This window comes from Protomyctophum parallelum, assembly GCF_964188405.1.
Source record: "Protomyctophum parallelum genome assembly, chromosome: 4".
In the NCBI taxonomy this organism is placed as follows: Eukaryota; Metazoa; Chordata; class Actinopteri; order Myctophiformes; family Myctophidae; genus Protomyctophum; species Protomyctophum parallelum.
Window position 1 is genome coordinate 33,451,308 of NC_139700.1, and position 72,089 is coordinate 33,523,396.

At 41.4% G+C, this 72,089-nt stretch overlaps 3 protein-coding genes across 5 annotated transcripts in view; 2 read left to right on the forward strand and 1 right to left on the reverse strand.

Moving 5' to 3' along the window:
- The first annotated feature begins 7,749 nt into the window (after positions 1-7,749).
- LOC310857526 (neuroepithelial cell-transforming gene 1 protein-like) lies at positions 7,750-20,604 on the forward strand. Of its 2 annotated transcripts, XM_083763229.1 has the most exons (13): positions 7,750-8,042; positions 12,352-12,418; positions 12,697-12,756; positions 12,881-12,988; positions 13,353-13,517; positions 13,609-13,671; positions 13,773-13,869; positions 15,274-15,350; positions 15,475-15,732; positions 15,858-16,028; positions 16,850-17,036; positions 18,838-19,194; positions 19,386-20,604. In XM_083763229.1, exons 1-12 carry the CDS (start codon positions 7,897-7,899, stop codon positions 19,143-19,145), a joined length of 1,707 nt encoding a protein of 568 aa, XP_083619355.1. In that variant the 5' UTR covers positions 7,750-7,896; the 3' UTR covers positions 19,146-19,194; positions 19,386-20,604. The 2 variants fall into 2 exon arrangements, with proteins under 2 accessions (XP_083619355.1, XP_083619354.1); XM_083763228.1 differs by having other exon boundaries at positions 18,838-20,604.
- A 1,085-nt stretch (positions 20,605-21,689) lies between these two features.
- Positions 21,690-30,627, reverse strand: LOC310858130 (ankyrin repeat and SOCS box protein 13-like). Its single transcript, XM_083764207.1, has 6 exons — positions 30,467-30,627; positions 25,985-26,184; positions 25,570-25,720; positions 24,945-25,079; positions 24,658-24,849; positions 21,690-22,938 (listed from the first exon to the last, which is right to left on the reverse strand). Exons 1-6 carry the CDS (start codon positions 30,507-30,509, stop codon positions 22,781-22,783), a joined length of 879 nt encoding a protein of 292 aa, XP_083620333.1. The 5' UTR covers positions 30,510-30,627; the 3' UTR covers positions 21,690-22,780.
- A 29,784-nt stretch (positions 30,628-60,411) lies between these two features.
- tasor2 (transcription activation suppressor family member 2) overlaps positions 60,412-72,089 on the forward strand; it is a 23,964-nt gene continuing 12,286 nt past the window's right edge. Inside the window, exons 1-3 of one of the 2 annotated variants that reach the window (XM_083763786.1) lie at positions 60,412-61,353; positions 63,255-63,981; positions 64,122-64,572. In XM_083763786.1, the coding sequence (XP_083619912.1) occupies positions 60,456-61,353; positions 63,255-63,981; positions 64,122-64,572 (2,076 nt within the window). In that variant the 5' untranslated portion in view covers positions 60,412-60,455. The remainder of the gene's footprint in view (positions 61,354-63,254; positions 63,982-64,121; positions 64,573-72,089) is intronic. The other variant, XM_083763787.1, reaches the window with a different exon arrangement.

Below are 72,089 nucleotides of genomic sequence, written 5' to 3' on the forward strand. Positions count from 1 at the left end.
ATTCATCATAACATTTACAGATATAACAAAAAAAAAAATATATATATATATATATAAATATACACTTCTATATGTGTATAGAGAGAGGGGAGAGACATGGAGCAAAGGTCGTCATGAACGGGACTCGAACATGCAATGCGCTGTTAGGCCAGAGCTATATATGTGGCAATTGTGGCATGTACCACTAGGCCAGCAGGCTTCAAGTTTAAGTTAATGGTATTGGTAGATATAAAAGTGGAATTCACATGCCTGGACTACACAGTAAAACAGTGCGCGTGCGTGCATGCGTGCGTGTGTCTTAATGAAGACAACCTTGTAAGTGATAGCAGGTGTCATTCATATTTCATGTGTCACTGACAGTTCTCTTGATTAAAAGAGGAATGGTTGGCCTCACTGAGGTGATGGTCTGCTCATGAAGGGCAGAGGGTCAAAGGAACTCATGATGTCCTCCTTGATTTACAGTACAATCTCCCCAACCAAAGGGGTGTAGCTGTATAACCTGCAAGTGAGCAGAAAATGTATCATACATAACATCATCCCCTCAGCCTCAATAACGGTTTGATAATATGGAACATATTTCATGTACGGTAGCCTACTAATTACAAATTAGAACTAGGCCAACATGGCCTACTAGTACTACCGCATTGCTGCAGGACCTGGCGGACACGCCAACTGGATGCCCACGAACGGACCTGAGGTCCCGTCCGAGAAAGCGCCGCGGCCACGATTCTTCCTCCGACGACTCCACCATCTGCTCTTCAATCCTCGCCTCTACCCCAAGAAAGGCTCGCCCTGGGGGCAAACGGCGGCGCCGATCGTCGCCCAGTGTAGCCAACTCAGCTGAAAACACCGTCGAAACGACCCCCGTACCCCCGCCCCTTACCCACCACCTCCCCCCCCAATGCAACTAGCGCTTCAGTCTCTAGTGCTATCGTTGACCCAGCTGAAACCAATGTTGACATGTCCAGCACTGCCCCGCCCCCGGGCCGAATGTCAACAAATGCATATGTTCTCTCCCGCCTCCCCCCCAAGCTGTCAGTCTACACCGATGGGAACAGCCCCGCGCCAGAACTACTGATACTGGGCGATTCTCTTGTCAGATTTGCCAGACTGCCATGCGCCATTACTTACTGTCTAAGCGGTGGGAAGGTTGGCAACTTTATTGAACTCATCCCCATACTCTTGGACTGTCACCCCTCTGTTCACACTATCATCGTCCACACTGGGACAAATTATGTTATGGCCAGAAACTCAGCCAAACTCCATACAGACCTGGAAACCCTGTGTCTCACAGTTGAGAGCCTGGGAAAGCATTGTATTATGTCTGGTCCCTTCCCTAGCCTCTCAAAGAGTAGGGAACATTTCAGCCGTATTTTTAATCTTCATCAGTGGTTGGAAATTTTCTGTCTGGCTGCTGGCTATATCTATATTAGCAACTTCGACAACTTCTGGTGGAAGCAGTTCCTTTTCAAAACAGATGGTCTGCATCTGAACTGGAAAGGCACTAAGCAGACACCCCATCTAATCGCATTCATATTCTCTGTAGACCCAAGACTCCTCCCAATAAATGTGATAACATCAGGTCACTAACAAATAAGTCCTCCTCTGTAAATGATATAATCTGTAAAGAGAAGCTAGATATAATCTTTCTAACAGAGGCATGGCTTGGCTCGGATAGAGCTGTTCTCCTAGCGCCAGCCTGTCCCGCAAACTACAGTTTCATTCACTCTGTTAGTGTAAAGCAATATTTCTAACAGAAATATCAGAACTTTGATCTATCTGCTCCACTAACTATGACAGAACTCTTATCTCAGGTGATCTTAATCTGCACCTGGATGATGCTACAGATGCTGTGGCTATGGGTTTCTTAGAGTTATTGCACTTTGAGTTTATCCAACATGTTGTTGGGCCTACACATGGGCACACTCTGGACCTGGTGATTTCTATTGAAAGGCCTGAGCTATCAGACCACTATTTGCTGTGTTTTAGGGGTGGTGGTGGCTCAGGGGTAGAGTGCCTGGATGGTAACCGTAAGGTTGCCAGTTCGAACCCGGGCTCCCCCAGGGTTACTGTCGAAGTGTCCTTGAGCAAGACACTGAACCCCTAATTGCTCCCGATGTGCTAGTTGGTGCCTTGCATGGTTTCCGCTGCCATCGGTGTATGAATGTGTGTGTGAATGGGTGAATGTAATGCACAATCTCTGTAAAGCGCCTTGGATAAAGGCGCTATATAAATACACCATTTACCATTTAATATGACTGTCTCTGATCTAGAGAAAAACATCACTGAATATACCATAACAAAGCGTTTTTTTAGCTCTTCTGCAGCCGACGAGTTCTCTCGTCATCTGGGCCCCCCCTTGCCCGATACTCCCCCAGTAAATGATATGGTTCAAATTTCTAATCTTAAACTATAGTCAGCTCTTGATATAGTGGCTCCTTTGAAAACAAAAAAGAAACATAACACCATGACGCCCTGGTTAAATGAGCATACACGCTCACTGAAGCAAGAATGTCGTAGAGCTGAGCGAGCTTGGAGAAAAAATAAACTCACCACCCACCTAGAGATTCTTAAAAAGTCAACAGTCACCTATAACAAAGCCTTGCGTCTAGCAAGGCAGGCATATTTCTCTGGCATTATTAACGAGAACAAGAAAAATGCCAGAGTCCTATTCTCTACCATTGATCGGCTTTTAACCCCCCCCCCCCCCCCCCCCCCCAGTCCTACAAGCAGTCATTCCCGGCCTCTAAAGCTAAGTGTAATGAGTTTGCATGCTTTTTTGATAACAAAATCTTTAACATTAGAGCTGATATTATGAATGGTGCTGCTGCTAGCGCAAACCTTCAAACAGCAGCTAATGGTCCCAGGGTAGTTCCCTCCAGGGGGAGCCTATTATTGTTTTGCGCAATTGATGAAGACGAACTCCGCAAAACCATATCACAGATGACATCTTCCTCCTGTTCATTGGATACAATTCCCACCACCTTTCTCAAAGAGGTCTTAGACAGTGTGATTGGAGATATACTAAAAATTGTAAACAGCTCTCTACAATCAGGCGTCTTCCCAGACTCGCTGAAGACTGCCGTAGTTAGGCCCCTACTCAAGAAACACAATCTTGATCCCTCTGTTTTGGATAACTATCGACCCATTTCAAATCTACCCTTTCTGGGCAAGGTTTTAGAAAAATGCATCTCTCATCAATTGGATGTATTTCTACAGAACAATAATGTGCACAACAAATTCCAATTTGGCTTTAGGAAAAATCACAGCACAGAAACAGCACTTGTAAAAGTAATGAATGATCTCAGGGTGTCTGCTGACAAGAAACATGTATCCGTTCTCTTACTTCTAGATTTAACGGCTGCATTTGACACGATTGATCATTCAATTTTAATACAGCGTCACTCTGGAGCACTGGATAGGCCTGTCTGGTACGGCCCTGTCCTGGTTCTCCTCCTACCTATCAAACAGAAGTTACTTTGTCAATCTAGCCGAGTTTGACTCAGACAAACACGACATCAGTTCTGGTGTCGTGGGCTCGATTCTTGGTCCTCTGCTGTTCTCCTTGTACATTCTGCCATTGGGCGAACTCATTACCAATCACAGAGTCAATTTTCATTTCTATGCTGATGATACCCAACTATATATTTCTGTGGCCCCAGATGATCCCTGTGCTTTAGACCCGCTGTTGACCTGTCTGTCTGGCATCAAATGTTGGATGAGTGAGAACTTTCTCAAGCTGAATGAGGATATAAGACAGAGGTTCTCTTAATCGGTTCTAGCGAGCAGAAAGAATCAATAATAAGCAGACTTGGCAACCTGACTGTAGAAAGTAACAGTACAGTAAAGAACCTGGGGGTTATTATTGATTCTGAACTGAATTTTAATTCACACATTAATCATGTTACCAAGATTGCCTTTTTTCACCTTAGAAATATTGCACAAATCAGAGCCTATTTGTCCTTGGACGATGCAAAAACGCTAATCCACGCCTTTGTTTTTTCTCAGCTTGACTACTGCAATGCACTCTTTTCAGGACTGCCTAAGAAAACGACTGACAGATTACAACTTGTCCAAAATGCAGCAGCTAGAGTTTTAACTAGAACTAAGATGAGAGAACATATTACTCCAGTTTTGGCATCACTGCACTGGCTTCCGGTTGTTTTTAGGATTGATTTTAAAATTATTTTACTTGTCTATAAAGCTCTCAATGGTCTCGCATCTCCGTACCTCCGTGACTGCCTACCTGGATATGTCCCTAACCGCCCCCTCAGGTCCTCCAATGCTGTCCTACTTGAAGTGCCTAAAAGAATGTGCACAAAAAAATATGGTGAGGCAGCTTTTTGCTTCTACGGCCCAACAGCCTGGAATAAACTTCCATTCGAGTTGTTCTGTCATTTTAACTACTTGTGTTTTATTGTATTATATTTTTGTTTCCTGCCCTGTGAAGCACTTTGAGCTGCATTTATGTATGAAAGGTGCTATACAAATAAAGTTTATTATTATTATTATTATTACTTCCGACCTCTACGAACTTACGATCAGCCCCGACCTCTACAAACTTACGATCAGACCACCATTCTTACCAACATATACATACATGTATAGTATACAATACATACATACGTTACCTTTTACCCACCCAACATTGAAACATTTTGCCCATTCTGCCCTGTGCCCTGTGGGTTAATGGCGTGTGTGTCTATTGGAAAGGGGCGCCCGTACATTACGTGCAACATTTTCGCAGTCCATATAGCCTACGTTTGGATTCATTCATTATAGAGTCGAGGTGATGTCTCATGTCGGCAATAAATGTAGCGGCCTATATGAAAACACTATAATGTCCCAAGTGCTGTAAGTAAATACAATGAAATATAATACCATACGATTATGGATATAGGCGTACATATTTTAAAGAGTCACTATAAAAAAAGAACAAGCAGGATATGATATTTCAACAAGATGTCTGGAGGTCTGCTAATCCCTGCATGTGAGTAATAATGATATATAGCTAGATCATTAAAAAGGGAGGAAAGGCAGGGTGTGTGCAGTCAGTTGCCAATACAACAGGCTTAAAGCTAGTTAATTGTCAGCATTATTTTATTCAGTCAGGCCGGCCTGGTAGGCCTCAGGCCGCCTGCAGCCCTCAGACGAGGCCTATGAGGCCTCGGACTATAGACTCCCTCTGTGCCATCTGTCTCCCCATTACTGAGGTGTAATCCATGGAGCAGGTGCTCCGTAGGCCAGGTGTGGCTAATCAGTGCTGCTGTGCTTAATGGTACACCTCAGTAATGGCCGCACCCAGGCAACCCTCTGTGGATTTGTCTATAGGCCTACCAGGCCGCATTTCATTTCAGCGCCTAATAAGGAAAGTTGCGTAGCGCATCTATGCACGGAAATCTATGCTCACAGTGTTGTGGAAGACGGCCCCTAAGAACCACACGCCCACTCGCTACGCAGGTTCCCTTTGGGAAACTCAGCCTCTCTTATTTATTTCAGTCAGGTCCAGGAGATCATGTTTCATTCTGGCCTCCTTGCACTGGCTCCCAGTCATTTTAAGATTCTTGTAATCACACACAGCCGCCCTCCATGGCCAGGCACCTCCATATCTATTAAGACTTTTAATAGACTTAATAATGAAGTGACCTGCCCACAGCACTATACTAAAGGTGATCAAGCCTTCGCGAGTTTCGCCCCTCAGGTGCCCTCAGGCTATGAAATGATCTCCATTCCACCTAATAACAGGCCCTTTATGATTACAGAGTTTGTGTTGTAACTTGTAACATAGACTAATTTCACTGGCTGATTGGTTAAATGCTGATTGTTTTATTTTTGTCTTCTTATTTTATTATTCACATGTTTTACTTGTATTGTTGAGAATCACTTTGTGACTGAAAGGTGCTCTACAAATACATTTGACTTACTTACTTGCTATGGCAGTATACTAAATACACTGAAATTACTCAGAGGTTTACTTTTACACACTCTGGGTTCAGTTTTTAAACACTGTTCCATTTTCACATTCTCAGTCTTTGAACCCTAGCATACTCTGGGCATGTCATAACAAGCAAACACTCACAGAGAATAGCAGGTCTATAAACTGTGTGGTGAGCTTCGTTTTTTCTTTCTTAAATATTTATCCCACGATTTTGTAACACATTTTTCACCTGGTGGCAATTGCCTAATCCTGGTACTCTCCTTCTGCCAACCTGGGGAGAGCCCCGAACTCTCACACTTCCTTCAACGCATGAGTGACTCCTTATCACCTGACAGGGGGGAGTTTCCCCATCTGATACAGTAAAGAGACCAGGATTATTGCATGTTTTCTGTGAGGATACCTACCCTGGCCTAGACTAGAGGACACAGGGGAGAACATGCAAACTCCACACAGAAAGGCCCTTTCCCCAACCCCACCTAGGGTATGGGCGCTGATGACGCAGAGGAGAGAACATGCCCGCAGACTGCGCCACCATGCCCCTCTCAAACTTGTTGTGAGCTTGTTGACTGGCTATTTTCGGCAAAGAGATTTGGTATAGGCCAGGGCTGGCCTAGCGGTCCGGACACCTAGGTTAGTAATCCTGACAGTGTCTCGCAGGTTCAACTGATCCTGACAACCTTTGCTGTGTGTCTCCCCCCTCTCTCCCTGTTTCCACTATAACAAGCACTGTAGTTTGTTACAAAATAATCAGAACCCGCAATATTTACAGCAGATGCATTTTGCCCTCCATAATGGTTCCTAAAACACAAAATGCTGTGTTTTTGACACGACAAATACATGACATACAGTTACGCGATAAGAGCTGGAGTACTGAGTACAGGTTATTTGCATTGGTGTACAGGACAATTGGCCACTTTACATTACATTGTTAGGCAAGAAGCAACACCTATCTTCACCTATGTACTTACATTACAAAGGAGTGTCAATGACCGTAGTCTGATATGCATAGCCCGTGGATTTGAGAAGGGGTAGGGCCTTTTCTGGTTTCATCCTTTTAGCAGACCTTGTATTGTAGGCCTATACTTCCCTGTGCCTGTCCTTTCAAACTCTTAATAAAGTATCCAAGCAAGCCTACTATATATTGTGCATTTGTTTTGTTCTATGTATATAAAATAATATTAAAGTACAGCTTTCAACAGATTTGTGCCGCTGATGAATTGAACAATGTGGACCCTGTTGTAAACAAGTGTAATGCTTAATTGGGTCGTCCACTCACAGTTAACAGTCTTTGTATTGAGTTTGTGCTTGAAATGTACTGTAATTCTACAAACTGTTAATACATATTTCAATCAATCAATCAATCAATCAAGCATGGTCTACAGTGTGGTGAAAACATGTAATTTATTAACAAAGTAGCCTAAACCATTCATAAGTTTTATCTCGGTTTACAAGTTACAACCCCACCCACCAGTGACCAGACTGTGACCTTAGAGTATACTGTGACCCAGGCCAGTAGGCCAGACTCGGGTGCTTGAGTTGAGATCGGCTGGGGGGAGAGAAGAAGAAGAAGAAGAAAAAAAAGGGGGGGGGGGGACCCAGATCTACAATCTAATAATGCGTCGCATCGCGACGACTTGTTAGCTTGTAGATCTGTTGTTTTTGACAAGCTCCATCCTCGCTCCTCCCACCGTATGGTATCCAAGCAACAAGTGCCCAGAGCCTTGTCCTGATTGGCCCCCTTTCAAGAATCCGCCATATTCAAACTTCCGCCGTCACCGTCATTGTGTGTATCTATTCTGTTGTTGGTTGTTGCTTGCTGTTGTTGTCATCGGTTCACTTCTCTCACACGTAGTATTCGCCATAAATCAAATGTCTGACCGGTTTCATGTACGTTTCTACTACTTTTATTTCGCTACTATCGCTGCTTGTCATCACGTCTAGTAGGAAGCGTCGTTAAAATGGACGGGACGGAGGACGGTAACAACAAAAGGCAGAGCCTTCGCAGAATGTCCTCGAGGACGGCGTCCATTAGCAGTGTTATCAGTGCGGCAGTGCAGCCTCCGTCATCACCCCCACAGACAACAAGACGAAAGAACTCCAAAAAGTAAATAATATTATCACACTGAATTCCAAAGTTGTTCCTTGTTTTGATGGTCTGTCGTGAAATTGTATTACTTTGTTGCTTCTGCGGTATTGAAATAAATACAATAACACTTCCCTGCGGCCAGGGCTAGCTAGGCTATGATGCCCCCCTGCTAGCAATGATGCTACATTACATTAGCTGTCCAGTCAGTTGTTAGACTAGAGGGATATGTTATAAATTCGGGTATGTTATAAGTCGGGTACAGGGCATGGCTCGGTTTCATACCTTTTAAATGCCCTGTGTGCTTTTTAAACTTTTAGCTTAGGTGATGTATTAATTGTTTTTATTCTTATCTTGTCCCTTTATTTTCATTTTCTGCTTTATAGCACTTTGAGCTTTGTTTCATATGTAAAGTGCGTTATAAATATATTTTTTAAATTATTATTATTATTCAACTTTGTTTGTTTGAAACTCTAGATTTTTTTTACAATGGGTTGAATCTAGCCCAGAACCCAATGGTACTGAAGTTTCTGAAATTTTTTAGACCCAGACCATGGGGTCCTGTTCCAGCAGTATCCTGCCACCTGGTACGCAGACATACATAAAACATAAACAACGTGGATAACGCCTGTCTGCGCTCTTTGACGACTTTTTTTCCGTATGAGGGCTTCTGAATCTGTGAAGTATAAGTACCCATACATGCCGCTGCGAATATCTCCTGTGGCGCGGAAGCCGTTAAGTATTTGTTTGACCGATTTGGTCGCTTTGATTCTTCTCTTCCTTCCTTGTTTATTGACACCTCATTGTACCGCCTATCTGGCTAGCTAGTGGCGCTATAGCTATGACAGAGCAGATCAGAGGCAGGGACGTAGCCGGCACAAGCCAACCGCACACCGGGAGGCGGTACAATAAACGGTAAACAAACAAGAAGAAATAAAGCGACCAAATCGGTCAAACAAAGATTAAAAATACTTAACGGCTCCCGTTAGGAGATATTCGCAGCGGTTTGTATAGGTACTTATAGTTCACGAATTCAGAATAACTCAAACAAAAAAAGGCCGTCAAACGCCGCAGATACGATGTTACGGAGCATATTTATGTCCGCGTTACAAAATTCCCATACGAAAATATAGTTATGAACAGGGACCCTACAATAAAGCGACATCCAAATTTCAGAAAAGCTTTATGGAGGGTTCCGAGAGGGGCTAGGTTGAATCTAGAGTTGCAACAAGCTCCATCCACTTCCTATTCATCATTTTTGGTTTGTGATCTGCTTGTCTTAAACGACGTTAAACTCACCAACATTGCAGCTGTAGTCCAAGCTTGAATTATCCTCTTTCAATCTGCCGAGCTTGTTTTTCATAAAAATCCACCGTAGACATGTTATGAGCTACTTTCTGTCAAGACATCCTCTGCAAGTGATTATTTTTCTAAGTGCTGGAGTTCGGAAGCACTCGTCGTACGTCACTGAACGGCCCTGCATTCCACCTGTTTCGAATTTGCACATAATGCAGGAGGCAGCAGCGCGACCCTTTAACAAAAACGAGTGCTTCCAAACTGCAACACTTAGAAAAATAATCACTTGCAGAGGATGTCTTGACAGAAAGTAGCTCATAACATCTCTACGGTGGATTTTTATGAAAAACAAGCTCGGCAGATTGAAAGAGGATAATTCAAGCTTGGACTACAGCTGCAATGTTCGTGAGTTTAACGTCGTTTAAGACAAGCAGATCACAAACCAAAAATGATGAATAGGAAGTGGTTGGAGCTTGTTGCAACTCTAGATTCATCCCATTATAAGATAGAGTTGCAAATTGCGGCTAGTATTTACTTAGCTCCCAATGTTTTACACTGATAAGAACAATAGAGGGAGAAGCACAGGAAACTGGTCAGATGACAGGAGTCCCAGGACACAGGAAAATATCCATAAGCTGCATGGCAAAATAAGAATAAGAAATGGGAAGAATATGATATCAGTCTTATTGGACAGTGAGTGAACACAATGATGTACGGATTGTGCTGGAGTCGCCCAAGACAAACAAACCACTAAGGTTTGTCGGGTTGCTCACCTAATGTGAAACTTTCAACATAAACCATTTTATTGAAATGCATTTTTAAAACATACCGTGGGAAAGTGAATATTTTGAAAATGTTTGCAATTGCAATTTAATAATGATTTACATTGAAGACATGGAGGCTGCAAAGGATTGGAGAAATTTGGAGCTACTTTTGCATTTTTGCAAGTTTTTGCACAGTGGAGTACAGTGTAAAGCCCTAACCAGAGCACCAAGAGACAGTTTTAGTGTTGTCCCTAGCCTACGCCTGCTGTGTTTTTTTTTATTGATATATTATTAATTATTGATAATATTTATTAACATCAGAATTACAATACATTTCAAGCACAAACTCATTTGTTAACTGTTAACCCTAACCCAGTGGACGACCCAATTAAGCATTACACTTGTTTACAAGAGGGTCCACCATGTTCAATTCATCAAAACAATTAGAGACGTGTGATATCATATGTCCTGTTGCACGATGACGCGCGTCGTCCCTAGTGATTCAACGCATGGAATTCAATGACCCAAACCACACCAAAGGGTCGAGACCGTTTAGCGTTAACTCCTTGCAACCGTTTGGACCCAAGGAGTTGCATGGTGACCCTTTGGTGTGGTTAGGGCTTAAATGTGCCTGACTAAGGGCCGATTCATACTCTTATTTTAGAGACGAATAAAAGTCGGTTCGGCTCTGTAGAGCCTACAATGTGACGTAATTTGAGGTTCGAGGGGGGTGTGTACCGTCCTAAAGTCGGCTCTTCGGTGCTACTGAAAAATAGGCTAGTATGAATCGGCCCTTTGAGCACTGGTGTCTGTCGCACACCGAAAAGACCTGCTGAGACATAGTGGGCAACCAAGTATAATGAGCCTTTAGTGGAAAGGAAAGGAAAGGTACTATGTTAGTATGTTTACCCAGGGTAACTGGACTAAGCTCAAGAACTTGTTTACAGCCAGGCCCTGCTCATAGAACATTTCATGGTAGAGGTTCAATGCCTTGTCCAAGGACACTTCAGCTGTGGTAATTTTAACGTGCCGGTCCGGGGATACGAACTAGCGACCTTCCGATATCAAGACCGCTCCGCAAACTGTTCGGCCACCGCTTCCTCTAATAGTGGATTCACACTGAGACGGACTGAATCCGTTTCATTGGAACCGTTTCCGAATACGGTTGCCTGGTCCCCGATGGCCATGATTCACATTACCCGAGATTCAACAGCGCACCCGGGTACACTTGCATAACACACTTTAATCCTCCTGATGACGGTGTGCTTGATGGCTGGCGCGCACGGACACTGACCATCAACTCTGCGACATTGTCTCAAATTAATCCAGACACACTGAATTGCATTGCCTCTTTGCCGTTATACTACTATACTGTCAGCCTGCCTGCTATTCACTGTGTCAGTCAGTTCTGTGCTCCAGTGTCGTGTTTGATATTAGTTTGCTATGGATTCTACTTTAGCATTATTTTTATTTTGTTTTACTTTGGAAACTATGCCAAGCAAAGCCCAAGAGCCACGTGTAATAAGATCAGCGCGTACTGCGGTGCTGCGCGTATACGCAGATTCAACAGGAGACGGGCGGCGTTGAGAAATGAGCTGGTGTTACGCGTTGTGCAGCACTGCAGCGGCTGTGTTTTCTTTTGTTGACGCTTGGCTTGTCGACTAGAGATTATGTCACGTTCTTTAAAAAAAAACAGTCCACTTCCTTCTTTAGGTACGCATGCATTCACATTGGAACGATCCGTATCTGAATACACTGCAATGGTCCAGAGACCCGCCCCCCATGCGGTCCCGGGGACGGTTGGGCAATCCGCTCCCGGGAACGGTACACATCATTCACACTACCACAACATCTGCCAAGAGTGCGCACCCGGGACCATAGTGTGAATCCCCTATAAGTGTCCATAGCTGATCATATCGGCCTGCCCTCCATGAACTGACTTTCCTAAACAGACTACCCTGTTACTATGTGCAACCGCTTTGTTTTGCCACTGTAACGTTTTGTTAACCCATTCTTCATGCATGAGTCACTCAGATGTTCATCATCCATAACAACCTCTTTCCGTTTCTCTAATTTTAAATGTTATGATCTGAAGGTTAATAATTACGTCATCGTCATTACAACCACACCCTTTATGGTGGAAATGTTTCCATGTTCCCTGCTATTAAAAATGAGGGAAAAGGGAGGCTGTTTGATATATGAAAACACAGAATTCATAATCTAGAACAATTGATTATTTAATTTCCCTCAACTTCCGTCCTTTCCTGTAGGCCCCCACTGCAGAGAGGAAGCTCGTTCACTTTCCTGACTCCAGGAACACCATGGGACTTCAGTCTAGTGAGTTAACATTGATTGCCACTGTGTAAGACTTATAGGATCCACCTCTTTCATACTAATCAATTTCTGTATTGCTTGACAATTAGATTGTGGTTGTTATAATAAGGCCATGATTCATGTCTCACTGACTGGAAATATTTTATTTTATTATTTTATTTGCATTTCATTATTATCGCTTTGCGTCTTTGAGACATAATGATAGCGCTTATTAATTTTAGACATCTGTTCGGCTTATTGGACTTGTCAAAGTAATGTGCATCGTCGTCACTTCTCTGCAGAAAAGAAAACGGAAGGAGAAGGATGATGACACAGTCAGTCTGTCCGGCTTTGACCTCAAGGTGAGCGTCAATCCAACCCATCTGAGAGAGAGAGAGAGAGACTAAAAGTAATGGGTGAATGAATGGGCATGAACTGAGTCTGTGTCTGTGTCCTGTACAATGAGTGGGTTTTCTCTACTTACAGGAACCTAACCACAAGCGTGGACGACCACTGTCCAGAGTGTCTTCATTGGCCAACCTTATCTCCCCCTCAAAGAATGGGGCAGTTCGGCGGTTTGGACAGACCATTCAGGTACACAACTTTTCTATAGTGTCTGTTAGGCCAGTGTTTTGCAGGATGCGCTGTGGTGCTCTGCCATTCTTTTGTGCAGTCTACAAAACATAACAGCTTGCAGCACCTATTTTGCTTTGAGTTGTAATTTCTTTTAACTTCGCTTAAGGACGGTAATTTCGTTCTCTAGGCTTGCCGTAGGCATAGACAGATTGCCTGTTCCAACCCTTAAATGAACATTGGTGTGAACAGAAAGAGGACTGTGAAAACAAAATGCATCCTGTCTGATCCGGCCCTTAATAATGCCCATAATGCCGGCATAAACTAATGCAATGTCTTCCTTTTGTGTTTGATCATAATGGCACCTTTTAATTATGTCCCTTAGTCAATGGCGCAGCGCGGTGATAAGTCACCAGGACTGTGTCTCAAACCAAGCAGCAAGGCAGCAGGCCCCACCCCCACCAAACGAAGAAATAGCACACTGTGGTCTGAGACGATGGACATCCATCAGAAGAACACATTCTCCCTAAAAGAGATCAAGAGACAAGAGGTAATAATTTAAAATCATTAAAAAAAATAAAAAAATACAGAGCGCATTCCTGATTCATGCTGTGATTGACGCTTTCGTGCATTCTCTCCAGGCTATTCACGAGCTTTACAGGGGAGAGCAGGATCTCATTGAAGACCTCCAGCTCGCACGAAAGGTGCTTAATATTATTTTAATGATCATACAGAATTTAAACATTTTTACTTGTCTTGGTGCTTTAATAAGTAACTCTCTCACTGGTGTTTTGTGTGAATTTAGGCATATCATGATCCCATGTTGAAGCTTTCTATTTTGACTGAGGAGGAACTGACTCATATCTTCGGGGACCTGGATGCGTACATCCCTTTGCACGAGGGTAAGCCATTACCACTCGCACTTGGGAGTCACTGTTAAACCAGTTTGCTGTTAATTTAATTTCTAGGTCTTATGTAGGGAGGGCATCCAGTTATTTAACCAATTTAAACTGGCTAAAGGTCCTTTCAGATGGGGAGCGAGTGACGCAGGCGTTGTCGCCTCAATCAGCGTCAGGTCTGCTCCAGTTCTGCTCATGAGGGGCGCGGAAAGAAAAAAAAACTTGCCACAATCCAGGTCTAGTCACGGTCCCGTGAAAATACGCTTGCCTAGAGGCAAAATAGCATACTGTATCTACAAGGTTACAACCCGTTGCATCATGTCATTCACGGTTTGCCGTATGACAACGTCTATAGGACTTAAGTGGTTACATTTTGATGGTACGATCCCTAGCATAAACAGGAGGGTGCATTCCAGCTGTTGACTTGTCACTGGTGGGTGGCTTGTACTATATATATATATTCTATAGTGCCACTGCCTAGTACCTACCAACTCTTCCAAAGTGCCCATGAGCAAGTTCTATGGCCTGAGTGACCTCTGTGATAAAGTAAATGGAGATGAAAGCCTTTATTTGAAACACTGCTCAAACCAACCACTAAAAACAAAACAAAAACAAACTAGAAAAAGTGCCCCTCGGGGCACAGGTCTCCACCAGGGCAGGTCAGGTTGTGGCCTCCTGGTGGCGCTATAATAGGCCAATGTGTAAAGGGTGACATTTCTTCTTAAGCCTTGGATGACAATTGGATGATTTGAGGCATTTTGGTGGAGACATTTTGGTGGAGACAATGAAAGTTACTTGAGTATGTTTGTTCTTGACAGCAGTTATGATATTTTTAAACAGAGAATTCAAGAGTGCTATTCACCTAAAAATGTTCTTGGAGCTGAGGATACTAGAGGAGGCTTTTCTAGTCAATGTCTGTGCACTAGAATCTAGTGCACACTGCACAGACATTTTCATCTCAGCCATTCCAGGTGTTCATGCATATAGCTATAATAAATGTAAGGACAAATATAATTTTCAACCAGTATAAAAGTTATTTATTGCACTGGAATACATGTGTATTTAGATGACTGTGTATGATGGAGGTACAGCACCTTTCCAAAAAATTTGAATATCATGGAAAGGTTTGCTGATTGCCTCAATGCCACGGCGTATCGAGGCAGTGATGAAGGCAAAGGGATTCCCAATCAAGTATTGAAGATTGACATTTCTGTTAAGTACCAAATTTTGATTTATTTGATGTTATTCTAATTTCTTAATGTGGCAATTCAGATTAAAACATTCATGCTCTGCAAAAACTGAGGAGTAAATGGTGATTTCTTCACAATATTCTATTTTTTTTTTAAACCTGTGTTTAGTGACAAATACAATGTTTGTTCTTCTAATGAGATGGTTTTCTCTCTGCAGAACTATTGATGAAGCTCACCAAAGGCACTGGCCTAGATGGAACAGTAGGTCCGGTCGGACAGATTGTTATAGACTGGGTAAGTAGGACAGCAGTCATATCATATGCTCAAATTTGCATTTAAAAGTGTTTTCTAAAGGCCCTATTTGATAATCAAATGAGGGTTTTCCTGCTGTCTGAACAAAACATTGTGTCTTTTTCAGTTGCCTGGCTTGAATGCTTACAAAGGCTACTGCAGCAATCAGCTGGCTGCCAAAGCCCTGTTGGACCAGAAGAAGCAGGACAAACGGGTCCAGGACTTCCTGCAGCGTTGTCTGGAGTCACCCTTCAGCAGGAAACTGGACCTCTGGAGCTTCTTGGACATCCCCCGCTCACGTCTGGTTAAATACCCGCTGCTACTCCGAGAGATCCTCAGACACACGCCACCCGATCACCCAGATGTACCCAATCTGGAAAGAGCTGTATGTTACTTATTGCATATATTGTGATGTTCAATGGATAACAATGAATACTGCTTTGTTTTTGTAATTGTGATACATTCTTTTGTCATTTTTATAAAATAACCAAATATAATGTGGCCATTCAGATTACCATAATCCAGGGAATTCTGACTGAGATCAACTTGAGGAAAGGGGAATCGGAGTGCCAGTACTATATTGACAAGTTGGAGTACCTAGACGATAAGCAGAGAGACCCACTCATAGACGACTGCAAGAGTCTTCTATGTCACGGAGAGCTGCGGAACAAGAGTGGCTCAGTAAGAATCTCACTCTTAAGCCCCAGCTAGAAGCAGCTTCTTCCTTCTAGCTTCCAACCTAGAACCCAACTTCTAAAAGCTGGGTTCTAGGTTCCTGCTTTTAGAAGCTGCTTCTAGCCAATCGAAGCACAGCGTGGTCTAAGGAGCTAACCGTGGACGGTGCCGGTGGACTGAACACCCACACCCACCCATAAAAACGAATATTACGGTTTTTAGATTAGCAGATGTAGATTGACAGACGTGAAAGATCTATGTACTTTCATTAACATTTCGTTTAATAACCTTTTATCACCGAGCCCGACACCACACGGGTTTCTGAGACTGCAGAGAGGCTGTCTCTGCTCTGAGCCTACGTACTGTGTATGTGTGAGTGAGAGAGCCGTTTACAATCATCGGGCAACAACATACTTTTATAAATTAAATAACCTTTAAATGGGTTGCAATGCACATTGTGTGACCAAGTTGACCAACCCACCTCTCGCTCTCCCACCCCGAGCACAGCGGTAGAACAGGTGCGCACTTTAAAATGCTGAAATGCTGACTATTTTCTGTCAATTAAAAGCACTACAGCTGCAAGTTGTGTGACGGATACCTTGGGTTTGCCCACTTTCTGAAAAAAGCTGCTTCAAAATAATCTTAGCGTGCTTTATTTTTCCAGCTTCTGCCAGTGTGAACGAAGCTTTGTCTTATTTATGCTTGGTACATGCAGCATTACTTAAACGCACACAATAAAACATAGCTGAAAAGCGTATTCTACAAGTAAACATTTTCCTCTCTCTGTTAATGTGAAATTCACGCTTGGTTTTCATGTTGTATTTTAGAAACTGCACGTGTTCCTGTTCTCCGAACTTTTGGTTCTGTCACGACCAGTGACTCGCAATGAGAGGAGTTGTTTCCAGGTCTATCGGCAACCCATTCCAATTCGGGACTTGGCACTGGAAGAACTTCAGGACGGGGAAATACGCATGGGTGGTTCCTTCAGAGGAGCGTTCACCAATGGGGATAAAGGTACGTCTATATACCTTAATCCGTGATAAAGTAAGGAGAATTTTGTGTAAAGCCAAACCACACCAAAGTGTCGAGACGGGACGAGACGGTTTTAGCGTTCGTCCCAGTGGTGTCATATGTCCTGTACAGTTGCACGTCGACCCAAGTGATACAACTGGTTCATTTCAATGGCCCAAACCACACAAATGGGTTCGCCATGCAACTACTCGCAACCGTTTGGTTGCAAGGAGTTGCATGGCGATCCATTGGTGTGGTTTGGGCTTAATACCAAAGTGTTATCTACAGGTTCAACCTTGCTTGTTCGGAGTGAATGTACGGGGGAGCAATTTTGGAGGCTCTTGTCCAGAGTGCATGATCAGAGTAGATGGTATGAACTTAGTTAACAAATGACAGGGTAAATTAAGGGCCACGTAAATAAGAGTACTTTGGGAGTACAAACGTGGCTTGCTGTGGTTCGTTACAACAGAAATGTGCATGCATAGTGTGAGGGCTGCCAAGTGTTGCTTTGTTTTGTTTTTCGCCCACGTCTTTGAGAAGCTTGACTGGGCAAGATCTCAATTGACTGGGCCTGTGCCCGAGTGGCCCAATGCACGCTACGCTTCTGCCGGTGACTACACACCTACTGTCTATGCAGTATGCACACAGGATAAATAGGTTATCCCCACACACATTCAAAGATGTCATGTCATGTCATGCTTTTATCTGACTTTGATGTTTGTTTCCTTGTGGCTGTAGTGTCAACCACAACATTACAACTAAGGCATGGCAAACAGAGTGGTCATGGAAAATAAAGGGAACTTTGCATTAGAACATTTGGCTGTTGTCTTTCCAACCAATGCACCAAGTTGACATGCTCAAGAAACCTTGCACTTATGTAGAGATGGCAAGTATAAGCAGTCCTCAAGTGTCTTGCTCAGGGACCAGGCGACACCAGGACAGGATGTCCAATTAGTCCATAATGTTGGTCTGGTTAGGTTTTCAGTTGCAGAGTCAGATGGTCAGCTCTGATTATCGTGTAATTTAAATGGACATCAGACTCAAAACAAGACGTTTTAGTTGATAAATGAAGCACAGCGATAGTTTATACTTGTGAGTCGCATGCCTAAGCTGTAATCAACTGTCAGTCAGTTCCTATTCTCATTCTCATCTCATTCACATTCATAGTTTTCATACTCTAATCAGAGCTCACGCTCTTAACAGAGCATTCCTTTAAATATGGCTCTCTGCTTCACTACTACAGCTGCTTCATCGATCACAGGCAGTCAGGCAGTGCTGCTGCGGCGGCTGTTGACAAAGCTTGCCTCCTCCACAACAGCCGCCACCTTTTGATCACAGTCTGGCATAAGCTCAAATACTTGGGAAATATGTCTGCTGATTCAAGCTAAATATTAATGCCAATGATGTATTGCTTACGTATTGCTCAAACGTGTAAACTGAATGTTGCACTTGAATTCGAGTGTGCATGGCTCCAAGTAAACTAGAATTCAATGTTGATATAGCTTTAAAATGCATTAAAGTTTGCATGATTCAAGTTCATCTCATTAACAACTATGATACGTGCTGTTCTTGTATACCCACGAGGGGTTTTGCGAATGCTCTCTGATTCTGCTTAGCATGCTGCTTCGACAAAATTCAGAGAATATCTCCCAGAGGGTGGTGCCTTTAACACTAAGTTTAACTGTATGCCATTTGTTGTAATAATTGGTCAATCTACTTTGACGTGAGCGTTTCTTGATATTATGACCAGTCTGGGCTTTTCAACATGCTGAATTTTTCATTCACCATGTCCCTCTTCTTGCAGCTAAGAACATATTCCGTGTGAGCTCTGTGGATCCGTCCCACGGCCAGTCCCACACCCTGCAGGTCAACGATGTCTATCACAGACAGCAGTGGCTCAACTGCCTGCGTAGCGCCATGGCCCAGCACCAGGGAGTCATCAGAGATCAACGCCGCTCCTCCACAGCCTCAGACATCAGCGTCTGTGATGAACAAGCCGACGAGAACTGCCCTCATGTCTCCAGCACGAAACTAGGCCCCCGGGCGCACTCCAGCACTGGGCTGGAGAAGAAGTTCTGCAGCTCGCTAGAGAGGAAGGAAACTGGGGTCTAGACCTCTAGAAGATCCTCTTGAGCAGAGTCTGGGCTTAAGCACATGGACAGTATGTTTTAAAAAAAGATCTCTTGGAATCCTTCGTGTGAATGAATGAATGGTAATGCCACCTCTGTTTTAGCTATAGCGTAGAAATAAAATATAGAATGGACATTTACATTTATAGCAATGTTGAAGACATAATTATTTCAGCTCTGTGAAACGTTTGTTTGATGCAGAATTGTTTTGCATTTCATGCAGTTCCCCAGCAAAGGAGATGGTTGTGAACATGTACAGTATGTAGGTGCTTATGACCTATCTATACTGCTGTATATCTATATTTTCTTCCTTGCTTGCTTAGTAAAAAGCTCTTATGAGTGGTAGTAACTGTTTAGCAGCTATGAAAGAAATCCGTCCAACTATATTGTTGAGTGTTCATTTAAAAAAAAAGTATTGGTTTACAAATGAATCATGTGCCAGTGTGACTGAAATGTATTTAGTTTACTATGAAAATGCTATGAAATCTGTAATTGTTTTGCATCGTCTTGTATGTTAAAAAAAAATAGACATTGTTCAATACCACTGCTATAGCTCTTAAGAAGGATTCTTTACTTCAAACAAAATGTGGCGAACATTTATCCTATTGGTCTCACTTCTTAAACTGAAGGGTAAACTTTTTGTCAGTTTTAATTTGTCATGTTTCTTTTTTTTTCAGAAGGCTGTTTGGTAAAGTGACCTATATGGGCAGACTGAAGTTACAGCATTAGTTGCCAAGTTGGCCTAACAACAACCTAGCCAATTGTAAGCTAAACTTGTGCTTGAAGAACAATGGTTGCTTGTCTGGAAACAATCTGTTTAGTCCAGCTGTACAGTAACTACAGTTCCAACAAACTGATTATTTTAGGTGAGGAATAGCCCCACGTGGTTGCTCAGTCTTGATACATTTCACTTACAATATTATGGAAATAATACTCAATCTTGCATCTCTGCATCAATTTCACACAATGCCTAGTTTACAGGTTTATAGTGTTTGTTTACAAACAGCTGCAGCTACTTCACTAGTGCAGAGCAAGATTGAAGAATGTCAGCCAAGATATACAATAAAATGGAGATATGTTAGTACATCTTGTTACTTAAATTAGCCACAGCCCACAGGCATAGCTCTGACAAGCTGTGTGTAGGATCCAGCAGGGAAGCGTGCACCTCTCAAAACATTCTACGGGTGCGGAACCAAAATACTTACAGGTGAGAGAAGATTAAGTTCACACACCAGGTCTTGAGCTCCAAACTATTTCATATATATATTAGATAATACATAATTGTAACTCTATGAAATAATGTTTGGAGCTCAAGACCTGGTGTGCAAACTTCATCTCACAAGCTCTGTGTAAACATGATGGTCAACATTTCTTAATGGGACTGACAAACTACATGTACAGTATGTGATGAAATAAAGTATTTGATCACTATCAAGGTTGATTTCCTTAGTATGAGGCTATGACAATAGCCAACAATCTACAAGACTCATGCAACCAAACATCCCCTAAACCTGATTGTTCATTCACTGTCTAGACATAACTTAAAACAATTGGCCCAGTTTACACCTTTTCCACATTATGATCTGGACTAGTTTTACCAGTTAATGTATCCCGATAACAGAAACACAATATCAACAGATACAGTATTTGATAATTCCTTTAATTTTAAAGCATCATTGAAACCTAGTATCTGTTGTAATTGCAATCTAAATTTCCCCATCACTTTATTTAGAATGTAATAATTCTCTAGTAAGTCCCTTAAGTTGCAGCCTATAACATACAATAAATGCACATAATCTCTGTACATGCATGCATGTATGTCTAGTTCACATGTATGAAATTCCCCACCAGCCATTTGATTACTTAGTCCAAAAGTGGACTCAGTTTGCAGACGTTTACCACTGCACAAGGACTTTCCAGAACCGATATGCCCATAATAAATGGCCATACATGGTCTGATAACTTAACACATAAACCAACTAAATAGAAAAATCGGCAAAATGCAAGACTGGCTCAGCTGCAATTTATCTTGTTTATTTGAGATCGCTGATGTTTTTCGGCGGTAACCTTCAGAGCAGACTAAAAAGTGTCTTAAAAAAACTTTTTAGTCTGCTCTATAGGAGGCTACTGCCGAAACGTGTCAGCGTTCTCAAATAAACATAGATCATACACCTCATTTGATTATTGTAATCCCAGGAGGTATGCTTTTATTCAACTCATTTAAATGGCACCTCCACAAATTAGAAACATACAACTAACAATAGTGATAAGATTGGCCTGAGGTCATTTCAAACACTGTAATGTTACCTCTGGAACTTCAGTCCTGCCAATATACAGTAGCTGGGACATGGCACCAATCACAATTAGAGGCCCACTTATGCAGTTGAAATGTTGGTCAATACAGAGGACAACTTTTTATGTTTACAAGTTAACATCTCAAATGTTACATAATGTAATGCATTATTGTAAAGAGTGTTTTACACACTATTTTAATAAAGTGTGGAATCACTGTTCTATTCAGGTCTATTCTTACCATGAAACAAAAAACAAGTCAAGTTTTTCAACAGTACACAACTACACATACAGTACATTATTACAAATAATACTGCATTTTATTAGATTCACCTTTCATTGTTAAAAGAAAGAAAGTCAAAATCTTAAAGTGCTATATGACTAGAACACAGAACAGGTTATGCTTTTTAAAAGAAATGTACTAGTTACATATTTACACTTTAAATTTAGACAGAAGTGTGTCTGTTATTTACATTTACATTCAAAATGTTCATCAAATATTTACAAATTACAATTTTTAATTACAATTAACAAATATATACATATATCCGCACGCGCACACACAAACTATTTTGCAAACTGTTAATAAAGTATTCAACCAATCAATATGACAGTAACAGCATTAATATCACTGCTTAATGATATAGATATAGATATAGTCAAGTCTACAATACATTGCTCAAGCTGGCTTGCTATTTTTTATGAGCTCAAACCTAATTGAGCAACTATAGTTCATATAATAACCTCCACATGAACAAAACATCTCTGCACGTTGGTCTTCATGATTCATTTGCTTCCGTTCATTCTGTTGCATCAACCGCTATGTCTAAAACACATGATAAAAGCAGTACATATTAGGTGAAAATAACAAATACATGGGCAGGTGCATAAACCTTGAATGTAAGAGACCATGAACTGAACCCCCTGTATAAGCACGCTCTTCTAGTACTTTGCCACGATTCAACGGCAGCAACATGTGAGAATGAATCAATCACTTCCTTACAAACCTTATGTTTCAGGAAGTGACTACGTTTCAACTTTCACATCCTGTTCTATTACTTCCTGGCCAGTTAATAGCAGAAGCTAGAGCAGGGTTCCCCAATAGGCGGCCCTCGGACCTGTCACTGCAGTGACAATTCCTTTTTGATTTGGTTATCCCCCCCCTTCAGTAGTGAGTAATGTTACTTCTGATTAAGCCATCTGTAGACTCCCTTCTCCAAAAGGACCCCAATGGAAACAAGCCTTCAGGCATTCTTGTGTTTTTATCCTTTTCAATAAAGTGCTCAATCACTCAATATGGGATGTGGGATAGGTCATAGGTCAGTGTCAGAGGTCATAAAGTTCAATAACTGGAGGTGGAATGTAAGAAAGAAAGTTTACGATGCGATTGGGCAAACCCATTTTGGAAATAACTTCATGTGTTCTTGCTCCATGAGCCCTTCTCAGGCTCAGTCTGCTAAGCTGCTGCAGAGTGAGGGGAGTATCTGAGAAAGAAAAGAAGATTGGACATGAGATCTTAAGTGGTTAATTCATAATGTACTAGAAAAGCTAGAAAAGCACATTCAGTATCCAAAAATACAAATACTCAGGTCAAGTACTACAGATACTACAAAAATGTACTATAAGGCACTGTTTCCAAAACAATGGGTCTGGACCCATTTGTGGGTCACGGAACCATGTTTATGGGTCACGAGTAAATATCAGTTTCCTACAAATTTTATTTTTATTTTAAAAGATAAAAAAAAAGAAAAGATGCCCAGACAACTAGACTACTAGAAAAAATAGCAGATATACAAGCTCACAACATACCACGATGCGACACGTTGCGAGCTTGTAGATCTGCTTTTTCACTTGTTTGGGTCCTGAGAAGAAATGTATATTTTTTGCGTCTCAAGCTAAAAAAGTCTCAAGCTAAAAAAGATTGAGAACCACTGCTATATAGACCACCGAAGTCCTGACGTCACTGTCAGTAGAGGGCGTCAGTCCACAGGTTCATGTACTTTTTATTTGCATTGTAATCTCCATAGGGGGATTTTAGATCGCCTCATATAAGAACTGTGTTTGAAAAATAAACCGATCACCCCGGCCTTTTCACTCATATGGATATGAAGCATCGACTGAAGGTGGAAATGTACAAATATACCCAAAGAGTAACAAAATAAGTGACGAAGCGTTATAAACTAGTCAAACAACCCAGAGACTACATTTCCAGGTAGGCGGGGTTGCTGCATCTGCCCGTCGCACAACATAAACTGAATGTTAATTAAGTTTATTTATATTTTTATTTTATTGATATTTAATGTTTCGTGGTTAGTTCGAGTTGAGTCACCACCAACTGGCTGTATCAAATATGAATGGACATCATTAACGACGCACAGCCACTCCCCTGACAGAAAGGCCGGGGTGGTCGGTTTATTTTTCAAACACAGTTCTTATATGAAGCGACCTAAAATCGCCCTATGGGGATTACAATGCAAATTTAAAAATACATGAACCTGTGTATTCGCGCCCTCTACTGAAAGTGACGTCAGACTTCGGTGCTCTATTGGCCATATTCAGACAGCAGCCTTCTTGCCAGCAAGGTGCTACTTCTCATAGACAGCCCATTCATCCAAACAGAGAAGTCCTATCTTAATTATATTAAACCACGTCAAAATCACCAACATTGCAGCTGTAGGGAAAGCTTGAATTATCCTCTTTCTATCCGCAAAGTGTTTGTTTCATAAAAATCCACCGTAGACATTTTATGAGCTAATTCCTTGCATGTGATTGGAGTTTGGAAGCGCTCGTTGAATTTCACTCAACGGCCACCTGTTTTGAATTTGCATATAGTGCAGCAGGCAGCAGGAGGTTGCTTTACTTATAACGAGCGCTTCCATACTCTGATACTTATAATAACTTATAATAATCATCTGCAAGGAATTTCTTGTAGCTCATAACATGTCTACGGTGGATTTTTATGAAACAAACACTTGAAAGAGGATAATTCAAGCTTTCCCTATAGCTGCAATGTTGGTGAGTTTGACGTTGTTTAATATAATTAGAGAGGACTTTTCTGTTGGATGAATGGGCTGTCTATGGGAAGTAGCACCTATGGCAAGATGGCTGCCGTCTGAATATGGCCAATAATGTACAGTACTTGAGTAATGTGCTTAGTTATTTTCCACCACTGCTGAAACCATACTGTAGAAGAAACAACTCACTCTCATAGAACTCAAAGCAGAGATAACAGGGAGATCCATGCCTGGTGTAGTTGAGAGGCTTTCTTCCAAGGTTATCCCTTGCATACACATCACCCCCAAACTCTACAAGTAGGTCTATCAAGCTGATGTTCTGTACTTTTGCTGCATGATGAAGGGCTGTCTCGTGTAGTTTGGCAGCATTCACATTTGCACCTTGGGAGGGGGGGGGGGGGGAAGCGATTATTGTTTTTCCACCATTCTTGTTGTTTATAAAATATGAATGTATAAATGATACTGTTGAGTTTCACCTGAGTTAAGGAGCACTTTAACACAGTCATTATGTTGCCTGGCACAGGCTACATGAAGTGGGGTACCAAAATGGCAGTCATGGGCCTCCATGTAAGCCCCTTCATCAATCAAAAGTTGAACGCAATCTGAGTTACCTATTGCAAACACATTAAAAGTTGGACAATATATTACAGTTTAGGACAATGATAATAATAAGGGGCCCGGACAGGAGTCAGCCCACAGAGCCTAGTCCTTCCACGTGCCAGATTGATGCGATCCTCCCGCATACCCAGTCCCGGCAGAGTAGTTCCGGAGGAACGGATTGTGTGGCCCTGGTTTTTCCCTAATGGGACTGATCGAGGGTAGCTACTGGGACGTAACTCGGGACTTGATCACCCCGGCTGGGTCACCTGAGTGAGGGGTATGATGAAACCCAGATGACCTTGGGATACAGTAAATCACTGAGGATACGTCCCAGGTGCATCCATTCAATGTTTATTTTTATACAATAATAATAATAATCAATAGAAAATAAAAAATATATTATCATATATATACACACACACACACACACACACACACACACACACACACTGATCATAGTACATATCTGAGTACATGAGCCGTAACTAGATGTTTGTGTACCTCCCATGCAAGCTTCGTGAAGGGGTGAGAAGGTGAATAATGGAGGGTTGACTGTTGCGCCATATTCCAAAAGCAGCTTGACACACTCAAGGCTCCCGGCAGAGCAGGCATCACAGAGTGGAGTGCTGCCATCAATATTACGTGCATCCACCTGTGCGACATGAGAATAGACATTCTGGAGATGGTTGCAGAGGAGAGGATGAAGGAAAAGCTGGATTCTATACTGATAAAATGTATATTGATTCATTCTTGATAGACAGAGACTTACTTATATATTCACTCATATCTTCATTGTTGATGGATTGTAGAGTATACATAATGTTAACTTAGTCAGAAGAACCAGTGCAGATGTCTGGCGGTATACTGAAAATATACAGTATAAACTTCTTGTAAAATAGTTAAATGAAGACCTCACCTGTGCGCCAGCGGCCAGCAGCAGCCTGACACATTGGGCCTGTCCCTGTATACATGCTTCATGTAGAGGGGTGATTGAGTCCACAGCCACAATGTTAACTGCTGCCCCTCCCTGGATGAGTTGCTGCAGTTGTTGGGACCTGCCTTGTGCAGCAGCCTCGTGAACAGCAGACCGGTCTGACCAGAATCCTAGGCCCTGAGCTGTAAACACAATACACAAACAAGTAGGGCATGATTATGTCATTTTATTTTTATGATTAAAGCCCTGTTTTTGCATACTACAGGAAGTATAGTGGGACATTTTTAATTCATCTCTTGCGAAAACGGCCTCTCCCTAAGTTATATGCTGAATATTTTAGCTGGAAAAAGTCTGGCACATACCAATAATTACGAATGATTTAATTGTGTGGCTTTTTCACAGTGCAGATAGGCTATGACGGAAAACTTAAAACTATGGCCAAAATACAGCATATTTAAATAGTGGAAATAATCAATCTAAAAACTCAACACGCTGTGAGCTTGTAGATTTGCTATTTCCATTATTTTTAGTAAATGTTTAAAAATGTATGAATATGAACCTTCTCAACCTGGAAACGATTAAGACGATTATGCAAAAAGAATTGCGATTATCTCAAATGATTTCAATTAGGCTATTTAATTATTGTGACCTGGCCTACAAACAAGGCAATATCTGTAAAGAAACTCTATTTATTCACTACCTCTCTGGAAGCACTGTTCACCAAATACTATGTTTTATGGGTCATGAGAAAATATCCCATACATTTCATACATTTACAAAATATATATTATTACAAAAGATTTAAAAAAAAACTTTTCAACAATTAAAAACAATTCCAATATTTTTACAAAGTATTTAATACATAATAATAATAATAATAAAGTTTTAGTAGTGAAAATAGCACAATATCGCATACAATATCGCAACCCGGTGCTATTTTCACTAGTTTGGGTCCCTGGCAAACATCTCTCTTTTGGGTTTTGAGCTAAAAGGTCTGGGAACCACTGCTCTAGAGTGCCGGTAGCTAGAATTCAATTCACATACAGCATTATAGCTAAAATAGATCCATAATGCTGTCCACCAGGCCAGAGACTTTGTTTTCACATGTTTTCACGTGTTTTGTGTGTTTGTTTGTCCACGGCTAATCTCTCAAACTAATAGACCCGTTAATAACAGTCAATAACAAAAAAAAAGAAAATAAATCAAAATGTTGTCCAATGTCTACGTTTAGATCATGTTGCAGTGTTGTAAAAAATATGAAACTTGTAAACCTTGACCCAAGCTGTTCCTGGACCCATACGTTTACTAAACTAGTCCAAAGGGCGTGTATCTCTCCAGCAGCACATGGTCGTTATAAAAAAATATCAGTTGAGTTCCATGCACATACTGCATACTTACAACACTTTGAAACACCATACACCATACCTTAGGTAAAATCCATTACATTCACACACACACATGCTGGAGGAAACCAACCTACCCACCGACCTGCACATCGGGAACAATTAGGGGTTCAGAGTCTTGCTAAAGGACACTTCGACACTAACTCTGGGGGAGCCCACTAGCCCAGGTTCGAACTGAACTGGGAACCTTGCGGTTTCCATCCAGTCACTCTACCGCTGAGCCACTGCCGATGGATTCAATTACATTACATTACATATTTCCTGACAGGAAGTAGCTTTATAATTTAGGTAGACACTCTTATCCAGAGTGTCTAATAAGTGACTTACCACAAGAAAGGTAGAAACTAGGATACCAGGTAAACAATGATCAACTTATCTGTCTAAACAATATACTATACCTAAATAACTATCTGTACATTGAAACAATGTGATGCCAGGTAAACAATGAACCTGGCATCAGTCTATAAATAATATGCTATTACATTTATTACACACATACCGGTACATCAAAAATATCAAGACATGTACACATACTGTACTTGTCACACCATTTACAACTTCTGCTCATAAACTACTGAGAGTATACAAAATGTATCCATTTTGGAGTCTCAGAGTTATGGTTCCTCACTATGGCATCCACTGATGATCGGATTGATTGATTGATTGATTGATTGATTGATTGATTGATTGATTGAAAGTTTTATTCACAGAATGCAGGATGGGTACATTTAAAACAAAAGCACAACTCAATACAAAAACTGTTACCGTGGACAACACCATGATAAAGCATTACACTTGTTTACAACAGGGTCCACCATTTTCAATTCATCACAACATTTAGAGTCAGAGACATACAAATATACACTTGGGGGACAAATGGGGTGTGGGGGGAACTCAGACTTTAACTAGGCTACTGTATAATTATGTTTTATTTAATATCAGTGGCTGTAGTACCACTAATGATGGTTTACATACGTCATGTGATTGAGTTCAAGACCAAAACCAAAGCTTTGAATTGAATTCATATGCCCCAACAACTACTAGGCCATTAAAGCATGATGTAGGCCTTACAGTGCCTTGCCATTTTTCAAGGACCACTTCACCACTTTTCAACCTACAGTATCTTCATATAGTTGGTCCTCACTAATGTCCATGATAAAATGCAACAATTTCTTTCTACTCGGTCTGTGTCTCATAGGAGTGCTGTGGGCAGTTCAGAAACCCGTCCAGCAGTGACATCATCAATGGGGAATCCAAGCTAATAGAAACTGCAGGCTTTCTATTCCTGAAAAGTTGCAATGCGAAAATGGAAGCCATCGTTCTCACGATAAAACAAATTTAAATATTGTTTAAAATAAATATTGTTCAAAAATAAATCTTCCTAATGATGACGTCACTGGTGGACGGGTTTCTGAAATGCCCATAGCCCTCCTATGAGACACAGACAGAGTAGAAAGAAATTGTGGTATTTTATCATGAACATTAGTGAGGACCAATTATATGAAGATACCGGTGGTGAAAAGTGGTGAAGTGGTCCTTTAAGCAACAGATTTGTTGACAGTGCACTGGCTATAATAACATGGAATGGAACTGTATTTGTTTTAAAAACCTCCCAGTGGTAGTAATTTGAGTTCATAGATGTAGGTCCAGTCAGTTAGCCAGTGAGTAATGATTTCACTCCTAAATGAACTTTAGTTGCAACTTAATCCTTTCCATTACCAACTTGTCTAACAACCTGAGCAGGCGTGGAAGATAATGTAGCCTTGGATCAAGATATCATATAGCCCCTTTCGGGACCCTACGTAAAACTTTTTTGATATTTTGTTTAGTTTTACGTTGGGTCCCTGCTCGCTAGTGTATTTTCGTATGGAAATTCCTAAATGCGGATGTGGAGATTCTCTCTAAAATAGGACCCGCGGCATGTGACGCCATTATTTTCCTTGAGTTATTCTGAATTCGGTAACTTTAAGTAGCTATACATCCCGGTGCGAATATCTCCTGTGGCGCGGAAGCCGTTAAGTATTTTTAATCTTTGTTTGACCGATTTGGTCGCTTTATTTCTTCTTGTTTGTTTACCGTTTATTGTACCGCCTCCCGGTGTGCGGTTGGCTTGTGAGGCTACGTCCCTGCCTCTGATCTGCTGTGTCATAGCTATAGCGCCACTAGCTAGCCAGATAGGCGGTACAATGAGGTGTCAATAAACAAGAAGAATCCAAGCTTCCAAATCGGGCAAACATATATTAAAAATACTTAACGGCTTCCGCGCCACAGGAGATATTCGCACCGGGATGTATAGCTACTTAAAGTTACCGAATTCAGAATAACTCAAGGAAAATAATGGCGTCACATGCCGCGGGGAGGCGTTTTAACATGTAAACATGAGCCAGTAAATGTTTTAATCAGGTGGCATGGACGACGTGGAACAGGACCCAATGCACTGGGTCGAACAAATGTCAGAAACTTCAGTAGCATTTGGGTTCTGCTTGGAGGTCTAGATATCATACTACTGTATATTTTATCGATTTTGATAGGCTATTTTTTATATAAAAATGAATAAAATAGACATCTAGATAGTCTTGGGTGTGCGTTTATTTCCTGTCAGCTGATAAAATCAAACACTGCAGTCGGTGCAACAGGAAATAAACTTTGGACCCATTTAGAATATTTACATAAAGGTCTGAAAAATTGACTGTTTTTTCGCATTTAGTCAGCAAGGCGAATGATACCACCATGACAGCCACTGACCAGACCATCTGACAGGGCACTGCCACTAACAAGCTTAGCAGCCTTAATTGCTCAAATAATGCCAGCCAATTTAGGAAAGCTGTTATATGGTAGCTGCTAACCGACTCTCTGAAACGGACACACACAATTATAACAGCTGACTGACCTCCGTGCAGCTACAGAATGGCATGATTGGAAATGCTATTGCTGCTAGTAATTATGATTATTCTCTTTACATTTGAGGTCGATGTACAGTTACAGACAGTACAGTACAGTAGCCTACATGCAGTAGCACAGACGCAAATCACCTTCCAGATATGTTAATCGAATTATTTACCTATATCTCCAAACAACGACGGTCTGGGCCGAGATATCTCCATTTCACCCTTTATGTCTTCTATAGACGCCAATCAATATTTCGATTCATTTTCAAGTAACAAAATAAAGCTGCGAAGGGAAACATTGCCGTTAACCCAGATCCCGAAGTGGCTTGCACTGTTGGACTAATCCTGTTGGACTGTGGGAAATGTAGTTAACCGTTAATAGTGTTGCTGCAAGCCTGCAACCAGTTTGTTAGCGTGGCTTAGGCCAGGGCTTATATTACAGTTACAGTATTACAGTATTAGACGTAAGAGCTTGGTCTAAATTAAACCTGTTCATCTAGCACTATGGTTTATATAACCAAAAAGAGTTTCTCAAACATTTCAGGCGAGAAATCAACATGTAGTCGCTATTATTGATTCATTTCACATGATTCACATTCATTTAACATTTACAGCTGCAGCAGCTGAAGTATCCTATGTTGCAATATTAGCACCTTCTCTGTAAACAAAGTGTATTTCAATATTTCAATATGTATGATAACATTTGAGAGTGAGACATGAAAGGGCCAAATGGACAAAATCAAATAGGCTATAGGCTATCACAATATTTTGGTCCAAATACACCAAACCAACATCAATATTGTAATATTATGTGTGACAATATTACGTGTGACAATAATGTAGGCCTATACTTCTACATAAAAGAAGAATCATGCATTTTCAAAACAGCACAAATATAGCCACTAAACAAGCTCACAACGGGTTTCTATTTAGAACTATATGATCTTATCATCTTGCATACATAAACATTTCATGTATTTACAAGATAGTTTTACAAGTAGGCTAACTACCGGTAAGTACATTTACTTAAGTACAATTGTGATGTATTTGTACTTTTACACTTGTACTTCTACATAGAGGCAAATATTGTACTTTTACTCCACTACACTTATTTGAAAACATTTGTTACTACTTTCATTATTATTACAAAACATAAATTAAACACTTTAGACCTATAAACATTTCCATGTTATTTGAAAATAGCTAGATTACTAGTGTGTACTAGTTACTGTGTGTACTCTCCCAATAATTGATTCCTGCAAATTGGAGTTTCATATCCATTTGAAAGTTCTGGCGGAAAACATGTGAATGATGTGATTAGTAAAATATCTCCACGGGCGGCACACAGACGATATTCTCTGTCAGCGACTAAGCCGGACCTGAAATTAATGTTGTGTTTAGTTTGTAAATACATCAAAGATGCGATTATAATCCATTTCTATTGGATAAAGCCTTAGCCTGGAAGAGAGGTCATCAGGTGGTCTCCAACCTTCCTCTTAGAGTGTTTCAACCCTTCAAACCACGACACGTCTATAGCTGGAAGCAATTGGCTGCTGTACTTTATACCTCATACTAAGCATTTAACTTAGTATGAGGTATAAAGTACATTCTGTGTTCATAAAACAGAAAGATTGGGTATTGGGTAAGACTGACGTTATGTATCTTTCAGGACCTTTCACTGCTTCGTCTCAACCATTACTCTATGGCTCTGGTCTCAGCCACCGCGGTGGATATTTTGACATTCCGTTTTTTTTTGGGAATGTTGCCACTACTGTTGGAGCAGCCATAAACTACACAGGTTCATCCCGATGTTCTTTGTAATGTTAGTTGTTAGTAAAAAGCAGGTAAAAGAGTAACGTTTGAGGCAGACTAACATCAGTCACTCTACAGTTCACTGTAGTAGAAGAGGTGCAGGTTTACCCCGCAGCTATGTCGGCTCTGCCTACAGGAAATACGTAAGCTGTGACCATGAGACCCGTTTCTGAATTCGTCCATAGACGAATCAACGGAGGGCCGCCCTGGGAGCAGCCATCACAGAGGCGCAACCAGCACCGATCAGCCACACCCGGCCAACAGGGCACCGCATTCATCTAGCAGTGTCCTGCCGGACAGATGCAGACAACCAGTGCCGACCACACCCCAGCAACGGCGTGACTGCGCCTGTACCAAAACATTGTACTTTTGCGTTGCGGAAAGCGACTGAAAAAGACCACAGATATAGGTTGAATCTGTCCTATCGAGTGTCTCTTCCTACCCTCCTCTTGGAAGACTCTAGGGATATTGCTCATTTGTACATTCTGTAGCTTGCTTGGTGCCCTTTTGCGAGTGCCATAACAAGGGTTGCTGGCCCCTGTTACAACGCCAATGGAGGTCAGCTGTCTCTCCATGGTCACGACCTTCCTCGGTTTCATTGTGATTGGTGTAGGGTAATTAATCACACCACCTGTCTTCCTTCACTCGTCACTATGCATTACTGATGTAAGCAATGGAGATAACGGCGCAAGGTGATTTACTGATAAACCTCAAATTTCAATCACATAGTGAAGGTCCTCTAAAGTTTAGAGAAGCATAGAGGGTTCCACAAATGTGAAACGCAAAAACGTTGCACTGTATGTCGTACAAATGCTGTTTCAACCCTGCAGCTTCCCTGGGTCCTGGCGGCTGAAACCCACGACTTACACAGAGCTGCTCCGAAGCAGCACTTTCTAGTCAGTGAAATATGCTGATAGTAAATTTGATCTTTTCCTGGTCTTAAAGGACCATCAAGGTATGGTCGGGCATGTTTATCCCATGAAAATTGATGTGTTTTGGAGCCTCATTCCTTTTTCCTCAGACATCTTGCCTGGATGAAATGGCATGTACAATGCCAACTAAAGAGCCAATGCAAACCATGCATATTAATTTGCAGGTGCGCTGACAGAAGCCGGGCACACCCGAGTCCCGACCAAGGTGAGAACCGACTTCAAGCTATGGGTGGCAACTCACTGTAGTCCCAATTGCATACCAATAGGGTGAAAAAGTCATGTGTTTTGAAAGTGCACATTGTAATTGAAAATTTGTCTAGAAATGTTGACATGAAATTGATTTTTTCTTCAGAAACATGAAGCTGTGGTTTTACATAATGGTAAGACTACTGAAATGTACAATAGAATAGGCGCAAGCTTTTATTTGGAAAATGTGATGATCAAGGGTGTGTTGGTGCGTGGGTTTAGCATACTAAACAAGATCGGTATGAGAGGTATGAGAGGCATGAGACCCATCCCATCCAGTATTATGGCCATGCATGCACTCATTGATGACACAGAGATATATCTTCATGAATTCCTAACTGTCACCTTGAATGACATTTCAATGTTTGCTCTATGGCGAGATATAGTGCAACAGCATTGATTTGAACAGTTATTTGGCTTTTCATTACTCATTAGTTCTTTATTATGACTTCAGTTTGTAACCTTTGCAGGTGAGACTGAGTGACAATTGCAGATTGTTGCGAACTTGTAGGTGTATGTATAATACATTAAGTATAGGCTACTGCACCATCTAAGGACTTCTGTAGGTCTACCTGCGTTGTTTAGATATGTGAAGTTGCATCATGATACATGGAATGATTGTATGACCTACAGTTCAACAGATTTAGGCTAAAACATCTTCTTTGGTCTATACTGGCATTGTGTACGAAAAGTTATTTTTTATTTGAGCTGCGCACACGCACGCACACACTCACTCACTCACTCACTCACTCACAAAAGCCGATTAATCCACATCTTTATTACGTCATCATTGAGAGCTAGTTATACCAGTTATACCTGACATCATATGCTGCTACGATACATAGGCCTACGCATCAAACGGGGCATACGCAAAGTAACCACAGTATACCGCTAATCAACTTACAAAATACATATACATAGAGGCATTTCCTTTAATCCACCCGACACTGATCGACATATACGTCACCATCGAAAGCCGTCTCTTACCATACTTAACAATACTACTTTTTTACCTCCAAAAACTAGGTACGTAGCAAATAGCTAAACCTAATAATTCAATATTTCAAACGTTTTTTCACAGAGAAGCTGAGATTTGACAGTACTTGCGCGCTCTGCTTGCGCACTAGTAGGCCATTTATGGCTTTGTGTGCAACAAACAAGTAGGCACTCGACAGAGTGCAGTTCTAGTTCTTTTATGATTTTTGAGGGGCACTAGCACCCTCCTATAGACAGGTTTAATGTTTGTCTTTACTTGCACAAACAGAGTGTGCAAGTAATGTTGTTTGTCCAGTATTCCGATGCGTATGTCCCGTGGCAGCATATGACGTAATGATTAATTTGTGCTTGATATGGCATTGGTGTCAGATTACATACATGTATACATAGGGGCATTACCTTTAATTCACCTGACACTGAAACATATCATTATTACATCACCATCGAAAGCCAGTTATACCCTGGCATTGGTACATATCTTCATCACATCATATGCTGCTACGGGACATCATCGGCGATCACTTGGTGTCGAGTATGATGGTCCTCCTGGAGGGGTCCTTGTTGTGGGTCCTCAGATGACTATGAAGGCCAATTCTGGAACCACATATTTTTGTGCAGTGTGGGCATGGGTGTGAGGTGCTGGGGGTGGGATGTGGAACGGCCTCTCTGATGGTGGTTGCTGCTCTCTCCTTTCGTTGATGCCTCTTGACTGTGGCAGCCCAGTGGAGATTGCGTTCATGGAAAATGGCTCCCTCATAGAGACTTTTCCTCCATGTGCTTCTATTTTGAGCAAGGTCTTCCCAGCTTGTGCTGTCTATGTGGAATTGCTTGAGGCTGATCCTGATGTTGTCCTTGAAACGCTTTTTCTGACCTCCAGGAGTTCTCTGACCAGTTGCTAGCTCTGAGTAGAGGACCTGTTTAGGAAGGCGAGTGTCTGGCATTCGCACAACATGGCCTGTCCATCTGAGCTGGAGTTTACAGATGATTGTGCCAATGCTGTCGATATCTGCCTCCTCGAGCACACTCACATTTGTGCGCCTCTCCTTCCAATCGATGCGCAGGATTTTGCGCAGGCACCTCTGGTGGTAGGACTCCAGGGCTCGTATGTGTCTGCTGTAGGTGGTCCATGTCTCTGCACCATATTATCTTCATCACGTCATACGCAGCTACGGACATACGCATCAAACAACCCAATTAACCACAGTATACTGCTAATCAATTTACAGATTACATATATACATAGAGGCATTTCCTTTAATCCACCCGACACTGAAACATATCTTTATTATATCACCATTGAGAGCCAGTTATACCCTGGCATTGGTACATATCTATATCTTCATGTAATGATTACTTTGTGCTTGATATGGCATTGGTTTCAGATGACATATATATGTATGTATATTATGTAAGTTATATATATGTATATGTAATTTGTAAATTGGAAAGTAGTATACTGTGATTACTTGGATCGTTTTATACGTATGCCGTGGCTGCGTATGACGTAAGGAGTTAGAGACACCTATTACTCAGACCATGATTTAGTATTGATATCACTATAATCCAAAATTAAAGCAAGGTTATTGAAGGTTTAAAATAAATAATATTATACTATATATAATTAATAAATAAATTAACTAGAACTGCACTCTGTCGAGTGCCTACTTGCGTGTTGCACACGAGTAGGCCATAAATGTCCTACTAGTGCGGAAAGCAGAGCGTGCAAGTACTAGTATATCTTCATATAAACAGTACAACTTACATACATATACATTATGTATATGTAGTTGTATACTGTATATGTAGCCTATATGTAATTTGTAAGTTGATGAGTCGTATACTGTGGTTACTTGGGTTGTTTTATGCGTATGGCGTGGCTGCATGATTTGAGAGTGACGTAATGAAGATATGTACCAATGCCAGGGTATAACTGGCTCTCGATGGTGACATAATAAAGGTTTCAGATTACATACATTACAAACAACTTTATTTTATTTTAACACGTGTTTACATGGGCAAAAAAAGAAAAAAAAAATATAATTTCTTTTAATAAATACAAATAAAAATAAATAATATTTTTTAATATATAATGGCAGTCAGGGCCTTTTGGCGCCCCCTGGTGGCGATGGATGAGTTTTAATTACGTCACCTTCAATACCTGAAGCATACACGTGCATTTGTACCAACACGACCATAATACTTACATGCAGAGGCGGACTTACCATTGGGCTAGGGTGGGCTACAACCCGGGGGCCCCGACCGGGGGGGGGGGGGGGGGGGGGGCTAAAAAATATATATTTGAAATTGTATGAAAAGTATTGCAATCCAATTCAAGTGAGATTCATGTTTAGTTCAAAGTCGATGAAATTGACATAGGCAGGTGTGTTCCATTCTATGGATTGCTCGATTATGATCCTGAGGGTAGCAATTTGGTCACTGCATGATCTTCCGCTCCTAAAACCAGCTTGGTCTTCTCTCAGTTCGTCATCGACCCCCTTTCGCAGTCTCTCTAGGATAATGCGATTGAGCACTTTGCCTGGTGTTGATAGCAGCATGATCCCTTGGTAGTTGTTGCAATCCCTGAGGTCCCCTTTCTTAGGGATAATAGAATGCTTTCCTCTTCTTCCCATATTTTTTTAATAATCTGGTGGTTGAGGTTTCAACATTAGCCTGTAGGGCCTCCGTGGGGATGTCGTCTGGCCCTGCTGCCTTGCTATGTCGTAGTGCCTAAATGGCCTTCTTTACCTCAGATCTTGTTGGGGGCACAGTTTATGTCAGGCAAGTGTGCTGCTGGTGGAATTTATATCTCTTGGGCAGGGGGTGGTCTGCTGAGCAGCTCCCTAAAATGCTGTCCATCTTTGGTGTTGTTCTTTCTTAGTGGTAAGGAGTCGTCCCTGTTTATCCCGGATTTGGGCATTCGTCTGCCTAAACTTTCCAGCTAGTTTCTTGGTGGTCATGTTGAGGTTGTTTTTTCCAGCTGCTTCCTCCGCTTCTTGTGCCAGGTCCTCGATGTAATTCTGTTTTTCACGCTTAGCGCTTTTTTTCACCTCCTTGTTTGCTATCTCGTACTCTTTGTGGGCTGCTGCCTTTTTTGCTCTGGTTTTGCATTAACGTGTCCTTTTTTGCCCCTTTTCTCTTTTCAGTGTTTCTGTTGACAACCAGGGTTTGTGGTTTGTTTTCTTTTCGATTTTCGATTTCTCCAACCCTCTCTCCAATTCCTGCCTATTCTGTTCCTGTGTCACCTGAACCTGCTCCACCCCCCGATCCTGCCCAGTTGCGTGATCCCATTCCGCCCGGCATCCAGGAGCCTCCGCCGCCCGGCATTCAGGAGCCTCCGTCCTGCATCCAGGAGCCTCCGTCCTGCATCCAGGAGCCGAGTCCGTCTGCAGTCCCGCCTGCAGCCCCGTCTCGTCCGTCTGCAGTCCCGCCTGCAGCCCCGTCACGTCCATCTGCAGTTCCGCCTGCAGCCCTGTCTCGTCCATCTGCAGTCACGCCTGCAGCCCCGTCTCCAGAGACCGCAGCCACTTATCCGGAGTCTGCAGCCCCGTCTGCAGCCTCATCTCCAGTGTCTGCAGCTACCCTGGCATCCCCTCCGACGGTGGCGTTGCCTCCTTCTGCAGCGTCCCTGGCGTCGCTTCCTAAGTCCTCTGCCTTGCCCAAGCCCTCGTCGGCTGTCCCCGCCGATGTCCTGCCGGAAACCCCGTCAGCTGTCCATGCCGACGTCCTGCCGGAACCCCAGTCGGCTGTCCCCGCCAACGTCCTGCCGGATCCCCCGTCGGCTGTCCCCGCCATATATATATAGCACCCGACGAAGCTCATGGCGAAACGCATCGTGTTAATAAATAAGTTGATGCAGTAAGTTGTCTGTCTCTTTTCCCTAGAGAGTGCAGTCCCTTCCCTGGAAGGTTTTTTCCCTTTTTGATATATAAATTATATAGATAGTGACAGACTGAAGTGGGAGACGGAGACAGTGGAGAGTTTTTACGATTGAGGTGCGCAGCCTCTTTTATTTATGAGGGGAAATCATAGCAGTCCAGGGAATGGGAACGTGAATCACAGTCCGTTGGCCACACGGTGGCGTCAAAGGTCACTCGACGGTATCTGCGATTGAGATAGAAGTTAGTCTTTTTTAAACAACAGAAAAATATCTAACATAAATCCTCCTCTTCGGGGCTAAACACTGTCTCCCGGCCCGAAGCCACTCTGGCGAGGCGGCGGTGACAGTGTGGTACAATAAACAGGCTTCTCTTCGGCCCTCTAGGTTCTACGGCAAACAACGGCTCCACCGGTGAGTCCGGGTAAATACAGGTAGGTGGTCTAACATAGAATAACACAGTTCGTTAGCTACGTCCTCTTCTCCCTGCCAGGTCCCCGGGACAGGTGTTGTGTCGTTCAGGTATGATGATAACACAGGTGTACCCCCCGCTTCAACCCAAAGGGTTTCGCTAGCCTCCCATCCATGGCAATATATACCCTTAGCGGAGTCTTCGCCTTTGATATGTGAACAGTGGTAAGGTTTCTCTTACGACCTTGTTTTAGGCAGTGTCGGTCTGAGGTGGCAAGGGGTCCCCGCTGTCTCTCTCTCTCACTAGCAGCAGGGGGACAAGGAGTGGGTGGCGTCCTCTCCCGTCCTCTCTTCCACCTCGCTTCTCCGTGTCCGGCTCCAATCCTAGAAGCCTGTCAGATAGAGTGGCGATGAGGACATGCATACAAAACGAATTAACAGTGGGGCACGTGTATGGGAAACATAGTGTCGCTTACCACCCGAAGTCTCTCGTGAGGCGTGCCTCTGTCAGTTCGTGGTGAACCAGCTGATGCTGCGCTCAGAGTGAGAGCGGCTTTTATACTCGGCCTAATGTTGCGCGGCTGCAGGCGTTGATTGCTCGCGGCATCATTTCCGTCTGGCCTAGTATGAGATTCGGCAAATACACCTGGCCTATCACCTGCCCGAGTGGCCTTATCACGCTCTGACGTGCGTTGCGACAGACAGCGTGGCTGGTCACCATGGCAACGCGCTCACTATAACGGGGTTTTCCTACTTAGATCCCACAACACATATATATATATATATATATATATATATATATATACACACATACATACATACATACATACACACGCCGTCTGTATATCTAGGTGTGTCCTGGGATTTTCAGGCTATGAAAAGTGTGCCCTGTCAGAAAAAGGTTGGGAAACACTGCAGTACAGTACAGTACGGTACATTATGGTACGGTACGGTATGGCATGGCACGGTACGGTACAGCACGGTACGGTAAGGTACAGTATGGTACAGAACAGCATGGTACGGTACGGTACATTTTGTACATTACGGTACAGTACAGTATAGTATTGTACAGTACAGTACAGTACAGTACAGTACAGCACAGCACAGTACAGTACAGTACAGTACAGTAATCTACTAGGCTCTACTAGTAAAAAATCAGGGAGGGAGGGGGAAAACCTGTTGAACAGGTTGTGGAACTTGTGGAACAACTCACTGCAAAAAATAAAATACAGTGTTAAAGGTTTCTACTAAAACATGAACATTAATTATTCCACTAGTCCATCAAATAGATTATTGTTTCTATTTTTAAGGAATAAAAATGTAAATCGAGGCAGCACTTTTTTTTATCTAGCAGGCTAAACTACAGTAGAACTTCTACTGCGTGTGACTTTCAAAATGGATCCGCTCGTGTTGAGCTGTGTCAAGAACGTTTAAATAAACCACAAGCAGCGTCACGTCAAACGATCGTAAGCTTTTGACTTCCGGCCCAAATATTTCAGAATAAAAGTAAACCTATAGGCCTGCGTTTTTATTTTTAATAGGCCTACACGACTACACGTGGTGGTATTCTAGAATAATTTTAGAGTTGATCCTGCAAGCAATATGTTAATTTTACTTTTTTCCCTTTCCGTACTTTACTTTTCTATTTTTTGCTATGTCAATTACAATGCCTTTATTATGACATTGTTCTGGAGTTATTGCCTCATTTATTTTAAACAGAATACACAGGCTTTGGTTTGTAGCAGCATTGTCTTTACAGGCAAGGTCAGGCGACGGCCTGGGGCCCCAGCAGTCAGTGAAATATGTTAAACTGTTAATTAATAATAATAATAATAATAAAAACGTATGCACACAAAGGGGCCTCTGGGTTTGCCTTCCAGGGGCCATATATATATATATATATATATATATATATATATATATATATATATATATATATATATGCTATTAGCCAGGGCTGTCAAAATGACTGAGTTAATTAACTAAATTGACCCGCCCCATACATCCGATAATCCCATCCACTCCCATCCACATACCGTAGGCACAGTCCTGACTCCTATAATAATAACACCATATCTTACCACAATGGATTTGTTATGAATAAAACATACATACGTTTGTTAAATGTACGGTATGTATATCCATTCCCACAGCAATAGGCAGAAATACATGACATATTTTGGACATAGTTCATGTTGGAATGGTGGTTAATCATGATTAATACATTTTCAAATATATAAATCAATATTGTGGGGACTCTGCTATTGTGTAGCAGCATCAGATGTGGGGACATGGGGTATGACTATACAGACCAACCAACGCCACACCATAAAAAGTTGGAACTTATTGCCTCGGAGAGTCGGGGCGATTTTGTCAACCATGACTTTTATTTGGAAATTGTCGACCGGAAGTCTAATGTTTATGCTTGCCATACTGACGCGCAGGTGTCGGTGATCTCCAAACGATGTGAACGCTTGGCACTGGTGGTTTCTGTTTCCTTTTAGAAACCTAGCCTTATAATGGTTAGAGTACATTTATTAAGTGATTAACAAGAAGTCAATACCAAATTGGTCTCTTCGCAAGGAATAACAAACGAGGTTCATGTGGATGTGGAATTGTGGCTATTTCGTGTAGGTTTTGTTCTAACTTAAAACTTTTTTACTTCCTGGTTTTTTCAATATCTTTCCCCTCCCTTCTTTTATTGTCGGGGTGGTAAAGTGACTTTTAACATTTAAAAAAATCTTTCAGATGCGTGGAGTTACAGAAGTATCAACCTTCCATTGGGATGTTTTTCACAAGAGACACGAGATTACGACGAATGCCAAAAGGAGATATTCCATAAGTGGAATTGTGCCATGGAAAAAAAAGGTTAGGTTTTGTATGTGTGTGTGTGTGTGTGTGTGTGTCATACATGTGTGTACTAATTCTATTATGCTATTCACCAAGACTGACTGATAGAAATTATTTCATAATAGCGCAGAAGACGCTGGTTTCCTTATTGACGGGTATTTAAAGTTACGAAAGTCAAAGTGTACACTAGGGCGAAAACATGTACGTTAGTCAGTTTCATATGCAGGATTTGGGGGGCTATAGAGTATAGACTATTTTAATCACCAGCTACTATATTTTTGCTTATTTTACGCAAGCCTAGGTTACTTCTACATCACATGGAAAGGTACAGCATTCTTCCTGGCTGCTCAAATTAACCGACTTCCAAATTATGTCCACTAGGTTTTTTGGTACGTGTCTCCGTAAGTTCAGATAACTTTCTGAAGAACGTCTTGGCACCTCTTCAGAAATCATACTTGTATGAGAAATCCAAGGAGTCATTCAGATATAAATCCGCATTTTTAATCAAGAACGCAAGACTTCGAAAAAAGGTGAGATTGTCTTCACTCGGTCTTTCTTCATGTCGTCACTCACTGCCCCACCGTATGTCGTTGGTTTTGTGGTGTCACCGTGTCATACTTTACCCTGTGTTTTCCCCCTTCTCAAGTTGCATAAACTATATACGAAAATATATAGCCTACATTTAAAATAAAAAGGCAATAAAGTACCTCAGTCTCTTACTTTTGGTCACCAGAAACTGGTTTAATTGATAATGACACAAATAGAAGTATTACATTCCCAAACATTGACAATAACTCTCATTTAATCATCACTATAACTTTGGCAGATAAATAGGCTATGGCTATAACAGATGATCAAAATCATGCATTAGGCTATAGTTCTATATCTAGATCTCAGACTTTTATGGGCAAAGAATTAAGAACATTAAAATGAAAATAATCCTTCATCCGAGCATAAAATCGGAATCAATTGCATCATTTTCTTCACAGTATGAGGCCTTCCATGCCAAGAAAAGAGCAGAGGGCTATTCAAAAGAGGAACTGAAGGAGTCGTATGGATTTGTGCTATTTGATGATGAAAACAAGGTAGAGGAATTATAACTTGTTTTTCTCACAAATATATTGTCACACAGAAGAATTTGAATCAATGTTCTTATTGTGTGTGTGTGTGTGTGTGTGTGTGTGTGTGTGTGTGTGTGTGTGTGTGTGTGTGTGTGTGTGTGTGTGTGTGTGTGTGTGTGTGTGTGTGTGTGTGTGTGTGTGTGTGTGATATTTGAAAGGCTAATAAGCTGGGAGAAACTGGTGTGGTCACTGGAAATGGCACATGCACAACACTTGGAGATCCATCTAAGGGTAAATAATATTTTTGCAATTACTATCTAACACTTTTCCACTTTCCAGCCCACTTCCTGTCAGTTATTGCATCACCAGAGAACCACAATTAACGCAGTATTGAGTACGTAGAGAAAAGCAGAATTCCGCAATCATTACAGCTTTACATACAGTGTTATGCCATTTAATTTAATAGCTACTGGAACCTCTTTGTGTGGTTAAATCAAACTGACACAATTGCATTTTTGATGTGTAAATGATAGGTTAGTAATAGTATGTGACACCAAATTTCTCTAATGACTTAGCATGCATGCATGCAAAAAGAAAGTCAGCAGGTATCTTACCAATCTGTGTTAAGCATTGAGCACATGTTTGTCTTGACTTGTATCCCACTGTTTTTTTAAAGTGAAACTATGGTAGTATATGACTATATGTATGAATGTACAAAACTGAAAGTGAAACAATTGTTCGGTAGAATCTAAACTTACAGTCATGAAATGGAACAACATAAAAGGGGTGGGAGACTAGAAGGAATGCATTTTTTGAATTCTCAGTTTCCCTTCTGCTAATGGCATCCATTTAACATTGAATTGTATGGTCTTTCACATGGCCTGACCTTGCTTGTGATTGAGGCATGGGCAAAAATTCTAGATAATGTTCTTATGTTGTAGATATCACTGTTAATTTATCAGCTGAATTGAGACTGTTTATGATAGTTAATGAGTAACCACACTGGTCAAAGTCCTTTTACTGAGCTGTTTGACTTTAACGTTTTTAGCTCTGAGCTGTAGTATAAAACCATGTGATAACATAAGGTGTCATAAGGTGTTGCCAAAGAGACTACTGAAATCGATGTTACACAGTAATTAAGGGCCCTATCTTGCCTCACACCTTTTTGTGTGAATGCATGTCCTGCCCCCACCCGGTTTTGTAATACCCGTCGTACCCGTTCTCAGAGTACCACTGTTGTAACAATCTGTGGCTGTGTCCCTTGTATTCCCTTATATGGACATCCCTCGATGTCATCACCAGTACAAAGCCATGTACAGGCATATCGGTTTTCTTGTAGATCTGCTATTTTTCAATAGCTGAAGTATAACATAATGCTTAGTTAAATATTATATTTCTGTTGCAAAGGCTATATTGTCATCCAAACCCAACCTACAGTAACTACATTAGAGGATACTATTTGTTAGCTTAGACATGCTATATGGTGCAATGTTGAGTACAGGGCTACAGGTCTAATCATTTGCCTGATTGAGGCAACATTTATGTGGATGGATAACAGAATATCCTTTTCCCCAATAGTTTTTTTATGGTTGACTATCAATTAATTGTTAATATAGAGTTATAGTAGATCAGATATTTTGACTATTTTCTAATGTTTTTCAAAAATAATAAATGCCTAATATAATAAGATTAGGCATAAGAGATGAGGCGCCATGCAAGATAGGACCCTAGGACTTTAATTGATTATCATACATACAGTACATAATCAAACGCATGAACTGTAAACGACAGCTACAGTTTAACACTGGGAACATTCTTACAACAGTGCCAGAGAAAATATGAATCTCATCCGACCAGTTGTGTTTTAGATCAACTTACTTCTTTTTGTGAGGTGAAACCATTCCCTTGTCAAGCAACTCTTATCACCTTCTTAAATGTGCATGAACATAGTTAGACTTAACTCATATCGCTATCGTCTGATATTTGCCGTTATCGGTCCATATTGGTATCGGCAAATAAAGCTGACTTTAAACGATGGAGGCATCCGATATTTATCTGTTGTTGATGAGCATCAAATTTGGTTGTTGGTTATCTGTAGTCTACCGAGCTGCAGATTCTGAACAGTTATTTATTTATTTATTATAATGAAGATTTGTTTGTTTCCCTAGCACAAAAGGGAGAAATCAAAACTACAACAAACCGCTGAAGTTATATAAAAAAAATCACAGCCGTGTGAAGTGAGGGCCACTCTTATCATTATACATCATCTCATGAACAACTGGATTTATGTGATTGGTTAGCCGATTTCCTCATCTACATATGACTACAAATTTCCCTTCATTGTCAATGGCATTTAATGTTTGTGTTGCCACAACTTTACGTCATATTTGAAGGACATATGACCTAATTTCTCCTTCCATTTTCAATGGCAAATATGAGACGTGTGGGGACAAAAGCTGTATATAGGACTCCTAGCGGCCCTCAAAAATAGGAACTATCAAATATAATATTGACCAATCAGAAGAGGGGGCGGGGCTACGTTACACCAATGAAGGACAAGGACTGAACCAAATCCAATGACACCACCCACAGACTGGTGGGTGGTGTCATTGGACTTGGTTCAGAGTATGACAAACCATTGAAAAGTTATAGGACAAAATAGGAACTATCAAATATCGACCAATCAGACCAGGAGGCGGGGCTAAGTTACACCAAAGAAGGACAAGGACTCTGAACGAAGTCCAATGACTCCACCTCCAAGTCTGTACGACAATCTGTTCAATAAAAAAAGAAAAACTTGATCTTGTAGATCTGCTATTTTCACTTCACGTCAGGTCAGGCAGATCCTGCTACTGGTAAACTGTAAGCCAGTACCACCTGTTTCAGTCGGACAGAGAAGGTTCGTTAGCTCTGGAAGCAACTACTCTAGTGCTTGCAACACGAACAATAAGGCGAGGGTATAAATTACAGGATGGTATCTGGTGCCGGATAACCCACCTCACCGAGGGGGAAAGACCTTCGTTAATACTTGGTTGTATAAATCTTTCCAATGTGTGTAGTAGTGGCGCCCAGTCCGCCCACACATTATCAGCTCATTTGAAAAGATTATGGATTTTACAATGAACTGCACCAGGGTTCCTCAGGCAACCACCTTGCATGGTATACCTGTTGATATAGGTCCAGCCCCTGCTTCCACAGGTCCTGCCTCTGATCATGATACACCTTCTGGTGTATTGCGTGACGGAGATGCCTCAAATCTCTTGAGACAGGCTTCTTCTGATGGAGAGGAGTCAGGTCCACCACCACAAACCTCAAACAAACAAATTGTAAACTGCAAGAAACACACAATAATCAGCTCCTTCAATGCTAGGACACTTGGTCCCCTAGGCCGCCTCGAAGAGCTTGCCGGAATTACCAAATCACCAAAGATAGACATCGTTGCGGTCCAAGAACATCGTTTTTACCATCCCAACGATATCCTCAAGTACCACCAAATAAGATCCTACCAACTCTTCAACGAAAAACTCCAACAATGTATCAGTTGGAGGTGTTGGATTTCTACAGGCTACGAGAGCTTTTATTGAGAAAAATCGGTTTGAGGGGAAAGGAAGTTGCCGCCCCGTTCCTGCCTGTCGACTACAAAACAATTAACCTGGGCACCATTTCATTTCGGTATATGATCCGGGCGTGGGCGGATTATATGGTTACGTCATGTTGTAGTATTGTTTTGTAGTCGAGAGGCAGGAACAACAGGCGGCAGCAACTTCCTTTTCCCTCTCAATAAAAGCTACAGGCTACGAGAGCTTTTATTGAGAGGGAAAAGGAAGTTGCCGCCGCCTGTTGTTCCTGTCTGTCGACTACAAAACAATACTACAACATGACGTAACCATAGCATCCGCCCCCGCCCGGATCATACAGACTTTTGAAACAGAGACCAGGCTGTCCTCCGAGGTGGTAGAAAGTCTGGTGAGGCGAGGTTAGATAAAAGGTTATTGAGTAACTACATGAGTCAAAGTCCTACTGAGCTAGTTGGAGTTTAATGTTCACTGAACTATGGTATGAAACAATGTCATACAAGGTGAAAGGAACTGGTTAGAGATAGCAGATCTACAAGCTCGCAATGCATTGCATCACAACACATTGTGAGATTGTAGATCGGCTATTTTCAAATGGCCAAAATGTATACTATAATGTATGTTTTGTAATAATCTAAATTTACAAAGTAACTAGTAACTGGAAATTGAAAATACTCCCAAGTAAAAATACTTCAAAATGATACTTAAATACAGTACTTGAGTAAATATACTTAGTTACTTCACACTACTGACTACAAATGGACAGATTGTAGCTAATGTTATGCTGTAGATGTCCCTGTTATTTAATTTGCTGGATCACAACTGAGATAAATGGAAGTTATTGAGTAACCACACTGGCAGTAAATCTATGTTAATTTAACTCAGAGTGTACAAATGGACAAATGTTTGTGTGACTATGTCTCTTTCTGTGTCATCCATAACTTGGGCACTGTCCGATCGAACAACTTCCAGGCTTATATTCCATAAATAATCCATGAATAACGTTGTTTGTATATATCCTCAAATATTAGCGTTCTTTATATCCATTTTGCATACGCCATACAGTAAAAATGCATTTAAGAATAAATGGAGAATGACAAGACTACGCAAGCCTAGATAACGATGGACGCAGATATGTGCTGTACCAGTGGGGATGTGTGTTGGTGCATGCTGCATGCAATTTATGTGATTACAACATTGATCCCAAAACTTGGTGAACATGCACATGCTTAAATTAGCATTGATACTGTACATCACTGGCGTAGGGTCTATTGGGCCACCCAGGCCGTGGCCTAGTCAGTTTAGAGCTTGCCCAGTCTAACTTCGAAGAGCGAAAAAACAAGAAAAACAAGAAAAACAACCTATCGGCCGGGGATGCGCCAACAGTGTGTATTAGGCATCCAGACAGTGTATTACTCATTTTAAACGTAATCGGCACGCTAAAATATGTATCTGAAAACATTATAGGTGAGAAATAAGCCACATGCTTTGCTGCCCGTCTGTCTGTGACTTGTAAACAAAGTCCATGCGTCCATGCGTTTCTATCATTTGCCATAACTTTTGAACAGTTTGTCGTAATCATGAGTCGCCTCATTGGACTCTGTTTATAGTCCTTTTCCTTGTTTCCTTGGGGCGGAGTGTTACATAACTCCGCCCCCTCTTCTGATTTGGTCGATATTTGATAGATCCTATTTTTGTTATATCGTTTGAAAGGTTTGTTATACAGACTTGTGAGTCACGTCACTTGATTCGATTGAGAGTCTTCATTGGAGCTACTTAGTCATGCCCCCATGTTTTGTCAAAACCTTTCAACAGTTTGAGGCATGAGTTGTCTCACAGGACTCAGTTGAGAGTCCTTGTCCTTAGAGATACTTAGCTCTACTCCTGTTCTGATTGGTTGATATTTCCCCCTAACATGGACAGAGGTCACCGTTCATTTCTGCTTGCAGCTTATTATTATGACCATCAGTAGGGCATACGAAATCTTTCTTTTGCCCTTCTAGTGAGAGCATGAGGCTGTCTTATCACATGTGTGGACACTGTCTATTCTTTGCTTATTGTGATAAGTGTACAGACTAGAGACGTACATACACTTATAACTGCACTGTATACAAAATAAAAACGGAACTAATGATTGCAGTCTGTCTGTAACGTACAGAGCTGGTAGATGGCTAGACTTGTAGGCCAGTCAATCTAAGCAAAAAAAAAGGGGGTGACCCAAAATATATTGCAGTAGTAATCGTTCAAGGTGTTTTTTATAATCCTTAGGGTCATCCAAATAACATATTAAAATGTGGTGTTATAAAATATTAAAATAAAGTCATCCAAATGTGATGACCTCATCACAGTTGTGTTTTTTTGTGCAAAACTAATGATTCAGATTCATGAATAACCCCTAGTTTGACATGTCACATGCTACTTAAAGCATAATTACAATTTGAAAGGTTTGCCTTATATAGGTTTTCAATGATACCCCAACGTTCAACCCCTGAATTTGACCATGATCCAAAATGTATATAATAATGAATTTCTAATGTTATTTGGACGACCCTAAGGATCATAAAAAACTATTACTATTGCAATTTATTTTGGTTCAAATCTTGGATTGACTGGCCTATTGTTTAATAGAGGTTTAAGTGCATTTGGAATATTTCCTGATGGGAGAGAGCTGTTAACTATTTGATCATGTAAGCACATAACTGAGAATCATGTCTATTTAATCAGGGGCTTATATATCCAAGTATGCTGACTGCCTGGACGAAAACCTGTGGTCCCCTGGGAAATCTGGCTACATTGTCATCTTCACACTGATCAAGGTATTTAAAAATAGAGAAACGAGTCGCGACACTAGGGGTTCATGAAATAGAACTTTTGGCTCATATCTGATAACCTATTCATTGCATGGTCAAATTGACAGATACCAATATTGCAATACATGTTTCCAGTAGGGTTTATTTTTACCCCTCCTATACAGTAGACTTACAGGTAACTAGGCCTACTGATATTAGTTCCAACAACTTAAATGTAGCTTAAACTTTTCCTGAAAACACTGATCATCATCCTTCATCACAAAAGGATTTTTCAGCTTCACTTTAGATCATACTGTAAATATTATAAAATACACTATCGGCTGACACGGTTATTTTGATATTTGTTCAATGCCGATATTGCATTTTTAAGGCCGCTATTGCAGATACCGATGTAATAACCTATTCATTGTGCATTCCTATTTATTAATTCTATTGAATAAAGAGTCATGTGCAGTAGTAATCTAACTGTTTTGTTTAATTACAGGGCAGAGTAAAAGAAGTGCCTGAAAACTACACGCAGAACTTCACCGCACCTTCTGTGGGATTTGACTGCCATGTGTCAGCAAAGTTGTCTACCGTGTCCGCTAACACCAGCTCGTTCCTCGCCTTTGAGAGGACGCAGGTGAGAGACGTGTTTTTCATTTATTTATTATTTTTGAGTGGTGCAACCACTCCAAAGAACAGCAATGTCTGTGTTCGTTCACCTATGAATGTGTGAGCACGGGTATGACTATCAGTACCAGTAGGGGCGCTGTTGTGCAAAAACACAGAGACATAGTGCTGTACTGTTGCCAGAGAGAGAGAGAGAGAGAGAGGAGTTGCACCACTCAGTTCACACGGGTGTGATTCTTTTATTCAGAATCATCTCGCTACTTTCTAATTTCTAGCTAGGCAACGCTTGCTTTGGCTTTGCGCTGTGTTTTCCAGATTTCCCCGCAGTCCACCAGCATTATAAGCTCAATCTTTAAACCCTTTTTTCTCTGAATGTGATTGAACAGTACGCAGATGTTCTGGGCTCGTTTCAGATTTTTCGATGCATCGCGGTTACAATATCAATGCTTCTGAAGTGAAATAAAGTTTGTTAAACTGACTTGAGTAATGGTGGATTTCGCTTCCTGATTTTTGGGGAAGGGAAAGGGAAGGGGTTTCACAATAATATAGAGCGCTGTATACGGTGGCAGTAGCAGACAGCACCGGAGGTTTTGGTGTCTGTCCATCTGGAAGCAGCTAATCTCTGGCACTGTTGGCCTGAGTAAGCACACACATCCATATAATAAACTGTATCAATGCATGTTCTTCAGAGCGTTGTTTTGGTTTTACAGTATTACGTGTATGAGCGGCTACATGATGGACGTAATGAAACGGCCCAGTCTCCCAGCCATGTCTGTCCCCTTGCCATTGTATCATTTTCATATATGGATAACAACATATTGCCTCCTGAATCCCCGGAGAAAAGGTATTGTAATCGTACAACAATACACATACTTAAGTAAATGTTTCTTACCAAATATGTTATCAGAATGAAAAATCAAAGCTGGGAAATACAATATGATCTGTAATATTTCCCCCTTATCTCTTTTCAGCAAGGAGGGACAAAAAGGTAAGTGATTGTCCTATTTGATATTTTGAAGGTGTAGTTATAGTTTCTGCCTCTGTGGAATGATGCAGTAGACTCTACTGCATCATTCCACATAGAGGCTGAAACTATAACTCATTAGTCTCTGGTTTATTGCAATGGACACACACACACACACACACACACACACACCAAAAACCGGAAAGAAATTATCTTTAACACCTTTTAAAACATGTAACACCTCTTAAAATCTTAGGTCACATTCTCACCTAATACTTCGGTAGACTCATGCGTATGGGCGGAGATTTTGGGATTCTTGCATATTTAATTTGCTGCGGTTTGCCTTCACACTGTCATCCGTAGCAATTGGAAACGCAGCAGGGGGGACCTTTATCAATGTGTTCCATTCATAAACCTAGCCTACAACACAGTGAAATCTATTGTGATAAAATTATACTCATAACGTGCATGTGTCGTGCCGTCTGGGACTGGACCCCCCCCCCCCCCCCCCCCCCTCTCTCTCTCACTATACGCATGCAGCCACAGTGCCACACACTGTTCTATTGGGCATGCAGGCACAGCGCTGAGCGCACTGATATAACAGACAGCAGCGCAAAATGTTTACACGTTTATTGAGATGAAAGTTCCAGTCCCCACTAGTCCCCACACAGTGACAGCACTCCATGTTTACGGCACGCACAGACAGACAGAATATTCTGTAGGCTATAATACTATTACACTGCACTGCAGTGTTTATGTGTTTTCTTAAGCAATTGATTAATGTACTCGTCCTCATTTCGATCAGGGCTTCAGTCTCCTCATTCGACCACGTCTATCCACGGTAACGGGACATCTTTGCGCTGCGTAAAATATGCTTTCTCCGTCTCCAACTGTGTTCAGCTCCTCACCCGCTACATTGTTTGCTTCATTTCCTTTATTTACTGCGGATTGCATTCACACCTGCACGGAATTGTAATCAAGTGCGATTGGAAGCGAAGCGAAACCCCCGTTTTTGCTCAGAGTATATTGCGGTTCTTTGATACGCATTACGATTCGAATGAGCCTTCACACCTGCCAAACGAAGTGCACTTTCTGAAAATGCGCAGCAGAATTCGTTTTAATCGCAGCAAAGCTCTCTGGTATGAATGTGACCTTAAACACCTTTAACTAACCTTAAAGGAGAATTCCATGCTAGAATGCTTTCTTATCTTTCTTACATTTCTTTGTAGTTGTTACGTCCCCACCAAAGAGGTCCAGGTGTTTTTTTGTGCAAAAACTCCTTATTGGCTATTTTCCCTACCATAAGCTCTCAATGAATTGCATTGCATTGAATGGGAATTGAATGGGGCTATGGGGTGTTATGCTAGTTCGCTTATTTCCATCGAAAGAAGTAGTAAAATGTGCCGCTTGGGATATTATTTACATTATGAAGAGAGGATATATACAAAGAAATTATAATTTTGAGTGATGGAAATAAGCAAATTAGCACAACACCCCATAGCCCCATTCAATTCCCATTCAATGCAATTCATTTAGGGCTTATGGTAGGGGAAATAGCCAATAAGGAGCTTTTGCACAAAATAACACCTGGACCTCTTTGGTGGGGACGTAACAACTACAAAGAAAGGTAAGAAAGCCTTTTAGTATGGAATTCTCCTTTAACTAACCACTAATATGTTAACACCTTAGAAATCTTTAAAACCTTTAACCGTTAAAATCTTTAACACCTTTAAAACCTTTAACACATGTACAGTAACACCTTTAAAACCAACACTTTTAAACCCCTTAGCACATTTAACAATATAACCTCTAAACACTGTTAACACCTTTAAAATCTTTAATGCCTTTAAAATCTTTTACACCTATAAAACCTTTACCTTTAACATCTGTAACACCTTTAACATCTGTAACACCTTTAAACCCATTAATACATTTAACACCTTTAAAACCTTTAACACTACTAATACAGTAACACCTTTAACACTTTTAAACCTTTAACGCTATTTTTCGAATAAAGGCGCTAGAGTGCCAAGCAAATGTAACCTGGCTCCGCCAGATGGGGCAGCAGAGAGTACACTGGGTTCCTCCCCTCCTGCTCCCATCTGGGAACTCTCAGACAGACTCGATGCTCCGGTCACCAAACGGCCTGGCCAATCAGCGGCAGCTAGAGGCGGGATCAAGGCATACACAGTCCTGCCTTGATCCTGCCTCTAACTGCCGCTGATTGGATCTTGTTTCATGAGGCGTTAAATTCTACAGCTCAAATAGCCGAGAAAACAATGAGATACTAGGAACATAAAGATTTCCAATTGTTAAAACAGAGAAAGTTTTAAACTTTGGGACCATTTCTGAGCTGTCTACAGTACTTCTTTAACTTATCCATAACGTGATATTGTGTTTCCAGTTTTCCATTATTTCCCTTGGAGAGGTCAACTTCAAATCGGTTCCCAGCTCTACTGTGTTGGGTTGAAATCCAAAACAGGGGCCTTATTCCCAGCACAACTGTAAGTTTAATATGGACCACGGCAAAGTACATGATTTTGTAACAGGCTCTATGAAGCCCATGTCTAATGCATTATAAATATACTTAACACATCCCCTGTGGTGTTTTTTTCCTCTTGAATAAGACACGCCTGAAAAGACGGCCAGGAAGCGAAATAATTATTAATGAATTAATACCTGTTTTATAGTACATTATATTACCTGTTCTAATGCATTCTGATGTGATTATGTTGACCACTTGTCCAAGACCAATTTATCCCCTGGGAGACTAAATAAAGTAACCTTGAACTGTCAACTTATACTATAATGCATTATACAACTATGTATTACAAGTACTGTATGAGAAATATAATACACTATAATCATTGCATAAAATAATGAGTGCCCAGTAACTATGAGGTTTTATGATACTTGACCTCCAGCAGCAACTATGACGTATTATGATACACATATGACCTCATAAGTCATTATAAAATGTTTTATAATTAGTTTTTTAATAAACCATTGTGAATATTTAGTGCTTATAGTTATAATGATAGTGTACAATTGTATACAAGTGTATAATGCATAAACACGGAAGTCATGGAAAGTGTTACCCAATATTCTAACTGACATTAATTGAATTTATATGATATTCTATTTAAGCCACATTGTTGAATTTATTATTTTTGTTGCCATTTCAGGCCTGCAATACTAAAAATTGACCAAGCGATCTCTATGTTAGTCCTGAGACAGTTGGTGCCAAAGGCCATCTTTGAAACTTGTTTCTCTGGTGAAGGTATGTTCTTACAGTATAACTCATAAATAAAACCGGATAAATAAGTTAAATTACAAAACGAGTTGATGAAATTGATGAAAATCTGAAACTGAAATGGCGACCTACCTGGAAATGTATTTTCTGTTTATTAAAGAGCTGCAGAGACTTTTACAGATTTTACGTTCATAATTAACAAGAACGCCTTTGGTTTAATCAAAATATATCACTTGCAGCACCTTTAATGTTGTATTCTTGTATTTAATAGACATGACTGTAAGTTTGTTTTAATTTATGCTGTCTTTCAGTCTCTCTGGATGGCATGTACTGCAGTCTATATGAATTGGTTCCCTCTAAGACGAAGGACACTTCTCTCACTCTCCTTACCCAGGAGCTGAAGGAAAAAGACCTGGTCAGTGTCTGTTATCAGCTAGTTGAACATTTTTTATTTATGCACAGTCTGCTGTGTTTTCATAATAATTAGTTCAGCTTTATTACTTTATTAAATGCATTAGTTTTAATGTTTGTTGTTGGGTAGACCGTTTCCATGATCATCACACACACATATATATATAGAGAATTTTGTCACTACCGAAACAATCATGTCACTAATTAGTGACTAATTGTTTCGGTAGTGACTGTTTCGGTAGTGACGCTTTTATCTAGTTTTTAGCTTAACTCTACAATACTAGGCAAAAAATGGCTAAGAAAAACTAGCCTGGCTAATAAGCCAGACTCAAATCACACTGTCGTGTGGTATTTTAGTCTGGAGATGCTGTGTATCTTGTTTCCCGGGGGGGGGCGGGTTCAAACATTTTCTCTTTGACGCAATTGGTCAGAGCTACTGTCAGTCAAAGGTCTCAAGCATTGAACGTCACTGTACCAAAGCCCGCCCATATTGCATACCGTGTACCGATTGGCCACACCAGTTATCTGGTGTAGGAAATGGGCGTACAATTGAGCCTCTCCAGACCGTAATCCACCGGCAGGCAATTCTTTTTTTGCCAACGGCTGATTCGGTCTGGCTTATTAGCCAGGCTAAAGAAAAACAGCTTTGAACTGATGTACATGCCACTGATGTTAAAACCACACACTGATTTTCAGACGTTTGGAAGACATTGATTTAAAAAACTAGCTACTCATCATTTGGCAATGATGAACATGAAGTCTGTCACTTCTTGGTGAAGAGTGTGGCTTTAACCAGGCTCCATCTATGGACTTAAACTCTTTCTGTTTCGGTAGTTACATGGAAACATGGGACATCTTTTATATAAAGTTTTTGAATTTTAAGAAAGTCTTCTAAATCAATTTCATTATTTCAACTTCCCTATAAATCAATTCTTTTAAATTTTAAATGATTAAAAATATATATATTTAGGAAAGTGACAATCATTTAAGTAGTTTTTTCATGAATTGAAATTTAGGGGTTAGAGGTTGGGACAGCCACCTTCCAATAGGAAGTAACATATAAAGGATGTTTTCTTTATATCATCTCAATTAATGTATTGTGATTAATTAGACCATATTATGACATTACTACAGTGAAAAGTCTGAACACTAAATTGTGTTTTTTATTGTGAGACTGTAATTTGAACCAATTTGGTAGAATATATATATATATCAAAGTGTGTGTGTGTGTGTGTGTGTGTGTGTGTGTGTGTGTGTGTGTGTGTGTGTGTGTGTGTGTGTGTGTGTGTGTGTATATATCAAAATTATATAAAATATTGTTTACTGATGCAATACTTTGGAGGTGTTTGATTCTCTTCAGTGTTTGTATTGGTTAATAGAACATTTCTTTTGCACAGGCTCTTACTATCAAGCTGAAAGATGGTGGTTTTCTTATGATGTTACATTCTTCCCAATTCCCAACATATGATGGTAAGAAATGTCAATGATATAATCTAGGGTGAAACTTTTTATGGTCATTAACTGTTAACCGACAAGATTAAAATGTACTATAGAAGGTGAGACTTCACAAATGTGTGGGAAATTGTCATAACGACTAAATCGGGAGGGAAAACGTGAACAATTGGGGAAAAAATAATGTACTATTTACAGTCACTCACTGTGGGTCCAGAATTTACATCTGTCAAGGCTGGAATAGAAACTCTTTATAGACAACCGGAGGTACATTTAGTCTTTGTCTATGAAAAGTATAAACACATTGATTATATACCTGCCAATCAATGTGTTAATACTTTTCATTGTTTGAAATGCATTTTGTTAAATGGATAGATCCAGATCTTGATTGTGATGATATGACCGTCCACAGGCAAATCAGTCTGTGGACCACTTTTTGAGGCGAATTATTAGGAAAACCCCAGACCACAGAAAATCTACTGTTCAGGTTTTTTTGGGTGTAATTGAGGTCAGAAAACATAAAAAAAGAGGAAAAACTAATAATAAGATTTATGTCACTATACCTTTAATATAATCCTGCCACAGTGTCTATAGTCTGTTCTTAATGTAATCCTGGCACTGTGTAATCTATAGTCTGTTCTTAATGTAATCCTAGCACTGTGTAATCTATAGGCTGTTCTTAATGTAATCCTGGCACTGTGCAATCTATAGTCTGTTCTTAATGTAATCCTGACACTGTGTAATCTATAGTCTGTTCTTAATGTAATCCTGGCACTGTGTAATTTATTGTCTGTTCTTAATGTAATCCTGGCACTGTGTAATCTATAGTCTGTTAATGTAATCCTGGCACTGTGTAATCTATAGTCTGTTCTTAATATAATCCTGGCACAGTGTCTATAGTCTGTTTTTAATGTAATCCTGGCACTGTGTAATCATAGTCTGTTCTTAATGTAATCATAGCACTGTGTAATCTATAGTCTGTTCTTAATGTAATCCTGGCACTGTAATCTATAGTCTTTTCTTAATATAATCCTGGCACAGTGTCTATAGTCTGTTTTATTTTATTTTTATTTATTTTAAGATTATTATTTTTTGCGGCTTACGCCTTTTTATTGATTTTTGAAGGGACAGACAGTAGGCTGACAGGAAACGGGAGAGAGATGGGGGGATGACATGCAGTAAAGGCCGTGTCGGGTCCGGGAGTCGAACCCGCGGCACACTGCGACTGGATTACCAGTCCGGTGCCCAGACCGTTACGCTACGGCCTGGGCCTATAGTCTGTTTTTAATGTAATCCTGGCACTGTGTAATTTATTGTCTGTTCTTAATGTAATCCTGGCACTGTGTAATTTATTGTCTGTTCTTAAACACTTAAACCCTCTGAATTTACTAAACCTGACCTGAGCTGTACTTGCTTTCTTCCTTCTGTACCAAATCTGTTCGAATAGCACAGTGAGCTAGTAGATCTGTAGACGCCGGAATATATAGATAATAAGGTTCAAGTGGTTAACCATTTAGACACAGTTAATTTACTGCCTATTAATTTTTCCAGATGCTGGTTCCAGTACAAATGGGGTAATACAGGGCATCTTTGTATATCCAGAGTCACGGGCAATACAGAGAGGTAATGACTGCTTTTTATATTGTGAAATTCCTTTAGATAAATGTCTTGCCCAATTAAAATGCATTTCCATTGTGCCCGTTTACATGCATTTTGTGTAGATGCATAATTCAATATGCCCATTTAATAAATTAAACACCACTCATGTCTTGTTTTCTTAACAGATACCAAAGTTGGACAGAGTGGGCCTACCATTTCAACTGAAATTCTCCAGGTTCTGCCAGCACTGAATTATGCAGAAAGTGAAATGGAGAAATGTTCTGACGGAGACACTGAAAGTGGCGAACTGTGTGGATTATTGGAGCAGCATATCCAGAGTTATGCAACACTAATAAATCCGGGTTTGACAAGTTCTTACAGGGAATCCAGCATCTTTCCAGATCAGTATGATGTGCCTGATGCCTTCAAAGATCTCTACTCTGCCCCCAAGTGGACTGACAGGGCATGGAAATCATTGGGGTCATATCTGAGCAATCTCATCACTTTCCAGCTTCCAGTGTCAAAGGCCACAGAGCTCTTGGCGGCGGGGCAAGAAGAGCAACGGGAGGACCTTGATGATGTCTATATCTGTTTGTCATCACCTGATGAGACAGCAGACACTTCTAATAGTATTTACCCTGAGGATAATTTGGAACACCAGGATTCCCCTGCTCACACTGAGACATTGATGGACATTCACGTAGCTGACTCTGCCATTAAGCCTCAAAGTGAGTTGAAAAAGAGTGTGGAGTCTAGAGTTTCCCTCGGCGACACTGGAAACTCTGTCTCTGTACATGCTGAGACATTGATGGACAGTCAAATCACAGTCTCTGCCATTAAGCCTCAGGATGAGGCTGTGAAGAGTGTGGAGTTTAGAGTTTCCCTCGGCGACACTGGAAAATCTGTCTCTGCACATGCTGAGACATTGATGGACAGTCAAAGCACAGACTCTGCCATTAAGCCTCAAGATGAAGTGATGGAGAAGGTGGAGTCTAGAGTTTCCCTCAGCGACACCGGAAAATCTGTCTCTGCACATGCTGAGACATTGATGGACAGTCAAAGCACAGACTCTGCCATTAAGCCTCAAGATGAGGCTGTGGAGAGTGTGGAGTCTAGAGTTTCCATCAGTGACACTGGAAAATCTGTCTCTGCACATGCTGAGACATTGATGGACAGTCAAAGGGCAGACCCTGCCTTTAAGCCTCAAGATGAGGTGATGGAGAATGTGGAGTCTAGAGTTTCCCTCGGCGACACTGGAAAATCTGTCTCTGCAAATGCTGAGACATTGATGGACAGTCAAAGTGCAGACTCTGTCATTAAGCCTCAAGATGAAGTGATGGAGAATGTGGAGTCTAGCGTTTCCCTCGGCGACGCTGGAAAATCTGTCTCTGCACATGCTGAGACATTGATGGACAGTCAAAGCACAGACTCTGCCATTAAGTCTCAAGATGAGGCTGTGGAGAGTGTGGAGTCTAGAGTTTCCATCAGTGACACTGGAAAATCTGTCTCTGCACATGCTGAGACATTGATGGACAGTCAAAGGCCATCCCCTGCCATTAAGCTTCAAGATGAGGTGATGGAGAATGTGGAGTCTAGAGTTTCCCTCTGCGACACTGGAAAATCGGTCTCTGCAAATGCTGAGACATTGATGGGCAGTCAAATCGCAGACTCTGCCATTAAGCCTCAAGACAAGGCTGTGGAGAGTGTGGAGTCTAGAGTTTCCATCAGTGACACAGGAAGATCTGTCTCTGCACATGCTGAGACATTGATGGACTGTCAAAGCACAGACTCTGCCATTAAGCCTCAAGATGAGGTTGTGGAGAGTGTGGAGTCTAGAGTTTCCCTCGGCGACACTGGAAAATCTGTGTCTGCACATGCTGAGACATTGAAGGACAGTCAAAGCACAGACTCTGCCATTAAGCCTCAAGATAAGGTGATGGAGAATGAGGAGTCTAGAGTTTCCCTCAGCGACACCAGAAAATCTGTCTCTGCACATGCTGAGACATTGATGGACAGTCAACGGGCAGACTCTGCCATTAAGCCTCAAGATGAGGCTGTGGGGAGTGTGGAGTCTAGAGTTTCCATCAGTGACACAGGCAAATCTGTCTCTGCACATGCTGAGACATTGATGGACAGTCAAATTGCAGACTCTGCCATTAAGCCTCAAGATAAGGTGATGGAGAATGAGGAGTCTAGAGTTTCCCTCTGCGACTCTGGGAAATCTGTCACAGGAGTGCCATCGACAAGTGAACAGTCAACAGAGTTGATTGTTGTTGTTTCTGCAGAAAGATTTACAAGAGTCATAGATGACAATCCAAGTACGTCACCAATAAAACATGAGCACTCAAGTTTAAATTCAGACAAGCTACAAAATCCAAGTGTAGACGCCATGAATCACAAGCTTGACAGAGCTAAGAACTCCTTAGATTTCCCTGAGAACAATCATACCTCAAACATTGATTTCAGGAAACTACCAAGTGGTAGAGGAAGAAGAGGTAAAAGTAAGTCATTGAGACAGATCTCAGTTCAGACTTCCTCCATACCATCAGACAAGTCACCACTGGAAACTAGCATGTCCTTGAGTGATAAATGTGACACAGGTGGCCGGCCACCAAAACACCCACATCTAGCCCTTACATTCGATTTGAGAAAACTACCAAGGAGAAGAGGAAGGGGAAGGGAAAGTGGTACAAGACGGTCACCAAGATCTGCAGTTCAGACATCCAGCATACCATCAGACAAGTTACAACTGGAGACTGGCATTACCTTGAATGATAAATGTGACACAGATGGCCGGCCACCCCTGAAGCTACGTCTGAAACTACCACAGAAAATTGATTGGAGAAAACTACCAAGGTGTGGCGGAAGTAAAAGGCGGTCATCAAAACACAGACATGAATTGAGGTCTGCTGCAGTTGAAGTGGAGGACAAAGTACCAGGCATCATGGAAAGTGTTCTTTTAACAGAACTTGAAGATTGGCCTCTGAGAAGGAAAACTGAACGATGTGACTTGAAGCCAGTTATCTCACAGTGTGGAAGGATTCTTGTCCCACATGGTACTGTTGATATTGCTGAACAGATCAAGTTTTTGAGAAATAAGCAAATGGCTACCATCGATGAGAAACGCACTGATGAAATGTTAGTGGAGCCTTCTGTGGGAACACTTGAACAAAAAGAAATTGGTCAGGAACCTTGCCATTTTCTAGAGATGAAGCTGCAAAATGCAGATCCAATTAAAGCCATTGATGAAGACAACCATCTTAAAGAAATTTATGTCAGTGAAGGCAATTTGGAACAAACAAAGATGAAGTCGCAAGATTTGAAGGAACATTCTCTAGAGAACAATATATCCCAGGAAAATTGCAGTGTTGCTCTTACACGAACACCAATTGCTGTACAGCATAAGGACAGTGGGATTCCCTTACCAGCAGAGGAGGTAAAAAGGAGAGACTTTTTGTTGAGTAAATTAAAAACTGTGCTTTCAGAGGGAAACAAGAGGAAACTTTCTCACCTTGTATCTGCAGCTGCAGCAACATCCTGTAGTTCACGTGTTGATGGACCTTCACACAAGAAGAGTAAGGCCGACTCTGACATGGAGATGTTGAGGAGTCATGATTCTGTTACAAGTATCTTGGATTCCACAGAAAAAACAGAGAAAATGACGTTGGATCCAGTTTTTGCACATGCCTTAGGTCTGGCTCCTAAAGAGGTGCTAGATGAGCTACAAAATACCAAATGTCTGGATCAATCAACAACAGACTCCACAACCACCAAATTTCTGGATCAATCAACAACAGACTCCACAACCACCAAATGTCTGGATCAATCAACAACAGACTCCACAACCACCACATTTCTTGATCAATCAACAACAGACTCCACAACCACCAACTTTCTGGATCAATCAACAACAGACTCCACAACCACCAAACTTCTGGATCAATCAACAACAGACTCCACAACCACCAAATGTCTGGATCAATCAACAACAGACTCCACAACCACCACATTTCTGGATCAATCAACAACAGACTCCACAACCACAAATGACCAAGTTGCTGCTCAAGCCCATGTTGCTGCTCAAGCCTTTTCAGAAAAACGGGTTCAGACCGTACAAAAGAAATCGACACCTGTCATCAGGAGGACGAGGAAAATACTCAAAAAGCAGCCAAACCTTTCTACCCAGACAATGAAAAACAAATGTAAGTTGCATGTCACAATTACAATATTTTCAATCTGTTCTATATTCTATCCGTGCCTCGGCTGTATAAAATGTTGATTGTCAAGAGTGGCTGACACTGATTACTGACTCCCTGCTCCCATCTCTCTCATTACCTTTATCAACTTTGTATACTATCTTTTCCAAGTTGCTTCAGCTTTCTCTTCATTTCTCTAACATTTTCCCCAATTATATCTATATATTCATTAATCTCCGCCAGGGGATTCATGTTGTCATCGTTGCGTGTCTGTGTGTTTGTCCGTTGCTAATCTAATTATCTTGCATGATACTACTAGACCGAACAGCACAATTTTTTTCTGCATGCTGCCAGCAGGAAAGAAAAGTAATTACCAAATGTTTTTACATTAACTACAATTTGTCAGCTATTAATTGCAGAGCAATGGTCCCTCCAGCCCATGGGATAGTAGTGATGCTATGGACCGACACTAGCCAGTCAGATGTCTGTCCCTCTGGCTTATGGGATTTACATTACCAACTGACCAATTACAATACTCCCATTGCTATGTCTTATAGGATTCACTGGTAGGCCTACTAGCAGTTTACACGCATGCAAGTCGGCACAAGCCAAGGCTCAAAACTGGAATGCAACTTAAAAATATACTTTTTAGTCAAACTTTTCAGATCACTGTCCTTTTAGAGGCAATACTACTGCCCCACTGCCTTGTATTGGCTAACTTCCTTTTGCAGAGGACTTTCTGAGTGAACGTTGGGCAGAAGAAACAAGTATTTTCAAATTATAACCTTTGTTTGATTGGTGATACAAACATAATTGACAATGAATTAACAACCAAACATTGCAGATTACAGATATTTGGTAGCCAGTGATTGTTAATTGGAGAGTGAGGACAATAGATGATGTGGTGGTAGTTGCATGCTGCACCAGTTTCATGGCTGTACATAGCAATTTAATTGCATACAAGGCAATTATAGCATGCTGCCTCCTGGCTAAGATTGTGCTCTACTGACCACACCTTTCTAGTTGGAAGGTGATAGTCATAATTGAACCTTCCTGTTTTGCTATTATTATTAGAGCATGCCTCCTGGCAGAGATTGTTCTCTACTGAGCACACCGTTCGTTGTAGTTGTAAAGGGATAGTCATAATAGAACCTTCCTGACTACCTACCCCTGACCCTGACCCTAACCATAACCATAACCCCAAGCACGGGGCAGCACACCTAACCCCAACCCTCTCCCGAGTTGGACCAATGCTCCTTCGAACTAATGAAATGTCTGACCAAAGGGTGCCTCCCGTTTTTAGGTTGTAAAATGTTGTGGCCAAGTTTGCTTGTGGATAACTAATTTATATTTGACGAAGTAAATTAAAGGGATACTAGGTAAGTGTGTGTGTGTGTGTGTGTGTGTGTGTGTGTGTGTGTGTGTGTGTGTGTGTGTGTGTGTGTGTGTGTGTGTGCATTGCAACCCCCCCTCTCTCTGACAGGCATAAAACAGGTAGCTGTCTATAATCTATATATAAATATATATGTCACATGACACCCCTGCTCTTACATACATCATCGTCCATCATCTCATTCCGGCCAGTCACAATTTGTGTCCTAACCTTTGTATTCAATGTTTGCATCAACACAAACACTTGAAACTGACCATTCATTGTCAATGGCATTCAATGTTTGTGTTTGGACAAACACTCAAAACTGCCCATTAATTGTCAATGGCATTCAATGTTTGTGTTGCACACAAACCCTCAAAGCTGGACATAGGAGGCCCCTAAAAGAAATAGGCTAAATGTTACCTAGTTTCCCTTTAATGAATAAGTAAGTATTTTTTAAAGTATTGCTGTCAATGTGCTACCTTTTCTTTTACTGTTTCTATCTCTTTTTTTCTTCTCTGTTTTGTCTTCACAGGGTGGTTGCATTTACATTCATCATCTTGTAATCTCAATTACAATGTTTGTACTAGCAACAATTCAGTCAGGAAGAATCAGAAGGAAAAAGTCAGCACTACTTGCCCATCTGCCGATGCTTTGACCTTACTTGCTGACATGGCCCTCAGTGTTGCTAGTGACAATAATCCACAGCAGCCAGAACCAACACTTGAGAGGAAACTTTCGGATGGGTGTGACAAAGATGGTGCCAATCCCAAGCCAGAATCATTGCTTCATGCTCTACTAAGAAAGCCTTCTGCTTGGTCCATGTTAACTAAATCACCTTCATCAAAAGGTGTTCTGGGACACAAAGGTGTGGTTAATTTTGTATTTAACGAGCATGCTTACTCATTGCCCCCGTCTTCCTTTCTACTGTTGGGTTTGTCAGGTATCCCTTTTCAAGTGTCCCCTTTACGTGGTTCTGGAGGTCTTCTGCAGCATCACCAGAATATGTACTGCAGTGAAGCTCAGGCACAACATCTCTTTGTCTCGGAGGAAGAAGAGCGGCGACGCAAATATGGACCAAGACCTCCGGAATATCTACAAGATGCCGTGTGCACGAAGAAGTTCAGACAAGCTCGATCCTTTGTGGAAAAGAATGGGAGACTCCAAGTTACAAGGACATGGAAAGAAAACTATGACTTCAATCTAGACAGCAAGTTTACCACTGACCCAAGCGATAAGACTGTCATCCGAGCCTTGCATGGGTATGTCACTCATTATGTTAGAATTTGAAATTTTTCTCATTTGTATTCATGTATTAGATGTACACTAACATTTGATTGGTCAAATTAAGCAACTATCTTTTTGTAATAACACATTTTTGTACTCTTCTCATCTTGGACAGCCCGTGGGATTTCACAGTTCCAGACACCTTTGAAGAGGTGCGTCTTATTGTCCACATGTGGATATCGCTCTTCTACAGCCGGTCAACTGTGAGATTTTTTCAGATTGACCCTGAAGTTGTGCGTTCACAATATCATGATCGTTTGCACATGCTACTTCAAATGGCACCAGTCCCAGCTCAATCTGAGCTCCTGAAGAACTCCTTTGCCTCAGTGCCTACTATAACTCCAAAGGATCTACACAAAGAGCCGCCACCCCCATATGATATGGCAGTGTTGGACCTGAAAGTCAGAAACCAGAGTTTGATGGACCATACTTCTGATCCACACAGCCAGAGAAAAACGAATGCCTCTAGTGAAAACGCGGTAGATGTCAAAACTTCTCAAGTACTTCAGCCACCAAGTGGATTGCATGGAACCTGTGCTTCATATCTTCACCATGCAAGAGTACAGGTATGTTTAGTTTTTAAATATACAGTATTTTTTAAAGACTCACACAGTGCTTCACATTGGACTAATATAATGCTTATACTAATATAAATGCAGTAAAGTTCCTCTGCTCATTTGATAGTTTTGGACAGATGTTGGCAATAGTGGAAAGGTTGTAGTGACAGCAAAATGTGAATCTAGTTGGGAGCATTTTGTTTCTGTACAACTTTGTTCAGAAATTAAGGTCCCTGCACACTGCTGCGTTTTTCGGATGTTTTGCAGCGTTTTTCCGATGGTTTTCCGTAAAGTCTGCAAGGACCTTTATAAACCTAGAGGAGGTCAGTCTGAAAAGATTGAGTAAACACGTAATTGTCTCCACCAGGCCGAAGGCATGGGGAGAGAGTATGTTTTGCATTCCGTCCGTCCGTCTGGACCACTTGTAGATGTTCCAGGGATGAGTTGCTGAGGCATGCAAAACAGTAGTATATGGATTTATCATCTCCAACTTGGGTAACAACAGGCCTGTGTTAGGCAGTGTTCCTCAATTAGCACTTGTGGAAAAAGTACTCCCATTTTTTTTTACAGTACAACTACCTGTCCTACACGGTAACAATAACTAAAAGAAAAAGGAGTTACATCGTTTAAGGTATAGAACTGCAAATCATAGAATGTGCATTCACTTTATCACTATACTGTATCCAATATCTCTGAAAATTCGTGGAGATCTTGTATCATCTCGACGATATTTATCACCATATCTCCCACCACAATAACAATACTGCAATGTAGAAATACTCTGTAAAGTAACGGTCCGAATTAAAAATGTACTTAAATCTTTTGAAAGTAGCAGATTTACAAGCGACTATTTTCAAATGACCAAAATGTAGGTTGCCAGTGGTGTCATGGTCGTAGAACTCAGTACCACGCCGTGGTACCAAAGAAATTGTGACGTGGTACGGAATGGTGCACGTGATGTGTCCCTTTAGATTCAAGAGAACCTCGGGTCACAAGACTTTCCAAGAAGCACCATGTACCCAGTGGTCTAGGTTTATTGGCGGAGGGCGTGTCGAGTACCGTGCCTAAATCAAATGGCTACTACTTTGCATAACAGGATTAACTGTTTACCTGAAAACACCTTCTCATACACGGTAAGCAACACAGCAGTATGGCTTCAGTAGGCTACTCATGCTTCTGTGTTCTGCACGCAACAATAACGCCTCCTCCTCCAAGGAAGAGAATCGTACAAAACAACTTTTTAGTTTTGCTACTGCTGCACAGTAAAGAAGTTAATCTGATTATTTTAAGACTGCTTTTGTGTTTGTGTGTCAAACTCTCATACGCTATAAACAATATAGGCTTAGGCTATCAGCTGTTCTGTGTGTAGGGGCTGAATTGGTTAATGTAGGCTATGTTTTGTAATAATCAAAATCTACAAAATAACTAGTGTAGTGAAGTAGAAGTACTGAAATTTTTAAATACTCCAGTAAAGTAAAGAATACCTCAAAATTACAGTAGTTTAGTAAATGTACTTAGTTACTTCACACCACTGTCAATAAAGGTAACGGGCCAGTGAAACTTTGCGCACACACACACACACACACTGCCAGTAGGCAAAGGAAGAACCTCCACCCCAATTTATGGTCGCGATATAACAGCCTGCTTCAAGTTTTGACCTATTGTACAAACAAAATATTTTCCCCCATGGATTCCTCAGATCATGACTCAACATAATGGGTCCCAGCCATTTTGTGCCAGATAAGATTTTCATCCATTTATTTTGTCTTCTAATCACACTTTTCTACTACTACTACTGAGTCCTACACATTTTGTCGGCTATGACTGCCATCTAAGTTTTGCAGCTAGTCACTCCCTCCCAATTAGTCTAGGGGTAAAGGTACGCATAACATAAAATGGACAGGAAACCAACTGCAAATTTGAAAATGCTTTTACTTGCACTTAGAGAAAAAAACAACAAAGTTGTTGTTTCAGTTACAAATGGCTCAATAAATACATGATGGAAGTTAATCGACTTTCAAGTACATTCTACCCTAATAGAAAGGGGGTACACAAGCACATGGCCGTTTATCCGTTCTCCTTCTTTTACCAAACCACATATCTCTCCATGCACAAAAAGTCCTGCCCGCCACCCGAATCCATATGTCGGTTCCCCACAACTGCCATATTTACTGTACAAATATTACTTTTGTCAGACACTTATTGCGCAACATTTCGCTGCGATGCAAATTACATCACAACTTCCTCATTCCCCGGCACCTCCCCTTTTCACTGCAGTACAGTACAGTACAGTGGAGTACAGGACAGGACAGTGCAGAGGACTACAGTGCAGTACAGAGGTGTACAGTACAGTGGAGTACAGTACAGCGGTGTACAGTACAGTGGAGCACAGTACAGTGTAGTACAGTGCAGCAGTGTACAGTATAGTACAGTACAGTGGAGCACAGTACAGTACAGTGGAGCACAGTGGAGTACAGCACAGTACAGTATAGTACAGTACAGTACAGTGGAGCACAGTAGAGTACAGTACAGTGGAGTATAGCGCAGTGCATTGCAGGACAGGACAGTGGAACACAGTACAGTGGAGTACAGCACAGTACAGTGTAGTACAGTACAGCACAGCAGTGTACAGTACAGTGGAGTACAGTACAGTGGAGCACAGTAGAGTACAGTACAGTGGAGTACAGCACAGTACAGTGGAGCACAGAGTACAGTGGAGTACAGCGCAGTGCATTGCAGTACAGGACAGTGCAGAGGACTACAGTACAGAGGAGTACAGTATACTATTCCTGCTAGGTTGCCACATTTACGACATCCAAGCAATTTGGTATATAGAAACATTGCCACTTGCCATGCTTGCTTTTAGACGGAAATAAAAACAAGCAAAACAAACAATAGGGCCACTCAGCCAGGTTGCCAAGTTTGCACTTTCCAAGCAACTGGGTATATGCAAACATAATGAGTTGCCATGTTTGCTTTTCCAAGTAAAAAAAACAAACAAAAAAACAGTAGAGTATCGCCACAGTACAGTACAGTGGAATACAGTACAGTGCAGTACAGAGGTGTACAGTACAGTGCAGTTCAGTGGAGTACAGTACAGTGGAGTACTGTACAGTGGAGTACAGTACAGTGGAGTACAGTACAGTGGAGTACAGTACAGCAGTGTACAGTATAGTGCAGTGGAGTACAGTACAGTGTAGCACAGTACAGTGGAGCACAGCGGAGTACAGTGGAGTACAGTACAGCAGTGTACAGTATAGTACAGTGCAGTACAATACAGTACGGTACAGTACAGTGGCATACAGTGGAGTACGGTACAGCACGGTACAGTACAGCACGGTACAGTACAGCACAGTGAAGTACAGTACAGTGGAGTACAGTACAGATGAGCGCAGTGCATTGCAGAACAGGACAGTGCAGATGACTACAGTACAGAGGAGTACAGTATACTATTCCCGCTAGGTTGCCACATTTACGACAACCAAGCAACTTGGTATATAGAAACATTGCCACTTGCCATGCTTGCTTTTCGACGGAAATTAAAACAAGCAAAACAAACAATAGGGCCACTCAGCCAGGTTGCCAAGTTTGCACTTTCCAAGCAACTGGATATATGAAAACATCATGGGTTGCCAAAAAACTGTATTGATTATCGCCATAGTACAGTACAGTGCAGTACAGCAGTGTACAGTACAGTGGAGTACAGTACAGCGGTGTACAGTATAGTACAGTACAGTGGAGTACAGTACAGTTGAGCACAGTACAGTAGAGTACAGTGGAGCACAGTACAGTAGAGTAGAGTACATTACAGTGTAGCACAGTACAGTGGAGTACAGTACAGTGGAGCACAGTGGAGTACAGTACAGTGGAGTACGTTACAGTACAGTGGAGTACGGTACAGTGGAGTACAGTGGCGTACAGTACAGTGGAGTACTGCACAGTAGAGTACAGCACATTACAGTACAGTGGAATACAGTACAGTACAGTACAGCGGTGTACAGTATAGTGGAGTACAGTACAGTGGCATACAGTACAGTGGAGTACAGTACAGTACAGTGAAGTACGGTAGAGTACAGTACAGTGGAGTACAGCACAGTACAGCACAGTACAGTACAGTGGAGTACAGCGCAGTGCAGGACAGGACAGGACAGGACAGTGCAAAGGACTACAGTACAGAGGAGTACACATTTACGATATCCAAGCAACTTGGTATATAGAAACATATAATCTGATTATTTTAAGACTGCTTTTGTGTTTGTGTGTCAAACTCTCATACGCTATAAACAATATAGGCTTAGGCTATCAGCTGTTCTGTGTGTAGGGGCTGAATTGGTTAATGTAGGCTATGTTTTGTAATAATCAAAATCTACAAAATAACTAGTGTAGTGAAGTAGAAGTACTGAAATTTTTAAATACTCCAGTAAAGTAAAGAATACCTCAAAATTACAGTAGTTTAGTAAATGTACTTAGTTACTTCACACCACTGTCAATAAAGGTAACGGGCCAGTGAAACTTTGCGCACACACACACACACACACTGCCAGTAGGCAAAGGAAGAACCTCCACCCCAATTTATGGTCGCGATATAACAGCCTGCTTCAAGTTTTGACCTATTGTACAAACAAAATATTTTCCCCCATGGATTCCTCAGATCATGACTCAACATAATGGGTCCCAGCCATTTTGTGCCAGATAAGATTTTCATCCATTTATTTTGTCTTCTAATCACACTTTTCTACTACTACTACTGAGTCCTACACATTTTGTCGGCTATGACTGCCATCTAAGTTTTGCAGCTAGTCACTCCCTCCCAATTAGTCTAGGGGTAAAGGTACGCATAACATAAAATGGACAGGAAACCAACTGCAAATTTGAAAATGCTTTTACTTGCACTTAGAGAAAAAAACAACAAAGTTGTTGTTTCAGTTACAAATGGCTCAATAAATACATGATGGAAGTTAATCGACTTTCAAGTACATTCTACCCTAATAGAAAGGGGGTACACAAGCACATGGCCGTTTATCCGTTCTCCTTCTTTTACCAAACCACATATCTCTCCATGCACAAAAAGTCCTGCCCGCCACCCGAATCCATATGTCGGTTCCCCACAACTGCCATATTTACTGTACAAATATTACTTTTGTCAGACACTTATTGCGCAACATTTCGCTGCGATGCAAATTACATCACAACTTCCTCATTCCCCGGCACCTCCCCTTTTCACTGCAGTACAGTACAGTACAGTGGAGTACAGGACAGGACAGTGCAGAGGACTACAGTGCAGTACAGAGGTGTACAGTACAGTGGAGTACAGTACAGCGGTGTACAGTACAGTGGAGCACAGTACAGTGTAGTACAGTGCAGCAGTGTACAGTATAGTACAGTACAGTGGAGCACAGTACAGTACAGTGGAGCACAGTGGAGTACAGCACAGTACAGTATAGTACAGTACAGTACAGTGGAGCACAGTAGAGTACAGTACAGTGGAGTATAGCGCAGTGCATTGCAGGACAGGACAGTGGAACACAGTACAGTGGAGTACAGCACAGTACAGTGTAGTACAGTACAGCACAGCAGTGTACAGTACAGTGGAGTACAGTACAGTGGAGCACAGTAGAGTACAGTACAGTGGAGTACAGCACAGTACAGTGGAGCACAGAGTACAGTGGAGTACAGCGCAGTGCATTGCAGTACAGGACAGTGCAGAGGACTACAGTACAGAGGAGTACAGTATACTATTCCTGCTAGGTTGCCACATTTACGACATCCAAGCAATTTGGTATATAGAAACATTGCCACTTGCCATGCTTGCTTTTAGACGGAAATAAAAACAAGCAAAACAAACAATAGGGCCACTCAGCCAGGTTGCCAAGTTTGCACTTTCCAAGCAACTGGGTATATGCAAACATAATGAGTTGCCATGTTTGCTTTTCCAAGTAAAAAAAACAAACAAAAAAACAGTAGAGTATCGCCACAGTACAGTACAGTGGAATACAGTACAGTGCAGTACAGAGGTGTACAGTACAGTGCAGTTCAGTGGAGTACAGTACAGTGGAGTACTGTACAGTGGAGTACAGTACAGTGGAGTACAGTACAGTGGAGTACAGTACAGCAGTGTACAGTATAGTGCAGTGGAGTACAGTACAGTGTAGCACAGTACAGTGGAGCACAGCGGAGTACAGTGGAGTACAGTACAGCAGTGTACAGTATAGTACAGTGCAGTACAATACAGTACGGTACAGTACAGTGGCATACAGTGGAGTACGGTACAGCACGGTACAGTACAGCACGGTACAGTACAGCACAGTGAAGTACAGTACAGTGGAGTACAGTACAGATGAGCGCAGTGCATTGCAGAACAGGACAGTGCAGATGACTACAGTACAGAGGAGTACAGTATACTATTCCCGCTAGGTTGCCACATTTACGACAACCAAGCAACTTGGTATATAGAAACATTGCCACTTGCCATGCTTGCTTTTCGACGGAAATTAAAACAAGCAAAACAAACAATAGGGCCACTCAGCCAGGTTGCCAAGTTTGCACTTTCCAAGCAACTGGATATATGAAAACATCATGGGTTGCCAAAAAACTGTATTGATTATCGCCATAGTACAGTACAGTGCAGTACAGCAGTGTACAGTACAGTGGAGTACAGTACAGCGGTGTACAGTATAGTACAGTACAGTGGAGTACAGTACAGTTGAGCACAGTACAGTAGAGTACAGTGGAGCACAGTACAGTAGAGTAGAGTACATTACAGTGTAGCACAGTACAGTGGAGTACAGTACAGTGGAGCACAGTGGAGTACAGTACAGTGGAGTACGTTACAGTACAGTGGAGTACGGTACAGTGGAGTACAGTGGCGTACAGTACAGTGGAGTACTGCACAGTAGAGTACAGCACATTACAGTACAGTGGAATACAGTACAGTACAGTACAGCGGTGTACAGTATAGTGGAGTACAGTACAGTGGCATACAGTACAGTGGAGTACAGTACAGTACAGTGAAGTACGGTAGAGTACAGTACAGTGGAGTACAGCACAGTACAGCACAGTACAGTACAGTGGAGTACAGCGCAGTGCAGGACAGGACAGGACAGGACAGTGCAAAGGACTACAGTACAGAGGAGTACACATTTACGATATCCAAGCAACTTGGTATATAGAAACATTGCCACTTGCCATGCTTGCTTTTAGACAAGCAACTGGATATATGAAAACATCATGGGTTGCTATGTTTGCTCTTCCAAGTAAAAAAGTATCGAGTATCACCCTCCCGCTATTGCCTTCTTCCCATTTGCGACGCGTGGCGCTAGGATGAACGGGCCAAAGGCCTGCGAAAGTCATTTATAATAAGGGTAACTAATAAGCAGTATTGGTTATAGAGAAGGATATTAGAGCAAACGGTTGATGAGCACTTGCAGTGGTAAGGTGTTTCAAAAGAAAAGGAGACTAACAAAATAACTTCACCTGACCGAAACCCAAACAATAACAAAGGGTCAAACTATAACTCAGGCCTAACA

What these genes read in the sequence shown, in the direction of transcription:
- LOC310857526 (XM_083763228.1), top strand. Translation starts at nt 7,897, where the DNA reads ATGGACGGGACGGAGGACGGTAACAACAAAAGGCAGAGCCTTCGCAGA. An exon ending in AAGAGATCAAGAGACAAGAG is followed by an intron (nt 13,518 to 13,608) that starts GTAATAATTTAA and finishes CATTCTCTCCAG; the next exon opens with GCTATTCACGAGCTTTACAG. An exon ending in TGCGGAACAAGAGTGGCTCA is followed by an intron (nt 16,029 to 16,849) that starts GTAAGAATCTCA and finishes GTTGTATTTTAG; the next exon opens with AAACTGCACGTGTTCCTGTT.
- LOC310858130 (XM_083764207.1), bottom strand. Translation starts at nt 30,509, where the DNA reads ATGGAGATATCTCGGCCCAGACCGTCGTTGTTTGGAGATATAG. An exon ending in TCACGAAGCTTGCATGGGAG is followed by an intron (nt 25,080 to 25,569) that starts GTACACAAACAT and finishes TGTTTGCAATAG; the next exon opens with GTAACTCAGATTGCGTTCAA. An exon ending in TAAAGTGCTCCTTAACTCAG is followed by an intron (nt 24,850 to 24,944) that starts GTGAAACTCAAC and finishes CCCCCTCCCAAG; the next exon opens with GTGCAAATGTGAATGCTGCC.